The sequence below is a fragment of the Pseudophryne corroboree genome, chromosome 7 (genome assembly GCF_028390025.1).
Source record: "Pseudophryne corroboree isolate aPseCor3 chromosome 7, aPseCor3.hap2, whole genome shotgun sequence".
Lineage (NCBI taxonomy): Eukaryota > Metazoa > Chordata > Amphibia > Anura > Myobatrachidae > Pseudophryne > Pseudophryne corroboree.
The window spans coordinates 504,936,979-504,999,182 of record NC_086450.1 but is presented as its reverse complement, the minus strand read 5'-3'; the positions used below and the strand labels follow the sequence as shown (position 1 = coordinate 504,999,182).

Here is a 62,204-nt window from a genome sequence, read left to right as displayed (position 1 = left end):
CCCTGTGTTCCAACAGGGTCAGGGTTATTATTCCAGTCTGTTCGTGGTACCGAAGCCGGATGGCTCGGTCAGGCCAATTTTGAACTTAAAGGGCCTAAATCAGTCAGTACGTCACTTACTACAGATTCAAGATGGAATCTCTAAGATCAGTAATTTCAGGTCTAGAGCCACAGGAGTTTATGATTGCGCTAGATCTCAAGGATGCGTACTTACACATTCCAATTTGGCCTCCTCATCAAAGGTTTTTGCGGTTTGCAATACGACAGGACCATTACCAGTTTCAGGCTCTACCGTTTGGCCTCTCGTCAGCGCCGCGGGTATTCACCAAGGTGATGTCTGTGATGGTAGCTCATCTCAGATCCCTAGGAGTGATAATAGTTCCATACTTGGACGATCTGCTCATCAAAGCTCCGTCTCAACAAATACTACTTCAACAGGCATTGCTGACATACAATGTACTGGTTCACCACGGTTGGATTGTCAACTTCAACAAATCACATCTAGTTCCGTCCCAACGACTTCAATTCCTAGGTATGATTCTCGATACGGTAGACCAAAGGATTTACCTACCCGAACAGAAGGTACAGGTCATTCGTCATCTGGTACAATTAGTGCTCAAGCCACGCACAGTCTCGGTTCTTTTGTGCATTCGCCTCTTAGGCACAATGGTGGCGGCCTTTGAAGCACTTCAGTACGGAAGGTTTCACTCACGTCCTTTTCAACTGGATGTGCTCGCACAGTGGTCGGGCTCACACTTACAAATGCACCACAGGGTAAAATTGTCCCCAAGGACCAGAGTGTCTCTGCTCTGGTGGCTCAGGGTACAGAATCTAACTGCAGGGAAACAGTACGGCACCTGGAATTGGATAATTCTCACGGCAGACGCAAGTCTCAGAGGTTGGGGAGCTGTAGTTCAGAATCTTCAGCTCCAGGGTCTCTGGGCGGATCACGAAAGATTGCTGTCAATAAATGTCCTGGAACTCAGGGCAATTTACAATGCATTGCGACAGGCAGTGCACATGCTGCAAGCCCAGGCGGTTCAGGTGCAATCAGACAATGCGACGGCGGTCGCATACATCAACAAACAAGGCGGAACAAAAAGCCGCATGGCGATGCGGGAAGTAGCTCGAATCCTCAATTGGGCAGAATACCACCGGGTCATATTGTCGGCAGTGTTCATTCCGGGAGTGGACAACTGGGAGGCGGATTATCTCAGTCGTCGGGATTTTCATCCAGGAGAATGGGCATTAAATCCAGAAGTATTTCTCATGTTGGTTCAGAGGTGGGGTTACCCGCAGGTGGACTTGATGGCATCTCGCCACAATCATCAAACGCCCCAGTATGTATCCAGAACGAGAGATCCAGAGGCAGTGGCGGTGGATGCTCTCACAGTCAGGTGGCCATACAGTCTAGTGTATCTGTTTCCACCGTTTCCGCTGCTCCCGCTATTGCTAAAACGGATCAAAAGAGAATTTGTCACAGTCATACTAGTGGCGCCTCATTGGCCACGGAGAGCTTGGTTCTCGGATATTCACGGATTACTCGCAGACGATCCTTGGCCGCTCCCACTACGTCCGAACCTGTTACAACAGGGTCCGTTTCTTTACCCTGATTTAGCGCGGCTGCGTTTGACGGGGTGGCTGTTGAGACCGCCCTCTTAAGAAAAGAGGGCATTCCAGACTCAGTCATTCCAACCATGTTACGAGCTAGAAAGCCGGTTACGGCAGCTCATTATTACAGAATTTGGCGTGCCTATATAGGTTGGTGTGAAGCTCGCAAATTTCCGACATCTTCTTTCAAATTATCCCGTCTTTTGTTATTTCTACAGATGGGGTTAGATGGAGGTCTACGTTTATCCACACTAAAGGTGCAGATATCTGCTTTGTCAATTTATTTTCAAAGACGATTGGCTCTTTTGCCATCAGTACACACCTTTATGCAGGGTGTCCTCAGAGTACAGCCTCCATTCATTCCACCTACAGCGCCATGGGACTTGAATCTGGTTTTAGATTTTTTACAGTCTTGTTATTTTGAACCCTTACAACAAGTGGATATTAAGTTTCTCACTTGGAAAACAATTTTTCTTTTAGCCTTGGCTTCAGCAAGGCGGGTTTCAGATTTGGGTGCCTTGTCATGCAAGCCACCATATTTGGTGTTTCATGATGACAGAGCGGAACTTCGGACGAATCCCGCTTTCTTACCAAAGGTAGTGTCATCTTTTCACATCAACCAGCCAATAGTAGTTCCTGTGTTATCAGGACATTCTGAAACCCTGGATGTGGTACGTGCTCTACGCGTTTATGTATCTCGAACGTCTACAGTTCGTAAGACGGATACGTTGTTTGTTCTCTATGATGCTGCCAAGAGGGGTTGGCCAGCCTCTAAGCAGACCTTATCCAGATGGATAAAACTGACCATACGTCAGGCCTATCTTCAGGCTAGGTTACAGCCGCCTACATCGGTAACAGCTCATTCCACACGTTCTGTGGGAACTTCATGGGCAGCTGGTCGTGGGGCTTCTACGACACAGCTTTGCCGGGCGGCTACATGGTCGTCAGTGCACACGTTTGTGCGCTTTTATAAGTTTGATACGTTTGCGGCATCAGCATCTAGCTTTGGCCGCTTAGTGTTACAGGTGCCAAACAGCTCTCCCGCCCACGGGGGAAACTTTGGTACGTCCCAAGAGTACTCCAGTGACCCCTAGTGGATGAAAAAGAAAATAGGATATTGGTACTTACCAGATAAATCCTTTTCTTTGAATCCATAGGGGGCACTGGACGCCCACCCAGAGCAGTTGTTACCTGGTTGTGGTTAGTGCAGGGAATATTATGGTAACACACTCTTACCGACTGTTTCAAATTAAGAAATTCTGTCGGGTTGGTGTCAACGGTTAGTTGTCATTTTTTGTTTGTGTCAACTGTTATTGTTGTCCATTTTTTGTTATATGTATGTCTCCATTGTCAACCTCTATAGCTCCAGTTCGGCTCAGTAAAAAAACACTGAGGTACTCTGGGATATGGAGGGGAGTTATAGTCAAATTTAACTATTCGGTGCCTAGTTCCTGGGGAACCGTCCATATCCCAAGAGTACTCCAGTGCCCCCTATGGATTCAAAGAAAAGGATTTATCTGGTAAGTACCAAAATCCTATTATTAGCAGCAGACACAGTACGGTAGTCCACGGCTGTAGCTACCTCTGTGTCGGCAGTCGCTCGTCCATCCATAATTGTATACCACCTACCCGTGGTTTTTTTTTTTCTTTCTTCTTTATACATACTACTATAGTAGCTTACTGTAGCAGTCTGCGGTGCTGCTGAGCTGACAGTGTCCATCAGGTCCGTCATCAGTCATTACATAATAAATATATCTACCTGTCCGGCTGCAGTACTAGTGTGATATTATATATATATATATATATATATATATTTTGATTTCATCTCATTATCATCCAGTCTATATTAGCAGCAGACACAGTACGGTAGTCCACGGCTGTAGCTACCTCTGTGTCGGCAGTCGCTCGTCCATCCATAATTGTATACCACCTACCCGTGGTTTTTTTTTTTTTTTCTTCTTTATACATACTACTATAGTAGCTTACTGTAGCAGTCTGCGGTGCTGCTGAGCTGACAGTGTCCAGCAGGTCCGTCATCAGTCATTACATAAATATATCTACCTGTCCGGCTGCAGTACTAGTGTGATATTATATATATATATATATATATATATTGATTTCATCTCATTATCATCCAGTATATATTAGCAGCAGACACAGTACGGTAGTCCACGGCTGTAGCTACCTCTGTGTCGGCAGTCGCTCGTCCATCCATAAGTATACTAGTATCCATCCATCTCCATTGTTTACCTGAGGTGCCTTTTAGTTGTGCCTATTAAAATATGGAGAACAAAAATGTTGAGGTTCCAAAATTAGGGAAAGATCAAGATCCACTTCCACCTCGTGCTGAAGCTGCTGCCACTAGTCATGGCCGAGACGATGAAATGCCAGCAACGTCGTCTGCCAAGGCCGATGCCCAATGTCATAGTACAGAGCATGTAAAATCCAAAACACCAAATATCAGTAAAAAAAGGACTCCAAAATCTAAAATAAAATTGTCGGAGGAGAAGCGTAAACTTGCCAATATGCCATTTACCACACGGAGTGGCAAGGAACGGCTGAGGCCCTGGCCTATGTTCATGGCTAGTGGTTCAGCTTCACATGAGGATGGAAGCACTCAGCCTCTCGCTAGAAAAATGAAAAGACTCAAGCTGGCAAAAGCACAGCAAAGAACTGTGCGTTCTTCGAAATCCCAAATCCACAAGGAGAGTCCAATTGTGTCGGTTGCGATGCCTGACCTTCCCAACACTGGACGTGAAGAGCATGCGCCTTCCACCATTTGCACGCCCCCTGCAAGTGCTGGAAGGAGCACCCGCAGTCCAGTTCCTGATAGTCAGATTGAAGATGTCAGTGTTGAAGTACACCAGGATGAGGAGGATATGGGTGTTGCTGGCGCTGGGGAGGAAATTGACAAGGAGGATTCTGATGGTGAGGTGGTTTGTTTAAGTCAGGCACCCGGGGAGACACCTGTTGTCCGTGGGAGGAATATGGCCGTTGACATGCCTGGTGAAAATACCAAAAAAATCAGCTCTTCGGTGTGGAAGTATTTCACCAGAAATGCGGACAACATTTGTCAAGCCGTGTGTTGCCTTTGTCAAGCTGTAATAAGTAGGGGTAAGGACGTTAACCACCTCGGAACATCCTCCCTTATACGTCACCTGCAGCGCATTTATAATAAGTCAGTGACAAGTTCAAAAACTTTGGGCGACAGCGGAAGCAGTCCACTGACCAGTAAATCCCTTCCTCTTGTAACCAAGCTCACGCAAACCACCCCACCAACTCCCTCAGTGTCAATTTCCTCCTTCCCCAGGAATGCCAATAGTCCTGCAGGCCATGTCACTGGCAATTCTGACGAGTCCTCTCCAGCCTGGGATTCCTCCGATGCATCCTTGCGTGTAACGCCTACTGCTGCTGGCGCTGCTGTTGTTGCTGCTGGGAGTCGATGGTCATCCCAGAGGGGAAGTCGTAAGCCCACTTTTACTACTTCCACCAAGCAATTGACTGTCCAACAGTCCTTTGCGAGGAAGATGAAATATCACAGCAGTCATCCTGCTGCAAAGCGGATAACTGAGGCCTTGGCATCCTGGGTGGTGAGAAACGTGGTTCCGGTATCCATCATTACTGCAGAGGCAACTAGAGACTTGTTGGAGGTACTGTGTCCCCGGTACCAAATACCATCTAGGTTCCATTTCTCTAGGCAGGCGATACCGAAAATGTACACAGACCTCAGAAAAAGAGTCACCAGTGTCCTAAAAAATGCAGCTGTACCCAATGTCCACTTAACCACGGACATGTGGACAAGTGGAGCAGGGCAGGGTCAGGACTATATGACTGTGACAGCCCACTGTGTAGATGTATGGACTCCCGCCGCAAGAACAGCAGCGGCGGCACCAGTAGCAGCATCTCGCAAACGCCAACTCTTTCCTAGGCAGGCTACGCTTTGTATCACCGGTTTCCAGAATACGCACACAGCTGAAAACCTCTTACGGCAACTGAGGAAGATCATCGCGGAATGGCTTACCCCAATTGGACTCTCCTGTGGATTTGTGGCATCGGACAACGCCAGCAATATTGTGTGTGCATTAAATATGGGCAAATTCCAGCACGTCCCATGTTTTGCACATACCTTGAATTTGGTGGTGCAGAATTTTTTTAAAAACGAGAGGGGCGTGCAAGAGATGCTGTCGGTGGCCAGAAGAATTGCGGGACACTTTCAGCGTACAGGCACCACGTACAGAAGACTGGAGCAACACCAAAAACGCCTGAACCTGCCCTGCCATCATCTGAAGCAAGAAGTGGTAACGAGGTGGAATTCAACCCTATATGCTTCAGAGGTTGGAGGAGCAGCAAAAGGCCATTCAAGCCTATACAATTCAGCACGATATAGGAGGTGGAATGCACCTGTCTCAAGCGCAGTGGAGAATGATTTCAACGTTGTGCAAGGTTCTGCTGCCCTTTGAACTTGCCACACGTGAAGTCAGTTCAGACACTGCCAGCCTGAGTCAGGTCATTCCCCTCATCAGGCTTTTGCAGAAGAAGCTGGAGACATTGAAGGAGGAGCTAACACGGAGCGATTCCGCTAGGCATGTGGGACTTGTGGATGGAGCCCTTAATTCGCTTAACAAGGATTCACGGGTGGTCAATCTGTTGAAATCAGAGCACTACATTTTGGCCACCGTGCTCGATCCTAGATTTAAAACCTACCTTGTATCTCTCTTTCCGGCAGACACAAGTCTGCTGGGGTTCAAAGACCTGCTGGTGAGAAAATTGTCAAGTCAAGCGGAACGCGACCTGTCAACATCTCCTCCTTCACATTCTCCCGCAACTGGGGGTGCGAGGAAAAGGCTCAGAATTCCGAGCCCACCCGCTGGCGGTGATGCAGGGCAGTCTGGAGCGACTGCTGATGCTGACATCTGGTCCGGACTGAAGGACCTGTCAACGATTACGGACATGTCGTCTACTGTCACTGCATATGATTCTCTCCCCATTGAAAGAATGGTGGAGGATTATATGAGTGACCGCATCCAAGTAGGCACGTCACACAGTCCGTACTTATACTGGCAGGAAAAAGAGGCAATTTGGAGGCCCTTGCACAAACTGGCTTTATTCTACCTAAGTTGCCCTCCCACAAGTGTGTACTCCGAAAGAGTGTTTAGTGCCGCCGCTCACCTTGTCAGCAATCGGCGTACGAGGTTACTTCCAGAAAATGTGGAGAAGATGATGTTCATTAAAATGAATTATAATCAATTCCTCCGTGGAGACATTGACCAGCAGCAATTGCCTCCACAAAGTACACAGGGAGCTGAGATGGTGGATTCCAGTGGGGACGAATTGATAATCTGTGAGGAGAGGGATGTACACGGTGATATATCGGAGGATGATGATGAGGTGGACATCTTGCCTCTGTAGAGCCAGTTTGTGCAAGGAGAGATTAATTGCTTCTTTTTTGGTGGGGGTCCAAACCAACCCGTCATTTCAGTCACAGTCGTGTGGCAGACCCTGTCACTGAAATGATGGGTTGGTTAAAGTGTGCATGTCCTGTTTATACAACATAAGGGTGGATGGGAGGGCCCAAGGACAATTCCATCTTGCACCTCTTTTTTCTTTAATTTTTCTTTGCGTCATGTGCTGTTTGGGGAGTGTTTTTTGGAAGGGCCATCCTGCGTGACACTGCAGTGCCACTCCTAGATGGGCCCGGTGTTTGTGTCGCCCACTAGGGTCGCTTATCTTACTCACACAGCTACCTCATTGCGCCTCTTTTTTTCTTTGCGTCATGTGCTGTTTGGGGAGTGTTTTTTGGAAGGGCCATCCTGCGTGACACTGCAGTGCCACTCCTAGATGGGCCCGGTGTTTGTGTCGGCCACTAGGGTCGCTTATCTTACTCACACAGCTACCTCATTGCGCCTCTTTTTTTCTTTGCGTCATGTGCTGTTTGGGGAGTGTTTTTTGGAAGGGCCATCCTGCGTGACACTGCAGTGCCACTCCTAGATGGGCCCGGTGTTTGTGTCGGCCACTAGGGTCGCTTATCTTACTCACACAGCTACCTCATTGCGCCTCTTTTTTTCTTTGCGTCATGTGCTGTTTGGGGAGTGTTTTTTGGAAGGGCCATCCTGCGTGACACTGCAGTGCCACTCCTAGATGGGCCCGGTGTTTGTGTCGCCCACTAGGGTCGCTTAGCTTAGTCATCCAGCGACCTCGGTGCAAATTTTAGGACTAAAAATAATATTGTGAGGTGTGAGGTATTCAGAATAGACTGAAAATGAGTGGAAATTATGGTTTTTGAGGTTAATAATACTTTGGGATCAAAATGACCCCCAAATTCTATGATTTAAGCTGTTTTTTAGTGTTTTTTGAAAAAAACACCCGAATCCAAAACACACCCGAATCCGACAAAAAAAATTCGGTGAGGTTTTGCCAAAACGCGGTCGAACCCAAAACACGGCCGCGGAACCGAACCCAAAACCAAAACACAAAACCCGAAAAATTTCAAGTGCACATCTCTATTAGATGCACACTACTCCTGGTTTACAATGCAGATGTCTCGCATGCGGCCGTTAAGAGCTGACATTCCTATGAGATCCTCCAGGTTATGTTTTCAGGATTTCCCTTGCTCGGGGCTGCTGTGATCATTACTCACTCTAATGGGGAACTTGAGGACCAATGTTGGGAAACTCTACAACAGTCTCCTAAAGGAAATAACATGAAATAATTCAAATGATCAAAACTGTTCTGCAGAATATATGCTGCGCTCTGAATGAGCTGATGTTGGCATCCCAGCTCTGCTCCGAGATGATAAACGACACTAACTTACAGATACGCAGGGAGTCAGAAGTGGAGCTCACAGGTTGTATCAGACATCAGCCTTTTCCGCATGGAAATATGGCAGCAGCTTAGCTCATGTCTACTTATAAGTGCTGGGCCGGAGAACAGCCGAATCCCGGACTATAGTCCTCATGGTTCTCCATTACATGGATCTGTGCTGTATCTGCTGAATTTATCATTCTGACCCTACCTGGAGTGACTGCGGCATTAATTCATTCTGCTCATGGTGTGGTTGGGGCAGAGATTCCCAAATGCAGTCCTCAAGACACTGTAGCGGTCCAGGTTTTACAGATATCCATGCTTTACCACAGGTGTCTTACTTAGTACCTCAATGAATTTGAGTTAACCACAAGTGCTGAGCCATGGATATACTTAAAACCTGGACTGTTGGGGTGCCTTGAGGAGCGCGTTTTGGAACCTCTGGTTTGGTGCAGAATAAGGAATATTAGGGGGGTTCTACTTAATGCCACGTTCATCCCAGGAATCATGCATTATTCTGCAGCAAAATGCATATATGGATGGTGTAATGGTTAGCATTACTGCTTCACAGCACTGAGGTCATCGGTTCAATTCCCACCATGGCCCTAACTGTGTGGAGTTTGTATATTCTCCCCGTACTTGCGTGGGTTTCCTCCGGGTATCCCGGTTTCCTCCCACACTCCAAAAATATACTGCTAGGTCAATTGGATCCCAACAAAATTAACCCTAGCATGAATGTGTGTGTACATATGATAGGGAATATAGAGTGTAATCCCCACTGGGGCAGGGACTGATGTGAATGGCTGAATATTCTCTGTACAGCGCTGCGGAATATGTGTGCGCTCTATAAATAACTGGTAATGAATAAAATATTGTGTGGGACAGGGATATATTGCTCAATGTGAACGGCTACAGTGATGGGGACATAAAACTCATGCAGCTACCAAATAGTTAAAAAAAAAAAGAAGCTAAGGCCCCTCCCCCAGGAGGCAATTATAAAGCCAAAAGCAAGAGAGTGTGGTGGTAGGACTACATAGCCCAGGATTTCTTTATGAACAGATATTCTCTAACAGTTGTCACCGTGAGTGCTGGCAGAGCTACCAGCGGCCTCTCACCAGTACAAGGTAACGGGTGTTTAATGTAGTTTTTCACATAAATAATTCTCCTTATGTGACACAAGGAGGGAGTATAAGACCTGTCCTGAAACACAAGTTGCACAGATATCAAATAGCTACAGAATAAACCACATTATACCACCGAGCACCAGAGCTGTAGGGGAAAAGCCAGTTATACAATTACATGCCATACACACCCCGTCACACGTCCACAGGAGATCGCTCATCAACAAAGAACGACTGCAGAGAGAAGAAAAACCTGGGACTGCTGGGCGCTATGGGGGTATAATCTCACTTATAATCTTATTGGCTGTTTAGAAGTGTATGTTCTGAAAGCAGCTACCATCCCCCCCTACCCCAATTTGCAGAGCATGTCCAAAGGATCTCCTTCACGAGCACCTGTGGGTTACTTGGATTGTATCAGCTGGTGATTATTTCCTATGAGTACATATAGAAAACATGGGCTGTTGTAACGTATACTTCAGGGGTATTGTTAGAGTGTGAGCTAGCGAGCAGGGCCCTCCTACCTCTGTCTGTCTGTTATTACCCAGTTTGTCTTACCACTGTTGATTCCAATTGTAAAGCGCAACGGAATATGCTGCGCTATATAAGAAACTGTCAATAAAATTGTTTGTTTTCTGTAGTCAGGGCTGCTGTCACAACCCCCTAAACGCCACCCCTCCCCTCCCCTATTTATCCCTAAGGCGCAGTATTCCGCCACAGCACTCTACTCCTATGTGAGATCAGTGCTGGGACCCTCACTCACCACAATCACCATGAAGCATGCTGCTGCCCCTACAGGCGTGATCTACATCCACTGTCTTTATGCAGCGCTTGATTCAAAACTGTGGCAGACTTTACAATCAATCTAAAATTCTCACAGGAAACGCACTGATTGCTAAGTCCAGATGAATGGAATAGTGCCGTGCTTATGGCGGAGGAAGAAGTTCTCACAGGCACACTGTTATACTGTAGGAAACAGGGACGGGCCCCTCCTGTCCGGGCCCGGGATTCCAGTTCCGGCAACCCCCCCTGGTGGTGGTCCTGACGGCAGTACTGTACCACACGTGATTTTATAACACTACACTATTAGCCTGGCATCCACCACACTCTACCAGGTATTCTGCCAGTGCTTTTCCTCAACTCGCTGGTTTCCCATGGGAATGTGAGCGCACATATTTGTAAGTGGCCATCGAAAGGGGTTCACCATTGATTGTGCCATTGGTACTTTTCATCTATGGCAGGAAACCATCAATGGGCATCAGTACTGTGGGACAAGTGACCACGGCGGAAGGAACTAAGCACTGTGTCTCCTGCGCTGGGGAAACAAAGCACTGACCTATATCTGCCATCAGTGGCGGGGAAACATCGGATCTTTGCCGTCGGTTGTTGCTGTCACTTACCATCCTCTTTGCCCCGACCCATAAGCATCAACCAGTTTAGGCTAAAAGCACTGGTGCAGGTTATGCTTTTAGAATGCATTGGCGCTTCTGATTAAAGAAAAATAAGGGGCGCCATTTGAAATCAGCCATCTTGAATCTAAGTCAGTTTTTTAGAATGGAAAGAGGGTTGTGTAACATGTCAACCGACATTGGAATTTGCTGAAAAGTTTATTGCAGCAAACGGATTTAAAATAGCAGTCACGGTTCAAAAGTTACAGCACTTTTTTGTTGTTGGAATTACAGGCTGAACTGTTCTCCATAAAGGACAGTCATTTAATGCGTGGGTGTTGTGCTGCTTTGTGGGCTCTTCACGAAGGATGCCAAAACCATTATTGAGGTTCTCTCGTCAGTAGCACTTTTTGGATGACCACTCCGTGACTTGTCAGCCACAGTCCCAGTTTCTCGGAATTTGGAAATTAGGCACCTGACAGTGTTATGCGAAATTGGAGGTTTTTCTGGGTGTCGGTTGTTAAAATCTGCAGCTATGACACGGAAACTTTGTTCTCCAGACACCAAAATGACCTCAAGTCTCTCCTCCTTTGTCAAAGCCATCTTCAACAACCTAAAAAGTGTTGTAACTTTTGAACCATAACTGTTAGTTCAAATCTGTTTGCAGCGATAAACTTTTAAGCAAATTCTAATGTTCTTTGACATGTTACATGACCCCCTTTCCTTTTGAAAAAACTGACTTAGATTCAAGATGGCGTATTTCAAGATGGCACCCATGTTAGGTACATACTCTAAAAGATAGCCCACCTCACCCTTACTGGAGTATTCAGTTTTCCCATTTCCTGCACAGTTTTTGAAACAAAAGGGTGTACTGCGACTTTTGAATCACCCTGTGTGTGTATATGATATATAAAAAAACATATAAGATATTTGTTTTATTTAAAGTACTTGGACGCCCCTTCATGCAGACACATATTGCACATTTGAGTTGCAGGTTTCTTAGGGGATGTGGGCTAAGCCTTTAGTTACACACTAGGCAGACACTCTGAGGCCATTCCCTACATTCAGGCTACAGCATAGCAAACCACTATAAATGAACCACCTGGTGTACATAACATGTCATCTGTTCGTAAAAGCGGCAAACTCATTGTATACGCATTATCCGCAAGATTAAACTAATGAGGAGGATCTGATCCGGTAATGAAGGAGAGTAAATGCATTCTGGTGTATTAGTAGGTATGGAATAACAGGATTTTGATACCTACCGGTAAATCCTTTTCTCCTAGTCCGTGGAGGATGCTGGGGTCCACTTCATGACCATGGGGTATAGACTGTTCCGCAGGAGCCATGGGCACTCAAGACTTTTCAATGGGTGTGAACTGGCCCCTCCCTCTATGCCCCTCCTCCAGACCTCAGTTATAGGGACTGTGCCCAGGGAGACGGACATTTCGAGGAAAGGATTTACTTTAATACTAGTGGTGAGATACATACCAGCTCACACCTCAACCATGCCGCACACATGACAATCAACATAACACACGCCAACAGGCATGCACCAATTGCAGCAACACGCTGAAACTAATATAACACAACTTGTGTAACTCTAATAACTAAACTGCAGATAAAGTACGCACTGGGACGGGCGCCCAGCATCCTCTACGGACTAGGAGAAAAGGATTTACCGGTAGGTATCAAAATCCTGTTTTCTCATACGTCCTAGAGGATGCTGGGGTCCACTTCATAACCATGGGGTTTATACCAAAGCTCCAGTATGGGCGGGAGAGTGCGGATGACCCTGCAGCACCGATTGACCGAACTTGAGGTCTTCATCGGCCAAGTTGTCAAACTTGTAGAATTTTGCAAATGTGTTTGACCCCAACCAAGTAGCTGCTCGACAAAGTTGCAATGCCGAGACCCCCAGGGCAGCCACCCAGGATGAGCCCACCTTCCTAGTAGAATGGGCCTTCACCGACGTCGGTAACTGCAATCCAGCGTAGAATGAGCTTGCTGAATCGTACCTCTGATCCAGCGCGCAATAGTCTGCTTGGAAGCAGGACACCCAATCTTGTTGGGAGCATACAGGACAAACAAAGACTCTGTTTTCCGTATTCGAGCTGTTCTTGCGACATAAATCTTCAAAGCCCTAACCACATCTAGAGACTTTGACTCAGTGAACGTGTCAGTAACTACTGGCACCACAATAGGTTGGTTTATGTGAAAAGATGAAACCACCTTTGGAATAAAATGTTGACGAGTTCTCAACTCTGCCCTATCTTCATGGAAGATCAGTTAAGGGCTCTTGTGAGACAAGGCCCCCAATTCAGACACCCGATGAGCGGATGCCAATGCCAAAAGCATCACCACTTTCCAAGTGAGAAACTTCAACTCTATCTCTTGTAGAGGCTCAAACCAATCCGATTGAAGGAACTGCAACACCACATTAAGGTCCCATGGTGCCACTGGAGGCACAAATGGAGGCTGGATGTGCAGAACCCCTTTCACGAAGGTCTGAACCTCTGGAAGAGAGGCCAATTGTTTTTGGAAGAACACGGACAAGGCCGAAAATCTGGACCTTGATTGATCCCAATCGGAGGCCCGCCTCCACACCAGCCTGCAGAAAATGGAGAAAACGTCCCAACTGAAACTCTTCCGTAGGAGCCTTCTTGGATTCACACCAAGATACATATTTTCTCCAAATACGGTGGTAATGTTTCGACGTTACTCCTTTCCTGGCCTGCATAAGAGTGGGGATGACGTCCTTGGGAATACCCTTTCGGGCTAGGATCCGGCGCTCAACAGCCATGCCGTCAAACGTAGCCACGGTAAGTCTTGATACATGCACGGCCCCTGCTGTAGCAGGTCCTCACGAAGAGGAAGAGGCCGAGGATCTTCTGTGAGCAACTCCTGAAGATCTGGGTACCAAGCCCTCCATGGCCACTCTGGGGCAATGAAGATTGCTCGAACTCTTGTTCTTCATATGATCCTGAGCACATTTGGGATCAGCGGAAGCGGAGGGAAGACATACACTGACCGGAAAACCCACTGGGCCACTAGCGCATCCACCGCTATTGCTTGAGGGTCTCTCGACCTGGAACAATATCTCTGATGCTTCTTGTTGAGACGAGATGCCATCATGTCTACTTGAGGAACTCCCCAAAGACTTGTCACCTCTGCGAAGACTTCTTGGTGGAGGCCCCACTCTCCTGGATGGAGATCGTGTCTGCTGAGGAAGTCTGCTTCCCAGTTGTCTACTCCCGGAATGAAAATCGCCGACAGAGCCTTTAGATGTCTTTCTGCCCAGAGGAGGATCTTGGTCACCTCTGCCATTGCCGCTCTACTTTTCGTTCCGCCCTGCCTGTTTATGTACGCGGCTGCTGTTACTTTGTCCGACTGGATCTGCACGGGATGATCTTGAAGAAGATGTACCGCTTGTTGAAGGCCATTGTAAATGGCTCTCAATTCCAGTACGTTTATGTGAAGGCAGGCTTCCTGACTTGACCATTTTCCTTGGAAGCTTTCTCCCTGAGTGACAGCTCCCCAGCCTCGGAGACTTGCATCCGTGGTTACTAGGAGCCAGTCCTGAATCCCAAATCTGCGTCCCTCTAGTAGGTGAGAGCTGTGTAGCCACCACAGGAGTGAAATCCTGGCTTTCGACGACAGGATTATATTTCGGTGCATGTGTAGGTGGGAACCTGACCACTTGTCCAACAGGTCCCACTGGAAAACTCTGGCATGGAACCTGCCAAACTGTAAGGCCTCGTAGGCCGCCACCATTTTCCCCAACAACCGAATGCACTGATTGAAGCCAAAAAGTGTGTCGATCCATATCTGTTTTACCATTTTCTGTATTTCCAGAGCCTTTTCCACCGGAAGAAAAACTCTCTGAACTTCTGTGTCCAGGATCATCCCGAGAAAAGACTATCTTGTTGTCGGTTCCAACTGTGACTTTGGATCATTTATGATCCAACCGTGTTGTTGGAGTATGGACAGGGAGAGTGTGATGTTTTGTAACCACTGCTCCCTGGATCTCGCCTTTATCAGGAGATCATCTAGATAAGGAATTATATTGACTCCTTTTTGCCACAGGAGAACCATCATCTCCGCCATCACCTTGGTGAATACCCTCGGCGCCGTGGAGAGACCGAAAGGTAACGTCTGGAATTGGTAATGGCAATCCTGAACCGCAAATCTCAGATAAGCCTGGTGAGGAGGATTAATGGGAACATGCAGGTAAGCATCCTTTATGTCTATTGACACCATGTAGTCCCCCTCCTCCAGACTGGAAATCACTGCCCTCCAGTGATTCCTGTTACGTTCCTGATGCTCAGAACTAGAGAGATGTTGTGTAGAGAGTCCAGAGCACCAGGACATGACGCTGAAATAAGGGATGGTACGGGAATAGCCCCTAGCACCCTACCTCCGTTGTTTTACCCATGTGGTCAGTTCACGCCTGAGTGACTATGGTTTCTTGGGCCCACGGTAGCCGTGTTTGAAGGGCGGATTAGGTCTGCCCAACTCCGATGCCCCCAGGTCTTAGAGTGCGACAAGGCGTGAACCGAGACAGGATAATGACAAGGGGACCTCTAACTAAAGCAAACAGAAGCTAGGGGCTACTAACTACCCTAAAACTAAATATATGTGCGGCACGCCGCCAAAGGAAAAGAACAACAAAAGATACCACTGTCCACTCCCCCACACGGCACCGTCGAGTTCCGGGGAGGACAGTGAAAAGCGGAAACCTCCGCAAAAACCACCAATACAAAAGTAAAACAGGGACTAAGCGGCCTAGGCTACAACACGCGGCAGGAGCCGCTACTCACGAAACCGGGAGAGAACCCCAACAAGCGAGAACCCCCAGATGACCACAACAGGTTCACTTGGACAGGAAGGATTCCCAGGACCGGCTTCAGAACTCCATAACTCAGGAGCACAGGGAGCAGGATTGACCAGGAACAGACGTAGCAAGGCAGGAACAGCATACAGGAAGCTATCACCGGCGAGGCTGCAGTGTGCTGGCTCCCATAAAAAGACCCTGCTGGCCAATGACAGGAGGGCCAGCAAGACCAGCCCCCAGACCCTAATTACAAGTTGCCGTGCAGCTGCCCTGCTGCACGAGCAACTAATCAATCCTATCTGGCAACGGGGAACGCGGTCCGCCAATGGTGTCCCCGTTGCTATGGACCCAGCGGCTGAGGACGCCCGGCGTCCTAGCGTTGCCAGGGACCCGGCGGCTACAGTACGCACAGCGTCCTGGCGTTGCTAGGCGCCGGGAGGGAGGTGCGGTGGTCGTGAGCGTCGCTCGGAAGCAGACCGAGCGGCGCCGCGGACCGCGGCACCTAACAGTACCCCCCCCCCTTGAGGAGGGGTTAAAAAAAACCTAAAGCCGGGTTTCTGAGGAAATTCCTGAAAGAATAATCTCTTAAGTTTAGGGCCATGTAAATCGTTATCCAGGACCCAAGACCTTTCTTCCGGGCCATAGCCTTTCCAGTGAACCAAAAAATAAAGCCGGCCCCGAGAAACTTTGGAATCTAAAACCTTTTCCACCAAGAACTCTTGTTGCCCCTGAACATCCACCGGAGGTCTACCCTGGGAAGTCTTCCGAGGGAATCTCCTGGAAGAAAAATACTGCTTCAGAAGGGAACAGTGAAAAGTATTGCCAATTTTGAGTGATTTAGGCAAGCGTAGCCGAAAAGCAACTGGGTTGACCTTCTTAACGATAAGGAACGGTCCAATAAATTTGGGTCCCAATCTAGCCGAGGGTTGTCGGAGCTTGATGTTGCGGGTTGACAACCACACCTTATCTCCCACCTTAAAAGTGCATGGGCGTCGGAACCTATCAGAAATGTTTTTTTCTCGGAAGGCAGCCTTCTTAAAGGCAAGGTGCACCTTTTTCCAAATCATTCTGAGACGGGAAGTTAAGGTCAACGAGGAGACTGGAAAATGAGGGTAAAAAGAATTGGCTCTAGGATGAAAGCCCAAGACCGAAAAGAACGGGGACTCCTTGGTGGAAGAATGACAAGAGTTATTATAGGCAAACTCGGCCAAAGGAAGAAATTCAGACCAATCATTCTGAAGTTTGGCCGAATATAGCCGTAAATACTGTTTTAACGACTGATTAACACGTTCAGTTTGTCCGTTAGACTGTGGATGGCACCCAGATGTTAAAGAGAGTTTCATATTTAATGAGGCACAAAAACGTTTCCAGAAACGGGCGATTAATTGCGGTCCCCGATCAGAGACAATATCCCTGGGTAAACCATTGAGCCTGAACACATGGTGGAGAAATAAAACTGCCAACCCTTGAGCAGAGGGTAATCGGGGGAGAGCAATGAAGTGGGCCATCTTACTAAAACGGTCTACTACCACCCAAATGACTCGAAATCCAGCTGAAAGAGGAAGGTCCACCACGAAATCCATGGATATATGTGACCATGGCCTGAGAGGAACGGCTAAAGGCATGAGTTGCCCGACCGGCAATGATCGAGATACCTTGTACTGAGCACAAACCTGACAGGAACGGACAAATTCCCTTACATCTTTAGAAAGATTAGGCCACCACACTGAGCGAGAGACTAACTCCAAGGTCTTAGTGATACCCGGATGACCAGAAACCTTATCATGAAACTCAGCTAGAACAGTGCCTCTCAGAAATTCAGGGACGAAGAGACGATCTGCAGGAGTGACTTTGGGAGCCTGCTGCTGAAGCTGGACTAGCTGTGTAAATAAATCCTGTGTGAGGCCAGCCCGGATGACAGACGATGGGACTATGGGGGTAGTAGCCGGGTGGTTATTGTGAACCGGAAGAAAACAACGTGACAGGGCATCGGCTTTTGTATTCTTGGAACCGGGCCTGAAGGTGATAATAAACCTGAAACGAGTAAAAAACAGCGCCCAACATGCCTGTCGAGCATTAAGCCATTTAGCTGACTCAATATACTGCAGGTTCTTTTGGTCAGTAAACACCGTAATGGTATGCCTTGCTCCTTCCAGCCAGTGCCTCCACTCCTCGAAAGCCCATTTAACTGCCAACAATTCTCGATTACCAACATCATAGTTGGATTCTGCGGAGGAGAATTTTCTGGACATGAAGGCACATGGGTGTAATTCCTGAGACTCCGGGTCTTCCTGAGAAAGGATAGCCCCCACTCCAACCTCTGAGGCATCTACCTCGACAATAAAGGGGAGATCCGGGTTAGGGTGTCTGAGTACTGGAGCTGAGACAAAGGCCTGCTTTAAGGCCAGAAAGGCAGACTTGGCTTCAAGCGACCAATTGGAAGGGTCCGCTCCTTTTTTAGTTAATGCCACAATAGGAGCAACCAAATCTGAGAAGGTATTAATAAAACGCCTATAGTAATTTGCAAACCCTAAAAAGCGCTGAAGTGCTTTTAAGTTCGTGGGTTGTGCCCAATTTAGGATGGCCTGGAGTTTTTTTGGTTCCATGAAAAACCCCTTAGGAGAAATAATATACCCCAGGAAGGACACTTCTGTGATGTGGAAATCACATTTCTCCAGTTTGGCGTATAAATGATTTCCCGTAACTTCTGAAGGACCAGTCGCACATGGGTAATATGTAGAGATGAGCGCCGGAAATTTTTCGGGTTTTGTGTTTTGGTTTTGGGTTCGGTTCCGCGGCCGTGTTTTGGGTTCGACCGCGTTTTGGCAAAACCTCACCGAATTTTTTTTGTCGGATTCGGGTGTGTTTTGGATTCGGGTGTTTTTAAAAAAAAACCCTAAAAAACAGCTTAAATCATAGAATTTGGGGGTAATTTTGATCCCAAAGTATTATTAACCTCAAAAAACATAATTTACACTCATTTTCAGCCTATTCTGAACACATCACACCTCACAATATTATTTTTAGTCCTAAAATTTGCACCGAGGTCGCTGTGTGAGTAAGATAAGCGACCCTAGTGGCCGACACAAACACCGGGCCCATCTAGGAGTGGCACTGCAGTGTCACGCAGGATGGCCCTTCCAAAAAACCCTCCCCAAACAGCACATGACGCAAAGAAAAAAAGAGGCGCAATGAGGTAGCTGACTGTGTGAGTAAGATTAGCGACCCTAGTGGCCGACACAAACACCGGGCACATCTAGGAGTGGCACTGCAGTGTCACGCAGGATGTCCCTTCCAAAAAACCCTCCCCAAACAGCACATGACGCAAAGAAAAAAAGAGGCGCAATGAGGTAGCTGTGTGAGTAAGATTAGCGACCCTAGTGGCCGACACAAACACCGGGCCCATCTAGGAGTGGCACTGCAGTGTCACGCAGGATGTCCCTTCCAAAAAACCCTCCCCAATCAGCACATGATGCAAAGAAAAAGAAAAGAAAAAAGAGGTGCAAGATGGAATTATCCTTGGGCCCTCCCACCCACCCTTATGTTGTATAAACAAAACAGGACATGCACACTTTAACCAACCCATCATTTCAGTGACAGGGTCTGCCACACGACTGTGACTGATATGACGGGTTGGTTTGGACCCCCCCCAAAAAAGAAGCAATTAATCTCTCCTTGCACAAACTGGCTCTACAGAGGCAAGATGTCCACCTCATCTTCACCCTCCGATATATCACCGTGTACATCCCCCTCCTCACAGATTATCAATTCGTCCCCACTGGAATCCACCATCTCAGCTCCCTGTGTACTTTGTGGAGGCAATTGCTGCTGGTCAATGTCTCCGCGGAGGAATTGATTATAATTAATTTTAATGAACATCATCTTCTCCACATTTTCTGGATGTAACCTCGTACGCCGATTGCTGACAAGGTGAGCGGCGGCACTAAACACTCTTTCGGAGTACACACTTGTGGGAGGGCAACTTAGGTAGAATAAAGCCAGTTTGTGCAAGGGCCTCCAAATTGCCTCTTTTTCCTGCCAGTATAAGTACGGACTGTGTGACGTGCCTACTTGGATGCGGTCACTCATATAATCCTCCACCATTCTATCAATGTTGAGAGAATCATATGCAGTGACAGTAGACGACATGTCCGTAATCGTTGTCAGGTCCTTCAGTCCGGACCAGATGTCAGCATCAGCAGTCGCTCCAGACTGCCCTGCATCACCGCCAGCGGGTGGGCTCGGAATTCTGAGCCTTTTCCTCGCACCCCCAGTTGCGGGAGAATGTGAAGGAGGAGATGTTGACAGGTCGCGTTCCGCTTGACTTGACAATTTTGTCACCAGCAGGTCTTTCAACCCCAGCAGACCTGTGTCTGCCGGAAAGAGAGATCCAAGGTAGGCTTTAAATCTAGGATCGAGCACGGTGGCCAAAATGTAGTGCTCTGATTTCAACAGATTGACCACCCGTGAATCCTTGTTAAGCGAATTAAGGGCTGCATCCACAAGTCCCACATGCCTAGTGGAATCGCTCCGTGTTAGCTCCTTCTTCAATGCCTCCAGCTTCTTCTGCAAAAGCCTGATGAGGGGAATGACCTGACTCAGGCTGGCAGTGTCTGAACTGACTTCACGTGTGGCAAGTTCAAAGGGCATCAGAACCTTGCACAACGTTGAAATCATTCTCCACTGCACTTGAGACAGGTGCATTCCATCTCCTATATCGTGCTCAATTGTATAGGCTTGAATGGCCTTTTGCTGCTCCTCCAACCTCTGAAGCATATAGAGGGTTGAATTCCACCTCGTTACCACTTCTTGCTTCAGATGATGGCAGGGCAGGTTCAGTAGTTTTTGGTGGTGCTCCAGTCTTCTGTACGTGGTGCCTGTACGCCGAAAGTGTCCCGCAATTTTTCTGGCCACCGACAGCATCTCTTGCACGCCCCTGTCGTTTTTTAAAAAATTCTGCACCACCAAATTCAAGGTATGTGCAAAACATGGGACGTGCTGGAATTTGCCCATATTTAATGCACACACAATATTGCTGGCGTTGTCCGATGCCACAAATCCACAGGAGAGTCCAATTGGGGTAAGCCATTCCGCGATGATCTTCCTCAGTTGCCGTAAGAGGTTTTCAGCTGTGTGCGTATTCTGGAAAGCGGTGATACAAAGCGTAGCCTGCCTAGGAAAGAGTTGGCGTTTGCGAGATGCTGCTACTGGTGCCGCCGCTGCTGTTCTTGCGGCGGGAGTCCATACATCTACCCAGTGGGCTGTCACAGTCATATAGTCCTGACCCTGCCCTGCTCCACTTGTCCACATGTCCGTGGTTAAGTGGACATTGGGTACAACTGCATTTTTTAGGAGACTGGTGAGTCTTTTTCTGACGTCCGTGTACATTCTCGGTATCGCCTGCCTAGAGAAGTGGAACCTAGATGGTATTTGGTAACGGGGGCACACTGCCTCAATAAATTGTCTAGTTCCCTGTGAACTAACGGCGGATACCGGACGCACGTCTAACACCAACATAGTTGTCAAGGACTCAGTTATCCGCTTTGCAGTAGGATGACTGCTGTGATATTTCATCTTCCTCGCAAAGGACTGTTGAACAGTCAATTGCTTACTGGAAGTAGTACAAGTGGGCTTACGACTTCCCCTCTGGGATGACCATCGACTCCCAGCGGCAACAACAGCAGCGCCAGCAGCAGTAGGCGTTACACGCAAGGATGCATCGGAGGAATCCCAGGCAGGAGAGGACTCGTCAGACTTGCCAGTGACATGGCCTGCAGGACTATTGGCATTCCTGGGGAAGGAGGAAATTGACACTGAGGGAGTTGGTGGGGTGGTTTGCGTGAGCTTGGTTACAAGAGGAAGGGATTTACTGGTCAGTGGACTGCTTCCGCTGTCACCCAAAGTTTTTGAACTTGTCACTGACTTATTATGAATGCGCTGCAGGTGACGTATAAGGGAGGATGTTCCGAGGTGGTTAACGTCCTTACCCCTACTTATTACAGCTTGACAAAGGGAACACACGGCTTGACACCTGTTGTCCGCATTTCTGGTGAAATACCTCCACACCGAAGAGCTGATTTTTTTGGTATTTTCACCTGGCATGTCAACGGCCATATTCCTCCCACGGACAACAGGTGTCTCCCCGGGTGCCTGACTTAAACAAACCACCTCACCATCAGAATCCTCCTGGTCAATTTCCTCCCCAGCGCCAGCAACACCCATATCCTCCTCATCCTGGTGTACTTCAACACTGACATCTTCAATCTGACTATCAGGAACTGGACTGCGGGTGCTCCTTCCAGCACTTGCAGGGGGCATGCAAATAGTGGAAGGCGCATGCTCTTCACGTCCAGTGTTGGGAAGGTCAGGCATCGCAAACGACACAATTGGACTCTCCTTGTGGATTTGGGATTTCAAAGAACGCACAGTTCTTTGCGGTGCTTTTGCCAGCTTGAGTCTTTTCAGTTTTCTAGCGAGAGGCTGAGTGCTTCCATCCTCATGTGAAGCTGAACCACTAGCCATGAACATAGGCCAGGGCCTCAGCCGTTCCTTGCCACTCCGTGTGGTAAATGGCATATTGGCAAGTTTACGCTTCTCCTCCGACAATTTTATTTTAGGTTTTGGAGTCCTTCTTTTTTTTCTGATATTTGGTGTTTTGGATTTGACATGCTCTGTACTATGACATTGGGCATCGGCCTTGGCAGACGACGTTGCTGGCATTTCATCGTCTCGGCCATGACTAGTGGCAGCAGCTTCAGCACGAGGTGGAAGTGGATCTTGATCTTTCCCTAATTTTGGAACCTCAACTTTTTTGTTCTCCATATTTTATAGGCAGAACTAAAAGGCACCTCAGGTAAACAATGGAGATGGATGGATTGGATACTAGTATACAATTATGGACGGACTGCCACGGTTAGGTGGTATAAAAAAACCACGGTTAGGTGGTATATATTATAATAATAATACAATTATGGATGGACGGACTGCCTGCCGACTGCCGACACAGAGGTAGCCACAGCCGTGAACTACCGCACTGTACACTGGTTGATAAAGAGATAGTAGTATACTCGTAACAACTAGTATGACACTATGACGACGGTATAAAGAATGAAAAAAAAACCACGGTTAGGTGGTATATATTATAATAATAATACAATTATGGATGGACGGACTGCCTGCCGACTGCCGACACAGAGGTAGCCACAGCCGTGAACTACCGCACTGTACACTGGTTGATAAAGAGATAGTAGTATACTCGTAACAACTAGTATGACACTATGACGACGGTATAAAGAATGCAAAAAAACCACAGTTAGGTGGTATATATTATAATAATAATACAATTATGGATGGACGGACTGCCTGCCGACTGCCGACACAGAGGTAGCCACAGCCGTGAACTACCGCACTGTACACTGGTTGATAAAGAGATAGTAGTATACTCGTAACAACTAGTATGACACTATGACGGTATAAAGAATGAAAAAAAAACCACGGTTAGGTGGTATATATTATAATAATAATACAATTATGGATGGACGGACTGCCTGCCGACTGCCGACACAGAGGTAGCCACAGCCGTGAACTACCGCACTGTACACTGGTTGATAAAGAGATAGTAGTATACTCGTAACAATTAGGATGACACTATGACGGTATAAAGAATGAAAAAAAAACCACGGTTAGGTGGTAGGTATATAATAATAAATAATACAATTCTGGTCGGACGGACTGCCTGCCGTGTGCCGACACAGAGGTAGCCACAGCCGTGAACTACCGCACTGTACACTGGTTGATAAAGAGATAGTAGTATACTCGTAACAATTAGGATGACACTATGACGGTATAAAGAATGAAAAAAAAACCACGGTTAGGTGGTAGGTATATAATAATAAATAATACAATTCTGGTCGGACGGACTGCCTGCCGTGTGCCGACACAGAGGTAGCCACAGCCGTGAACTACCGCACTGTACACTGGTTGATAAAGAGATAGTAGTATACTCGTAACAATTAGGATGACACTATGACGGTATAAAGAGTGAAAAAAAAACCACGGTTAGGTGGTAGGTATATAATAATAAATAATACAATTCTGGTCGGACGGACTGCCTGCCGTGTGCCGACACAGAGGTAGCCACAGCCGTGAACTACCGCACTGTACACTGGTTGATAAAGAGATAGTAGTATACTCGTAACAATTAGGATGACACTATGACGGTATAAAGAATGAAAAAAAAACCACGGTTAGGTGGTAGGTATATAATAATAAATAATACAATTCTGGTCGGACGGACTGCCTGCCGTGTGCCGACACAGAGGTAGCCACAGCCGTGAACTACCGCACTGTACACTGGTTGATAAAGAGATAGTAGTATACTCGTAACAATTAGGATGACACTATGACGGTATAAAGAATGAAAAAAAAAACCACGGTTAGGTGGTAGGTATATAATAATAAATAATACAATTCTGGTCGGACGGACTGCCTGCCGTGTGCCGACACAGAGGTAGCCACAGCCGTGAACTACCGCACTGTACTGTGTCTGCTGCTAATATAGACTGGTTGATATTTAAAGAGATATTAGTAGTATACAACAATACTATACTGGTGGTCAGGCACTGGTCACCACTCCTGCAGCAAAAGTGTGCACTGTTAATTAATATAATTGTACTCCTGGCTCCTGCTAACAACCTGCAGTGCTCCCCAGTCTCCCCCACAATTAATTATAAGCTTTTAATTTATACATTGATGACTGTGCAGCACACTGGGCTGAGCTGAGTGCACACAGACTGAGTCACACTGTGTGACTGACTGTGCTGTGTATCGTTTTTTTTTTCAGGCAGAGAACGGATATAGCAGAGAGAAGTGAACGGATATATTATATTAAATAAAAGTTAACTAGCAACTGCACTGGTCACTGACTGTGGTAAACTAACTCTGTCTGCGACTCTGCACAATCTCTCTCTATCTAATCTATCTATCTCTATTCTAATGGAGAGGACGCCAGACACGTCCTCTCCCTATCAATCTCAATGCACGAGTGAAAATGGCGGCGACGCGCGGCTCCTTATATAGAATCCGAGTCTCGCGATAGAATCCGAGCCTCGCGAGAATCCGACAGCGTCATGATGACGTTCGGGCGCGCTCGGGTTAACCGAGCAAGGCGGGAAGATCCGAGTCGCTCGGACCCGTGGAAAAAAAAGTGAAGTTCGTGCGGGTTCGGATTCAAAGAAACCGAACCCGCTCATCTCTAGTAATATGTTGTTCAAAAGACTCAGAGTAAATCAAAATGTCGTCTAAATAAACGACTACGAACTTTCCTAGAAAGTCGCGAAGGACGTCGTTAATGAGATCTTGAAATACAGCAGGAGCATTAGACAGCACAAACGGCATCACCAGGTATTCATAATGTCCCGACTGTGTGCTGAAAGCCGTCTTCCACTCATCCCCAGATTTTATTCGGATGAGATTGTAAGCCCCTCTAAGATCGATCTTGGAAAAGATAACGGCAGTCCGGAGCTGATCAAACAGTACTGAAATCAGTGGCAAGGGGTAGGTGTTTTTAACAGAAATTTTATTCAGAGCCCAATAATCAATACATGGTCTGAGCGACCCATCTTTTTTCTCAACAAAAAAGAACCCTGCACTCAATGGAGATTTCGAGGGCCTAATGAAGCCTTTTTTTTAGGCTCTCCTGTACATAATCATTCATTGCCGTAGTTTCCGGCCCAAACAGGGCATATAGTCTCCCCTTAGGCAAAGAGGCACCGGGAACTAAGTCTATAGCGCAGTCATAGGACCGATGAGGAGGCAGAATATCCGCATTACCCTTGGCGAAAACGTCGGCAAAGTCCTGATATTCCAAAGGAATAAGTTCTGGGGTGACTGCCGCAACCCGGACTGGACGGGAAATACATTCCTTCACACAAAAGGGACCCCATCGGGAAATCTCCCCAGACCGCCAATCTATGGTGGGATTATGAAAGGCAAGCCAGGGGTGACCCAAAACCACGGGGACAGCTGGACAATGGGTAAGGTAAAATTCGATTTTCTCCGAATGTAGGGCCCCCACTGTCAGTTGTACTGGAGGTGTGCGGTGAGTGATTACCCCATTAGAAAGCGGACCACCATCCAAGCCGTGCATGGTGATACGTTTTTCCAAAGGTATCTGTGGAACGCCCAAAGCCTGAGCCCAACCAAGATCCATGAAATTTCCCGCAGCTCTACTGTCGACGAATGCCGACACCAATAAACTGAGGCTACCAAAGGAAATTTTTACAGGAACTAATAAGGAATCATTAGAGGAGATCAATTGCAGACCCAAGTGAACCCCCTCACAATTCACTGGGTCAGAGCGTTTCCCTGCTTATTCGGGCAATTACGTGCGATATGTCCCTTTTCACCACAATACAAGCAAAGACCAGAATTTAGCCTTCTGGTTCTTTCCTCTGGGGACAGCCGGGAGAGACCCATTTGCATGGGCTCCTCGACGTCCTCAGGGAAAGTATACACACATGGACTAGGCCTGAAACTAGCTCCTCTTTCAGCCCTCCGCTCCCGGAGACGACGATTAATTTTAATAGCAAGCTCCATGAGTTTGTCTAAAGTCTCTGGAGCGGGGTACTGCAGGAGACTGTCTTTAATAACTTCAGACAAACCGAGGCGAAACTGACTGCGCAGGGCCGGGTCATTCCAGCCACAGTCGTTCGACCAACGGTGAAACTCGGTACAATATGCCTCTGCTGGATTTTTCCCTTGCTTAAGTGCACGCAGGTGGCTCTCAGCCGACGCTTCTCTATCAGGGTCATCGTACAAAAGGCCTAGAGACTTAAAAAAGGCATCTACAGATAGCAAGGCAACATCATCGGCTTTTAATTCAAAAGCCCAGGTTTGCGGATCGTCTTGTAGTAAGGACATCACAATCCCGACCCGTTGAGACTCCGTACCAGAGGATCGGGGCCTTAAACGAAAATAAAGCTTACAAGCTTCCTTGAAATTAAAAAAATCCTTTCGGTTACCTGAAAAACGGTCAGGAAGGTGCATCTTTGGTTCAGGAATCATACTCGGGGAGGCTCGCAAAAGATCTTCCTGCGATCTCACCCGAAGAGTAAGATCCTGAACCATCTGAGTTAGTTCCTGAATCTGGTTGGCCAAAAGCTGGCTGGGATTCGGTCCTAATACTGCCGGATTCATGAGGCCGAATTTCAAGGCCCACCAAAAACAAATAACTCTTAATATTCTTTTTTTTGTTTTTGTTTTGTTTTTGGGCCGGTGATAATGTTATGTTCCTGATGCTCAGAACTAGAGAGATGTTGTGTAGAGAGTCCAGAGCACCAGGACGTGACGCTGAAATAAGGGATGGTACGGGAATAGCCCCTAGCACCCTACCTCCGTTGTTTTACCCGTGTGGTTAGTTCACGCCTGAGTGACTATGGTTTCTTGGGCCCACGGCAGCCGCGTTTGAAGGGCGGATTAGGTCTGCCCAACTCCGATGCCCCCAGGTCTTAGAGTGCGACAAGGCGTGAACCGAGACAGGATAATAACAAGGGGACCTCTAACTAAAGCAAACAGAAGCTAGGGGCTACTAACTACCCTAAAACTTAATATATGTGCGGCACGCCGCCAAAGGAAAAGAACAACAAAAGATACCACTGTCCACTCCCCCACACGGCACCGCCGAGTTCCGGAGAGGACAGTGAAAAGCGGAAACCTCCGCAAAAACCACCAATGCAAAAGTAAAACAGGGACTAAGCGGCCTAGGCCGCAACACGCGGCAGGAGCCGCTACTCACGAAACCGGGAGAGAACCCCAACAAGCGAGAACCCCCAGATGACCGCAACAGGTTCACTTGGACAGGAAGGATTCCCAGGACTGGCTTCAGAACTCCAGAACTCAGGAGCACAGGGAGCAGGATCGACCAGATACAGCGGACCAGGAACAGACGTAGCAAGGCAGGAACAGCATACAGGAAGCTATCACCGGCGAGGCTGCAGTGTGCTGGCTCCCAAAAAAGACCCTGCTGGCCAATGACAGGAGGGCCAGCAACACCAGCCCCCAGACCCTAATTACTAGTTGCCGTGCAGCTGCCCTGCTGCACGAGCAACTAATCAATCCTATCTGGCAACGGGGATCGCGGTCCGCCAATGGCGTCCCCGTTGCTATGGACCCAGCGGCTGAGGACGCCCGGCGTCCTAGCGTTGCCAGGGACCCGGCGGCTACAGTACGCATGGCGTCCTGGCGTTGCTAGGCGCCGGGTGGGCAGGGAGGGAGGTGCGGTGGCCGTGGGCGTCGCTCGGAAGCAGACCGAGCGGCGCTGCGGACCGCGGCACCTAACAATTCCATTTTGAACTTGAATCGTTTCAAGTAGAGATTCAGATTTTTTAGGTTTAGGATCGGTCTGACCGAGCCGTCCGGCTTCGGTACTACAAAAAGACTTGAATAAAACCCCTCCCCTTGTTGTGACAAAGGTACCAGGACTATGACCTCATCCTGACATAATTTTTGGATTGCCGCTGTTACTGCTTCTCTTCCTGTAAGAGAAGCTGGCAAGGTCGATTTGAAAAATTGGCATGGGGGAACGTCTTGAAACTCCAGCTTGTATCCCTGGGTACTATTTGCAACATCCAGGGCAGACGAAATCTAACCCTGGCTGAGCAGTTTGAGACGTGCCCCCACCCGAGCGGCCTCCCGCAAGGGAGCCCCAGCATCATGCTGAAGATTTGGCAGAAGTAGGGGTAGACTTCTGCTCCTGGGAACCTGAAGCCGCTGTGGACTTCTTTCCCTTTCCTCTTCCCCTACCTGCAATGAAGGGGGAACCTCTCGCTTTTTTGTATTTATTGGGCCGAAAGGACTGCATGTGAGAGTGATATGTCTTTTTTGCCGGTGCAGGCACAGAGGGCAAAAATGTCGACTTACCTGCGGTAGCCGCCGAGACTAACGTATCCAGTCCATCGCCAAATAAGGCCTCACCTTTATACGGGAGAGCCTCCATATTTCTTTTGGAATCTGCATCCACGTTCCACTGGCGAATCCACAATGCCCGCCGAGCCGATACTGCCATGGTAGCGGCTTGTGAACTCAAGAGTCCAATATCTTTCATCGTTTCTAGCATGTATGCGGCAGCGTCTTTGATATTCCCTAACTTAAGGAGTATCTCATCTTTGTCAATCGTGTCAATTTCAGATGACAAGCTTTCTGACCATGTTTCAATTGCGCGACTCACCCACGCGCAAGCAATTGTGGGTCTGAGTAGCGTACCATTGGCAACATAAATGGATTTCAATGTAGTTTCCATTTCAGTCTGCCGGCTCCTTTAGTGAAGCCGTGCCAGGAGCAGGGAGAATTACCTTCTTTGTCAACCTGGACAGTGCACTGTCTAACACAGGGGGTGACTCCCATTTTTTCCTGTCCTCTACCGGGAAAGGATAAGCTATCTGAATTCTCTTGGGAATACGAAATTTCTTTTCGGGATTCACCCACATCCCTTCAAAGAGAGTATTAAGCTTGTGGGAAGGAGGGAAAGTGACCTTGGATTTCTTTTCTTTATAGAAATAAGCCTTCTCCTGAGGTACAGGAGTGGCTTCCGTGACTTCCAGAACTTCCCTTATAGCTACAATCATATATTGTAAATTTTTAGCCAATGTATGATCTATTTCCCTGGAGTCACTATCGTCGACACAAGAATCAGTGTCCGTGTCGGTATCAGTATTCACAATATTCGCAAATGGTCTCTTATGTGACCCAGAGGGGTCGCCTGCGGATGGAAGAACAGAACCCTGAAAAATCACATCCTCCACAGATTTTCTCCAGCATTCAGCATGAGATTCAGACTTATCTAATCTCCTATTGTATGATGCATACTATCACGTATTTCTTTCACCCGTGCCAGCAGCGCCACCACATTACAACTCTGTGTCCCTAAAATGGCTTCCTCCGGTGAGGAACTCCCTGCCTCAGACATGTCACACACACACACACACACACACACACACACACACACACACACACACACACACACACACACACACACACACACTGGGACTTATAGGGGACAGACCCACAGTAAAATCTGTCAGAGGGACACAGTTTAGGAGAAGCCAGTACACAACCCCAGCGCCTGTATCTAATGCCTGTGAACACAAAATGCCCACTGACATGCAGCGCTTTTTACACAGTAAAACACACTTGTAAAGCACCAAATTCGCTTGTGCCCCCCCCCCCCCCCCTGTTATGCACCCTGATACTTGTAGTCGGAAGTGGAGGAAGACCAGCGATGTCTCTGTAGCCTGAGGGGAGAGAGAAAATGGCGCTGAGCAGTGTGCTGGCTGCCTGAGGAAGAAGCTCCGCCCCCGCAATGGCGCGTTTTTACCTCAGAGACTTTGCATAATATTTATACTGGCGGGGGTAGGGCTGTGCCTGGGCATCTTATGCCCCCTTTTTGCCAGTTTATATAGGTATTTTGCTGCCCAGGGCGCCCCCTGCACCCTGCAGTGCCTGTGTGTGTGGGCAGCAATGGCGCGCTGTGCTCCCACCAGCTGCGCGGTACCTCAGCCGTCACTTTACTTGATAAAAGATCTGTCTTCTTCTTCTCCTCACCTGTCTTCTGACTTCTGGCTCTGTGAGGGGTGTGACGGCGTGCTGTGGGAGTGAGCATCTAGACACGGCTAGCGTTCAGTACCCTTCAGGAGCTAATGGTGTCCTGTCAGCCAGAAGCAGAGCCATGAAACTTTTCAGGAAGTCGGTTCCTACTTCTGCCCCCTCAGTCCCACGAAGCAGGGAGACTGTTGCCAGCAGTTCTCCCTGAAAATAAAAAACCTAACATAAGTCTTTTCAGAGAAACTCAGTAGAGCTCCCCTGGAGTGCATCCAGTCTGCCTGGGCACATTTCTAAAACTGAGGTCTGGAGGAGGGGCATAGAGGGAGGAGCCAGTTCACACCCATTGAAAAGTCTTAAGAGTGCCCATGGCTATACCCCATGGTCATGAAGTGGACCCCAGCATCCTCTAGGACGTATGAGAAAATAAAAAATACATTGAGGTGGGAACATTTGTTGAAGTAATTACACAGATGTCCAAAATATTGTGTGTGTGTGGGGGGGGAAATAATAATTTTGGCGATGCGGAGAGCGTGTATGTATATAGAGGAGTTCTAGTAGCACTCTCAGAATCCGGTATCTGCCCGGATAAGCACTGAGAGATGAGATCCAAGCTGTGATACTGGCTGCGAGCTGTGAGAGGTAGCCTGAGAGACCTAGGTGGAGAGCTGTTGAAAGTCTGGAGGAAGACTAGTAAGAAGGCCATTGTAATAGTCAATGCAGAAGATAATTAGTGTATGAGTTTTGCAGTGTCGTATCAGATATCGGCGTGTTCTGGAAATAATTCATAGATGTGTGTAACATGATTTATATACAGATCGGATTTGGGGAACATCTAGGCAGAGAGCTTGAAAGATAGAGTTCATTATTATCCTATTGTCAACAGAAATGAAGATGACTGGTACAGTAGGTCACTTCTGTTGGTTGGTGGGACTAGTATTTGCTCTGTTTTTGCAAAGAATGAGTTTGAGGTGGCAAGAAGTTATGAAAGATTAAATTGCAGAGAGACATTCAGTAACACAGGCCAACAGAGAAGGTGAAAGATCCTGAGAAGATAGGACGATTTGGGTATCGTCCTCATTGAGATGACCACATTAGTCCCTGCAGTCTCTGTGGATTGTTGGGACCAAAAGCTAAACCTAGAGGGTCCAACATGTTGCACAAGGAAAGAAAGTATGTGAGACGAGTGTAGGAAATCCTCTGAAGCACCTCGGTGGAGCAAGGGAGCTGAGGATGGGATGAATATTTGAGATAACGTTTGGGTAAGAATTTAGATTTCTCACAATATAAGTTATCACTGAATGCTTGAGCACTGATGGAAACATGCTAATAGAACATTTAGAAAACAGATGGGTTCATTGATCTTCCTCTGCCCGCCACATACTATTGTTTCCATGTCTGTCCTATAGCCATAGAGACAATGTACTCGAACACATCTAAACTAGAGGTGCACCCTTTATTGTATGGATCTATGGAACCTACTGAAGCTTTGTTTCTTTTTGTTATTTTCAGAATGGATCTTTCTGCCCTTATGCATGAACTGAAGTGCTCCATTTGTCTGAGTCTATATTCAGAACCTGTGTTGCTGAGATGTGGCCACAATTTCTGTAAAGCCTGTATTGCGGAGGCACTGGATGCCCAGGAAGAGACTGGGGTCTACTCCTGTCCGGACTGCAGAATGGAGTACCTGGAACGTCCTGTGCTCCAAAAGAGCAGGAAGCTCTGTAACATCGTGAAACATTTGACGCCTACTCGCATGGAGCAGATGGAAGCCAAGGTCTTCTGTACTTACTGTGACTCTCGTGTACCAGCTGCTAAAACATGCCTACAGTGCGAGACATACCTCTGCAATAATCACTTAAGGAGCCACAAGAAGTCCATGGACCATGTACTGGTTGACCCCACGACTTCCCTGGAAAACCTGATGTGTCCCATCCATCATAAAATACAGGCCTACTACTGTGCAGAAGATGCGGCTAACATATGTGTCTCCTGCTTTGCTTTTGGAAAACACAGGGGGCACCTGGTGGAGACAATCGGTGAGGCCTTAGAAAAGAAGAAGAAAAAATTAAGAGTTTTTCTGGATACACTGTCTGCAAAGAGAGACGAAACGGAAAGGAGGGTCCTGAGGCTTCAGGAGCATATGGATGGAGTGCAAGAGGAAGCAGCTAGTGTCCAAAGGAGAGTCACTGGTCTGTTTAAGGACATCTGGGAAGAGCTGGAAGCCCTAGAGAGGCGAGTAGTGGGTGAGATCTCCAGACAGGCTACTCATATTTCATTGAAAATCTCTGACCTCCTCCAAGAGTTAAAGATGAGAAAAGAAGCACAGTCCCAGATTATCTGCCACATTGAGGACTTGTATAACAGACACAATTCATTATCTGTCTTGCAAGGACAAGCTCTGAATTCTTCTGGTCTTTGTTACTCTAATTATGGAGATGAAGATGACGAAAGATATGAGAAAACATTTAGCACCATTGGGGATCTAAATGAAGGTCTGATCACAGAAACTTTAAACACTGGTATGTCTGATATTGTGACCATCATACAGAGGAACATCTCCACACTAGAGGTTTTGCCAATAACAATGGATTTAAACACCGCTCACAACAGACTGGAGTTATCGTCCAACTTGAAAACTATATCAGACTCCTGTATAAACCATGGTCGTTCTGGGTCAACCTTGAGGTTCTCGATTTACAATCAGATATTAAGTGTTAACAGTTTCACGCTAGGACAGCATTACTGGGAAGTAGAGACCAGCTTTAAAGGGCTATGGGACATCGGTTTGGCCTATCCCAGTATAAAGAGGAATGGAAAGCGTTCTGGGATTGGAGATAACGCAAAGTCTTGGTGTTTGCGTAGATATACCAACAAATACATGTGGGCTCACAACTCGAATGCTCAGTCATTACTCTTTGATCAATGCTCTCAAATAATTGGAATATATTTGGATTACGAGGCTGGACGTCTGAGCTTCTATGAGCTGTGTGACCCGGACAGGCGCATATACAGACACTTGCACACCTTTACTGCTACGTTTGTTGAGCCACTGCACGTTGCATGCTATGTTGGTGATGGTGCCTGGGTTAGGGTCCTGCTCTAGAATCTCCTCTATGTACTCAAATAACTCTTACTCCGTGTCATTCTAAAATCACTGGATTTATCTTGGTGTCACTGGTGCTTTATGAATTAAATCGCATACAAACAATATGCTTCTCCGTAGCGTAATTTTAAAAGGATGCTATCTTGAATTATTTCAGCGATTACCGTATATTTATAATGATTAGTTGATATCTTTACATTGCATACCTCATAAAATAGCCATATAATAAATATATTTTATACATTTACATAAAAACCAAGACAAGACTTGTAATACAAAGTATAATACACAATGATGGAGTTTGTTGGTGAATGAGTCACTTTTTCTGTCAAGATGGAACCATAAACTTCCTCTGTACTGTCCTGGAGTGAACTTGTACCATTTGGGGTTAAACAGATTGGCGTACACTGCTCCAAAATGTCCAACGCATTTCGCCCCTTTACAGACTTCATCAGGGGATTAACTATATCATAAAATGGGTGTTTCCCATAAGGTATAATAGTAAGATGACCAATTCCGTCAATTAATAACGACTTCCAACTTTTTGTACAAAAAACGTCAGATTTTATATTCAATTATCTTCTGATATAACATATCCACGTGGTCTGTCCTGGGTCGAAGTGCTGAATCTCATGAAGTCAATGGCCTCCATGCAACACTGCCTCTGTCTCCACGTCCCATGCCTCACCTCCGTGTGGCGTTTGCAGTGTGTAATGGGAGGTATGGTATTCATGTAACCAGCCGTTGCCTTGGTATATACATCGTCTAGTGTGTATCCAGCTATAGAGTAATGTACGACCAGCAAAATCTACACACTCGCTGTGCATCTTCACGGGTGTGAGTCTGCTTGTCTGACTGGCGCATTATATAGTGCATGCGCACATCACATTCTTTGGAAAAGCAAAAACCCATAAAATGAGTTTTCCAGGATGGCAGATGCTGTGGAATGGAAGCACAGAGGAAACAGCAAAAATGTTGCTTCAAAGTTCAAACTCCTATTACTGTACTTCAAGACCGTCTCTTTCCTCCCCTGCTGCAAAATCACTCTCCTTACCCACCACAGTGATAGCCAGTGACTGGTTCACCATCAGTGCTGCCATTTGTTTTGAATGGGGACCCTCAATGAACATCCCTGCTTCTGCTACATGGCCGGCCAATCGGTGAAAGGGGACACGGACTGAGCAGAGCTACAGGGAGGAGGAGCTAAGCGGCAAGCCAATCAGAGAATTGGATGGGTCTGAGTGGCAGAATGAAAGCGGCACTAAGGCCTACTGAAAAGCTGAACCTTTCAGAGATTGTTAATGCCCCTTTCACACCTAGCCTTTCATGACACCAGAACAGGGTGTCCCTCAATAGAGCCAGCACGAGGAGAGAGCTGGGGCACATGCCTCTGCATAACAGCTATGGGAACTACTTTTGTGAAATTATATTGGATGACTCCTGTGATTTGCCCTGTCAGAGAAAGAAGGGACAAAGTGATACAGCTCTGTGTGATTTGCCCTGTCAGAGCAAGAGAGGCTGAGTGACTATTTTTCTTGCAATCCACATCACATTCCCCCTACTTATAATGGGAAATGCGATGTGGCCAAATTTACCAACAATAAAAAAAATGTGTAAAATCACTGCAGTGTACCCTGTGATCTCGCCAGCTCAGGCTGGCAAGATCACAGGGCAGCACTGCGATAGGCAGGCATTTGCCCTGCTTTCTCTGGCAGAGAAAGCTGAGCAGGACCCGACTCCAGAGATCAGCTATGTGTATCCGATGGACACACAAGCTGATCAGTGTTAAAAGGGGGGAGCGCAGAGGGTAGTGTTAAAGGGGGAGTGTCGACCGTGCGGTAGCGGCGGTGGCGTATGCGCAGCAGGACAACGGGGTATTTTTCACGTAAAAATACCCCAATGATGCTGCAGAGTGTCATAGCAGGAACAGAGCTTGCCTGCGAGCTCTGTCCTTGCATGCGATAATTGATACATCCCTGCTATGTAATCAATTATCGCATTGCGAGTTTGGGCGATTTTATCACTTAACCTTAACCCAGGATGCGGATGGTGATAAATAGGCCCCTAAGAGAGAGTGTGTCAGGGAGAGAGAGGGGGAGATAGACAGTGTCAGAGAGAGAAAGAGACCATATCAGGGAGAGAGATGGACAGTTTTAGGGAGCGAGAGAGAGACAATTAGGTATATTCAATTGCGGTCGAATTCCGACGTGAATTCGACCGTTTTTGTATTCGACACAATTCGACAGGCGAAACCCTCCAGCGGGGACCCGAATTCGACATATTCAATAAATAACGGTTTCGACAGTCCCCCTGTCGAAAAACGGTACAATTGACGAATAGTGTGCGGCCTGGATTCGACTTCATAGACAGCACAAAAGTGTTAAATAAATCCTGAAAAAAATGCGTGGGGTCCCCCCTCCTAAGCATAACCAGCCTCGGGCTCTTTGAGCCGGTCCTGGTTGTAAAAATACAGGGGGAAAAAGACAGGGGTTCCCCCATATTTTAACAACCAGCACCGGGCTCTGTGTCCGATCCTGGTGCCAAAAATACGGGGGACAAAAAACGTAGGGGTCCCCCGTATTTTTAACACCAGCACCGGGCTCCACTAGTCAGAGAGATAATGCCACAGCCGGGGGGACACTTTTATATAGGTCCCTGCGGCCGTGGCATTAAATCCCCAACTAGTCACCCCTGGCTGGGGTACCTTGGACGAGTGGGGAGTGGGGACCGCTTAAATCAAGGGGTCCCCCCCCCTCCAGCCACCCAAGGGCCAGGGGTGAAGCCCGAGGCTGTCCCCCCCCCCCCCCCCCCCCATCCAAGGGTGGCGGATGGGGGGCTGATAGCCTTTTGTGACAAAAAAAAAAGAATATTGTTTTTTTGTAGGAGAACTACAAGTCCCAGCAAGCCTCCCCCACAATCTGGCACTTGGAGAACCACAAGTACCAGCATGCGGTAGAAAATCGGGCCCGCTGGTACCTGTTGTTCTACTACAAAAAAAATACCCAAATAAAAACAATACACAGACACCGTGATAGTACAACTTTATTACATACATGCACACCAACATACATACATACTTACCTATGTTGACACAAAGCAGTCGATGCTCTTCTCCAGTAGAATCCAGGGGTACCTGTAAATAAAATTATACTCACAACAATCCTGTGTAGATCGGTCCTCTTCTGTTTGTAATCCACGTACTTGGCAAAATAAAAAAAATAAAAACACGAACCACGCACTGAAAGGGGATCCATGTTTACCCATGGGACCCCTTTCCCCGACTGGCGGGACCCCCGTGACTGCTGTCAAAGAGGGTCCCTTCAGCCAATCGGGGAGTGCCACATCATGGCACTCTCCTGATTGGCTGTGCGTGCCTGAACTGTCAGTCAGGCGGCGCACTGGAGATACAATGTAGCGCAAAGGCGCTCCATTGTATCCAATGGTGGGAACTTTGCAGTCTGCGGTAGACCGCGAGGTTAAGTGGGGTCACTCTTGTGGTTGCCCCCACTTAACCTCGCGGTCTACCGCAGACCGCAAAGTTTCCACCATTGGATACAATGGAGCACCTATGCGCTACATTGTATCTCCAGTGCGCCGCCTGACTGACATTTCAGGCGCGCACAGCCAATCAGGAGAGTGCCATGACGTGGCGCTCCCTGATTGGCTGAAGGGACCCTCTTTGACAGAAGTCACGGGGGGTCCCGCCAGCTGGGGAAAGGGGTCCCATGTGTAAACATAGATCCCCTTTCAGTGCGTGGTTCGTGTTTTTTAGTTTTTTTATTTAGCCAAGTACATGGATTACAAACAGAAGAGGACCGATCTACACAGGATTTTTGTGAGTATACCGTATATACTCGAGTATAAGTCGACCCGAATATAAGCCGAGGCACCTAATTTTACCACAAAAACCTGGGAAAACTTATTGACTCGAGTATAAGCCTAGGGTGAGAAATGCAGCTCTACCCGTACACAGCCCTCATAGTGCCAGATATGCCCCACAGTGCCAGATGTGCCAGATATGCCCACAGTGCCAGGTGTGCCAGATATGCCCCACAGTTCCAGGTGCGCCAGATATGCCCCACAGTGCCAGGTGTGCCAGATATGCCCCACAGTGCTAGATACTTACCCTCTGTCGCTCCCGCGATGTCTTCTGAAGCAGGGACACGGAGAGCGCAGCACGCGGCTCTCCTGTGTCCCTCCTGCATCTCCGGCGGCAGCAGCGCGTGTTAAAGGAAGTGCCGGTTCGTGGAGATGCCGGTTCGCTGGAGATGCAGGAGGGACACAGGAGAGCCGTGTTCCTCCCTCAGAAGACAGCGCGGGAGCGACAGAGGGTAAGTATCTAGCACTGTGGGGCATATCTGGCTCACCTGGCACTGTGGGGCATATCTGGCACACCTGGAACTGTGGGGCATATCTGGCACACCTGGCACTGTGGGGCATATCTGGCACATCTGGCACTGTGGGGCATATCTGGCACTAAAGCTGACTCGAGTATAAGCCGAAGTGGCTTTTTCAGCACAAAAAAAAAGTGCTGAAAAAGTCGGCTTATACTCGACTATATACGGTAATTTTATTTACAGGTACCCCTGGATTCTACTGGAGAAGAGGACCGACTGCTTCGTATCAACATAGGTAAGTATGTACGTATGTTGGTGTGCCTGTATGTAATAAAGTTGTACTATCACGGTGTCTGTGTATTGTTTTTATTTGGGAATTTTTTTGTAGTAGAACAACAGGTACCAGCTGGCCTGTTTTTCCACTGCATGCTGGTACTTGTGGTTCTCCAAGTACCAGCTTGTGGGGCAGGCTTGCTGGGACTTGTAGTTCTGCTACAAAAAACAATATTCTTTTTTTTTTGTCACAAAAGGCTATCAGCCCCCCATCCGCCGCCCTTGGATGGGGGGACAGCCTCGGGCTTCACCCCTGACCTTTGGGTTGCTGGAGGTGGGGGACCCCTTGATTTAAGCGGTCCCCACTCCTCCAGGGTACCCCAGCCAGGGGTGACTAGTTGGGGATTTAATGCCACGGCTGCAGGGACCTATATAAAAGTATCCCCCGGCTGTGGCATTATCTCTCTGACTAGTGGAGCCCGGTGCTGGTGTTAAAAATACGGGGGACCCCTACGTCTTTTGTCCCCCGTATTTTTTGCACCTGGACCAGGCGCAGAGCCCGGTGCTGGTTGTTAAAATATGGAGGAACCCCTGTCAATCCCCCCCCCCCCCCCCCGTATTTTTACAACCAGGACCGGCTCAAAGAGCCTGAGGCTGGTTATGCATAGGAGGGGGGACCCCACGTAATTTTTTTCAGGATTTTTAACCATTTCACACCGCTTCCAACTGAAAAACATGCACTGATCTCTCCATATTATTGTAGTCTGTAAAAAAAAAATATATTCTTTTAAAAATTCTATTAAATAATACTTGTGGCTCATAAATAGACAAACCAAGTAGATAATCCCTTCAAATATAAATAGATATGCTATTAGCAATCAAAAAAGCACCAGAAAATACACGTTTTTAAAAGATTTTATTAGATCACGACAGAAAAATGAGGCGGAATGAAATTGACAAAATGACTGTCGAAAAAAAGCACTGTTGTCGAATCGACATTCTTCAATTGAATATACTTTTGCCGAAAAGCTGCATTTTAACATTGCAGACATGTCGAATTGAAAAAATGTCGAAAATGAAATGGCAGGTTTTTTGTCGGAAAGTACTGTATTGATTCGCCAGGTTTTTTGTGTAAAAAAATTACCTGTTTTTCGGCAATTTGACCGCAATTGAATATACCCCAATATCAGGGAGAGAGAGAGGGACGGTGCCAGGGAGAGGGAGAGAGGAGCAAGAGAGAGAGAGTGTCAGGGAGAAAGAGAGAGGGAGGGGAAACCAACAGGAGAAAACATTACCTATCCTGATCACAGCAGGGGTCTCTGACATAGCTCTCAACATGACCCTCTCCAGGAGGGACACAATGCTCTGCTTCTGGCATACTTGCCTACCTGACCCTCTCCATGAGGGAGAAAATGCTCTGTTCCTGGACTTTCCTGGTAATGTATGATTGCCATCACCTGTGGTGAAACACCTTTCTTATCAATTACCTAGCTCACCACAGGTGATGGCAATCATACATTACCAGGAAAGTCCAGGAACAGAGCATTTTCTCCCTCATGGAGAGGGTCAGGTAGGCAAGTATGGCTTCTGGACTTCTCTTAATCTGTGATTGCCGGCACCCATTTTGAACAGATTAATGGATAAGAACGGTGTTTTCTGCAGCAGGTTACATTGGTTTCCACAGGGAAACATCGAGGTGTAGAGTGAATCTTGATCCAGAGGCACCAACAGGCTAAAGCTTTAGGCTGTCCCAGGATGCACGGAGGCCTCCTCTATAGCCCCACCTCCAGGCACTGTGAGCTCAGTGTCAGTTGGTGTCTGCAGCAGCAGGTCACTTAACAGGTGGGCTGCACTGGGCAACCCTGAAAAAGCTTTTTCTGACAGAGAAAATTTCTTCAAAACTGGGCTGTCAGCGCTGTATATCATGGTGACACTTCAGCGTTGCAGCTCCATCATATCCCAAGCGGCGTCACATACTCCCACGGCCTGTTCCCGGGTACTTGCGGTGGAGACGCTCCGGCTTTAGGCACACAGTCGCAGTTGCTCTCCTGGTTCGTGTGGCTGCTATGGGGAGGAGGTAAGAGGGTCCCCCAGGCGGAACCCACCATTAAATCATGTTCCGCCGCTGGCGTGGACCCTGTCACCGAGCAGGGACCCCACTAGACCACCAGGGCAATAGATTACAGGTCGGGTGTACATTTAATAAGGATCGCTAGTACCTGGGCTGGAAGTCCAGCATAAGGGAGCTGGCACTTGACCTGTAGCCTCTCCCCGGCCCAGGGCGCCATCTACTGCAGATTTTCTCACCCTGCAGCTGCCTCACACTCGTCCCTCAGTTCTTGACAGAGATGCTGGGCGCCATCTTATAAGCATAGCTCATACTTGCCTACCTGACCCTCTCCATGAGGGAGAAAATTAGTGATGAGCGGATTCGGTTTTACTCGGTTCTCAAAACGGCATCTTATTGGCTATCCAAAACACGTGACATCCGTGAGCCAATAAGATGCCGTTTTGAGAACCGAGTAAAACCGAATCCGCTCATCACTAGAGAAAATGCTCTGTTCCTGGACTCTCCTGGTAATGTATGATTGCCATCACCTGTGGTGAAACACCTTTCTTATCAATTAACTAGCTCACCACAGGTGATGGCAATCATACATTACCAGGAAAGTCCAGGAACAGAGCATTTTCTCCCTCATGGAGAGGGTCAGGTAGGCAAGTATGGCATAGCTGCGACTGGTCTCTGGGACTGCAAGGCAAGGTCTCCTTTGTAAAGCCGCCTGTATACAGTGCTGTGACTTTACAAACACTTGAGTATTCTACATGTCTATATACAGACAGCGTTAGTTAAGAAAAAGTGTACCTATTACAAAATATACTGTACGAGTATTCTGATATGTACCTCCGGTCTAGGACTGCATAGTGGCTTGGCACTCCAGATACAGGTGCAATGGCTCAGGTGCCCTTCCAAGTGACTTAATAGCTGCTTGGATCGTACATGTAAGGAAGAAAGAGGTGGCACTCTGATATTCCAAAAATCCAACAACGTTTAGAGATTAATCTTTAATCGTCAACGTTTCAAGGTCTGCAGACCTTTTCGTCAGGACGTTACAACATCAGTGAAAATCAACTAAGCACTGATGTTGTAACGTTTCTTCCTTAAGATCCAAGCAGATATATAGAGCTGTACATATACTAGTCCAGTGCAGTTTTATTGTCATAACTGTCTGCATTGCCTGTGACTGTGTGTGCCTGTATCTGCTGTGTCGTTTCACTTTCAGTGTTTCCTAGATATATCTATCACTATATTCTGTACCCTAAGGGACTAGGTGCGTCAGGGTCATATATATAGATATATATATAGTATTTACCTATTATGTGTATTCTACTATGTACTCAGTCGCATAATACCGGATTTATTCATTAGTGTTGTGTACTGTGTCTACAGTCACATACTAACGGATTTATCCGCAGGTATTGTACTCTGGCTTTATCGTACTAATTTGCTCTGTTGTTGCATTTGTGTATGATGTCTAACAAGAAGGGCAGTAAGTCTGTGGATGCTACTGCATCTTGCAGAGCATGCGCCAAAGATTTACCAGAGGAGGAAGCTGTGTATGATGGTCTGTGTACTATGTATCATGCATCTCCCAGTCAGCAGCTCCTGTAACCAATCAAGAGCCACCCTGGGCTGTGTTTACAAACCTACTGGGTACTCTGGTGGAACGCCTTATGCCCCCTATGGGAACACCTGTGCCAGTACAGCCATAAATTGTCCCTATGGTTAATATACACCTTGGGCAGAAATTTTGTCTAACCAGTTGCAGCAATGAAATCATTCCTTGGTCAGACAAATATCAACTCCAGGTCACTCTAGTGTCTCCGGGTCATCTAAGCGGCTGCTTCCTCCTCACAATCCACAAATCTCTCAGATGTTTCATCTGAAGAGGAGGGGGAGCATACTGTCCTGTCAGACACTGAATCAGGTGTTTCTGGTGAGGATTCTCCATTGCAAATTGATGTCCCTGCCCTTGTGGTTGCTATAAAGCAAATCCCACAAATCACTGATGATGAGGATTCCACTACTGTGGCTAAGAAAACTGATATGTTTAAATGACAGAAGGTGGTTAAAAATCTATTACCCCATTCTGACCATTGGGTGGACATCAGGCAGGAGCCCTGGTCTAATCCAGGGAAGAAATTCCCTCTGTCTAAACGGGCCTTGGCTCGCTATCCTCTCCCTGCAGAGTTATGTAACAAGTGGGAAAATTCACCGCCGGTGGATTCTCATGTCACCTGCCTAGTGGTGTCGTTTACTCTGCCTGTCACCACTGTCGCCTCACTAAAGGAACCGACAGATAGGCATGTGGAGGGATGCTGTACATAGACCTACTATTGTGGCCTCTTGGGCTGCAACAGGAATTGAAGCATGGGTTCAGGCATTAGAGGAAGAGCTGCCTGATATATCTGACAATGCCAGATAATACCTGTCTCACATTACCACCGCTGCCTATTACATTCAGGAGGCGTCCTCTGAGGCATGTGTGTTGGCAGCCAAGGCATCGACTACGTCTGTCCTGGCTCACCGTATTCTGTGGTTGAGGTCATGGAAGGTGGACCAGACTCCAAAAAGACCTTGGAGGTACTCCCCTTTAAAGGAGAACATTTTGTTTGGGGAAGACCTAAATAAAATTGTGTATGAATTGGCAGCGGCTAAGACTGCCTTTCTCCCAAATACTAATCCTTCGGCACAGAAGGCTAAAGGTACTACTTTTAATTCCTTTTGGCCTCAAGGGAAAGCAAAAGGTCAGGCATACCCGAGAAAATCTCGTGCTCCCAAAACCACTAAGCCCAAGGCAAAGCAGTCCTGGGTGGCCCGTCAGCCTGCTTCTAAACAAGACAAGCCTGCCGCATGATGGGGCGGGCCTTCCCCTGGGGGACCCCAGGGTGGGAGGCCGACTTCTGCAGTTCACCCAAGTCTGGTTAATGACCACTTCAGACGCATGGGTGCGCAAAGTTGTCTCTCACGGATACGCAGTCTCCTTCAAGAGATGTACCCCTCGCCAGTTTTGCACCATGGTTATCCCTCCGGATCCGTTAAAGGCGCAAGCTTTGCAAAAGGTTGTGAGTTCTCTCCTGAATACAGGAGTGGTAGTGCCGGTTCCTCTGGCTCAGAGAGGCAGAGGTTACTACTCAACCCTGTTTCTAGTTCCAAAACCTAATGGGTCTTTCCGGCCTATACTCAACCTCAAATCACTGAACAAGTTTGTGAGAGTGTCCAAGTTCCGTATGGAAACACTGCGCTCGAGGTAAATAGTTGGCAGGAGAGATGGCGTGCATTAGCAGAGCGAAGAGGACGGGTGGGAATGTAAAGAGAGATAAGGTCAGATATGTAAGAGGGAGAAGAGTGGGTGAGGGCTTTGTAGGTGAGTGTGAGAATCTTGAATTGGATTCTGAATGGGAAGGGTAGCCAGTGAAGGTCCTACAAGAGAGGGGATGTGGATGTAGTACATTTGGTGAGGAAGATGAGACGGGCAGCAGCATTGAGGATAGATTGAAGTGGAGAGAGGCATTTTTGAGGGAGGCCAGATAGGAGGAGATTGCAGTTGTCTAATCTGGAGATGAGCAATGAGTGAATGAGGGTCTTAGTAGCATCCTGGGTGAGAAAGGGTCTGATCCTGGAGATGTTTTTGAGGTGGAAATGGCAGGTTTTTGAGAGGTACTGAATGTGTGGTTTGAAGGAGAGGGAGGAGTCAAGGATTACTCCAAGACATCGCACTTGGGGGCTAGAGGAGATAGTTGTGCTATCAATGGATAATGAAATTGTGGGAGGTGAGGTTATGCGGGAGGGAGGGAAGATGATCAGCTCAGTCTTGGACATGTTAAATTTAAGAAAGCGCTGGGACATCCAGGAGGAGACAGCAGAAAGACAGTTGGAGATACGAGTGGGGAGAGGTCAGGGGAGGAAAGGTACTGTAGATTTGAGTATCATCAGCGTAGAGATGATATTTTAAGTCAAAAGAGCTAATGAGCTCACCTAATGAGGATGTGTAGAGAGAGAAAAGGAGAGGCCCAAGAACAGAGCTTGGGGGACACCTACTGGTAGAGGAAGTGGGGGGGGGGGTGGAGGCATGAGAAGAGACAGAGAAGGAACGGTCAGAAAGGTAGGAGGACAGCCAGGAGAGAGCAGTATCACACAAACCAAGGGAGTAAAGGATTTGCAGGAGGAGAGGGTGGTCTACAGTGTCAAAAGCAGCAGAGAGGTCAAGGAGAATAAGCAGAGAGTAATGGCCCCTGGATGTCGCAGCAAGGAGGTCATTGCAGACTTTTGTGAGGGCAGTTTCAGTGGAGTGCTGAGGACGGAAACCAGACTGGAAAGGGTCAAGCAGTGAGTGGGAAGAAAGAAAGACAGTGAGGCGGTTGTAGACAATACGCTCAAGGAGTTTGGAGGCAAAAGGGAGAAGAGAGATGGGTCGGTAGTTGGAGAGATTGGTTGGATCAAGGGTAGGTTTTTTAAGATTGGGGAGACAAGTGCATGCTTGAAGGCAGAAGGGACAGTGCCTGATGGGAACAGGCAGAAGAAGAGAGGAAGCGGAGAAGGCTGGAGGGAATAGGGACAAGTGGAGAGGTGGTGGGGGGTGAGTACCGGATGAGGACCATGACTTCCTCTCCAGATACAGGGAAGACAGATGTCAGAGTTGGTAAGAGGGAAGGAGAGGGGGGGGGGTAAAAATGGAGGAGGGAGGTTGCCCTGGTTCTGGTAGGATGTTATGTCCTGATGAATGGAGTAAATTTTGGATGTGAAGTAGGTGGCAAAATCAAGACCAGAAAGCGAAGAGGGGAGTTGAGGCGGGGGTGGGCAGAGGAGCGAGTTGACGGTGGCAAAGAGGCGCATGGGGTTTGAGGATTGGGAAGAGATTAGGTTTTTGAAGTAAGACTGTTTTGAGAGGGTAAGTGCAGCAAAGTAGGATGAGAGCATAAATTTGTAGTGGAGGAAGTCGGCCTTATTGAGGGATTTCCTCCACTGATGTTCAGCGGTACGTGAGCATTTTTGCAGATATCTGGTGCATTTGGTGTGCCAGGGTTGAGGTGTCGATCTGTGAGGGTGAATAGTGGTTGGTGGGGCGACAGAGTCAAGAGCAGAGGTAAGGGATGCATTGTAAAGGAAAGTAGCTTATTCAGGGCAGGAAAGAGAGAGAATAGGAGAGAGCAGTGAGTCAAACAGGGAAGATAGGGAAGTGGTGTCAATAGCCTCAATGTTACTCTTTGTGATGGTAGTCTTAGGTGGAAAAGATGGAGAAGCAGATAGAGATAGGTTAATAGTGAGCAGGTAATGGTCAGAGAGGGGGAACAGGGAGTTAGAGAAATCAGAAAGATCACAGCGGTGAGTGAAAACCAGATCCAGTGAGCTTCCACTCAAATGGGAAGGGAAGGAGGTCCAGTGGGAGAGACCAAGAGTAGAGGTGAGGTTAAGGAGTTTAGTGGCAGGTGATTTTGTGGGGTTATCGATAGGGATGTTGAAATCACCTAGGATAATGGAGGGACTGTCAGAAGAGAGGAAGCCAGGAAGCAATGTTGTCAAGGAATTTGGAGGGCATGCCAGGGGGGGCGGTAAATGACAGCTGCTCGAAGATTAACAGGTTGGAAGAGGCGTATGGCATGGACCTCAAATGTAGAGAATGTAAGGGATGGTTCTGGTGGTACGAGTTGGTATGAGTAGCTAGAGGGTAGTAGGAGCCCAACACCACCACCGTGGTGACCCCCAGGTTGGGGTGTGTGTGAGAATGTGAGACCCCCAGCAGAGAGAGCAGCAGGAGAAACTGTGTAAGAGGGTGTAATCAAGGTTTCAGTGATGGCTAGGAGATGCAGGGAATTTGAGATTAAAAGGTCATGGTGGGGACCAGTTTGTTACAGACAGATCTGGCCTTCCAGAGGGCACAGGAGAGAGGGAGAAAGTCTAAGGGAGTGATGTGAATGAGATTATCAGGGTAGCTGTAGCAATGAGGTGAGATGGATTTAGAAGACAGGGAAACAGATGGTGTAGTGAGGGTGCTGGCTCCTGGGCTAGGAAGGGACACTGCAGCAGTTGAGCATGGAGGGAGTAAAGTGTGGTACAGAGTGGTATGAGGTGAGGTAGAGGAGGGAGGGAGCAGGGCAGAGTGGTGGACGATTGGGCCCAAGGTAGGGTAGAGGTGAATGACAGTGGGGTATCAGGAGAGGAGTGGAATTGAGGGGATGGAGTGGAAGGGAGACAAAGAAGGGGATAGAGGAGGAAATGTAGGAGACTAGGGGAGAAGGATAGAGGTGGGAGCAGGGGACAGAGAAAAGGATAGGGCAGACAAGGAGTATTGGGGGGTGATAGTGACAGGCTACACATGCTGTAGTGTGGAGGAGGTAAATAGTATGATACATTTGGAAATAGGAGTGGTGGATGTAAGATGAACAGAGCAGTAGGATAGCAGAAATACATGTGAAAGGATAGTTTTGGAAGTGTTCAATGGCAGTAATTTGGTTACAGCAGAACGTTTATGTGGTTGCAGAAATTGAAGTAGAAGGAGGTGTTAGAAATGAGAAGACATGAGAGGGTTAGCAAGAAGCAAAGGTAATTTGGACTGGATTTGCAGGTGTGTAAAGACAAAATGATATAGGTTCAGCATGTGCATGAAGATGTTTGTGAATACTGCAAATAAGCATACAAGTAACAGAAGGAGAAATTAAAAGTTGTAAGTGAGTTATAAAAAAAACATGGATATACAGTGCTTATTATCCAGGTTACACAGACAGGAGTTGTTAGGTGTGAGAAGATGAACTCACAATTGTCCCAAAGAAGATCTGTGATCCTGATTATGGATGGAAACCAGATCTTACATATGTTCCTTTCTGCAAATGGGTTGCATAGTGTTCACAGAGTGAAAGTTGGAGGGTGTTAAATTTGCATATACAATTGATATTGATATAGTTTATCTGTTGTTGTTTGTATTGTTTGAGGTTTTCTTTCAGTTTTTCGTCCAGGCTAAGTCCAGGCTTTGATATTAAAATTATATATCTACTCCCTTAGAGTCCTACACCGTGGATCAATCAGCCTGGCTTAATCAGCCAACTATACTTTAATATGAACCAACATTAACATGTGTAAGGCATAGGTTCATTGATTAAGACCCCACCCATTGCCCAACACCCACTAGTGGGCAATAAAAGCTAAAACAAACAAATAATGATATGGGAGGAGGACATCCCAAATTCCCCAAAAATCTAACAATATAACAGCCTAAATTCTGTTTACAACAATAACTCCAGATTACCTAGGCAAAACAGACACTGCAATGCTATAGTATCCTAGTTCACTGTGCAGCTGGTGAGAGTTGTAGTAATTCAGCCACCCTATGTCCCTCCTGTGGCTCCATGGGATTTGTCTGTTGTCCTAAATGCTCTTCAAGAGTCGTCATTTGAACCTCTTGAGATGTTGGATGTTAAATGGCTCACAGCCAAGGTCTTGTTTTTACTGGCTATTGCCTCTGCTAGAAGTGTGTCGGACTTAGGCGCATTGTCCTGTCGTCCACCCTTTCTAATATTTCATTGTGATCGGTCAGTTCTTAGAACTCGCCCTGGTTATTTACCTAAGGTGGTGTCGTCTTTTCACCTTAACCAAGAGATTGTGGCTCTGGCCTTCATCTCTTCTGATTTGTCCTCCAAAGAGCGGCGTTTGGATGTGGTTAGGGCTCTATATGCGGAGAGGACTGTCTTTATCAGAAAGTCAGATTCCCTTTTTGTTTTGTTTTCATAAACGTAGCTGGCCTGCGAATAAGCAAACCTTGGCCAGATGGATTATAATGGTGATTGCACAATCTTATTAGCAGGCTGGTCTCCCAGCTGCTGCTGTTAATGCCCATGCTACTCGGTGTGTTGGACCATCTTGGGTGGCCCGCCGTGGCGTGTTCGCAGAACAACTGTTCACACGTTTATTAGGTTCTATGTCTTTTGATACTTCCGCCTCCCAGGATGCTTCCTTTTGGACGCCGAGTTCTCATATCCGCTAAGACGCATCCCCTCCCTTGAGGAACTGCTTTAGGACATCATCAATGTTTCCCTGTGGAACACAATGTAACCTGCTGCAGAAAAGGAGATTTATGGTAGACTTACCATTGTTAACTCTCTTTCTGCGAGGTACATTGGGTTTCACAGGTCGCCCACCCTGACGCACCTAGCTTCTATGGGTTTGTATGGCATTAGCCGCTGGTCGCTTCTCCTGTCGTGAGAATGTGGTTCTCTATGACTAACATCTGCCTTCTCTCTTACCTGCTCCTGCATTGGACTGGTTAATGAAACTGAGCTCACAGTTCCTGGAGGTGGGGTTATAGGGGAGGCCCCAATGGATCCTGGGACAGCCTAAAGTTTTAGCCTGTTGGTGCCTCTGGATGAAGAGCCACTCTACACCCCAATGTTTCCCTGTGGAACCCAATGTACCTCGCAGAAAGAGAATTAACAATGGTAAGTCTACCATAACTCTCCTTTTATCACAGGTGATGGCAATCATAGATTAAGAGGGAAGTCCAGGAGCAAAGCATTTTGTCCCTCCTGGAGAGGGTCATGTTGGGAGGTATGCACATCATAGAATTAGGCCCCACCCCTGACAATGTTAAATTCTTTTGTCGTATAAACAACCCTAAATGAAGTCTAAGAACACTGTACGCTGTTTACTTAAGAAATACCGTAAGGGTACGCTAGTTGCGTAAAGATCGCTTCAGCCGTAGGCGAGACGCTCAAGCGTCACGTTCGCTCACGGCCCAGTGATCACAGGACAGCACGTTATTGGTGATGACTAGAGTAATGATTCGCTATGGCGTAGCGGACGCTCGAGACCACGAGGAGATCACCAGCGGCGCAGACGCTCACAACGCTATACCTTTATGTCTAAACCTTTTATCAATGAAATACACAGAATACCTTAATGTGAATACAGGGTGTAAGTGCAACCTTGTGTAACCTGACTAACTACAAAGCTGCTTGAGAGTCACCGACGCTCAAGCGAACACTTAACACTATAAGAAATACACAGATACTTGTTTAGGGTCCAAAGCCTATTATATGTATTATAACTAATATACTTGCAAAAAGGAATCACAGTACAAATGATACACTACAATATAACAGAGACTTCCTAACCAAAATAGCTACACTAGAAATACAATACAATACCAATCTAATACAATACAATACTAGTCAAGGGGAGATATGGGAGAAAAGAGAAGGGAGAGAGAGAGAGAGACGGAGAGAGAGAGAGAGAGAGAGAGATAGGGAGAGAGATGAGAGAAATGGCTCACAGAAAGACAATGATTACGGAGAGAAACTTACGCACAAAGGGTATGATCGCATGCGCCTCTGGACATCCAGCTTCCCGATTATCAGCAATGAGAACCGTTTGATGAGAAGTGAAAGCTGGATGCCACAGGCCCGTCTTTTATGCTACTCACACAATGCAATCTAATGGTCCCTACAACCTCATTGTCCATTGGACGCAGGAATTCGGCTTCGCACTATAACAAAAGGTCATAGGGTGATTCATACAGGTGGGCTGTGACGATTTCAAACGGCTCAGGTGGGTGGGAAACTAGGTTTCCCGCCGCATACCTGAGTATGAGTAAATAATAGAAATGGACATAAACTTCTTATGTCCATAACTATCCGCACGAGCGATTAATACGCTCCAAACCAACACCGGAATATTGCTATTTAAATACTCTTCCGATGGGTACCAAACACTGCTGTATGATTCCTGTTAGACCCTTAGCACAATACAAAGAGGGATTCCTCCGCTCAGGGACATTCCATATTAACCAAACTTTCAGAATCTATCAAAGGGATCATGGTCTACAGACTACATTAATTGTGAAAATATGTAACGATTGGGTCGCACGCTACGACTACATACTCTTTACCGTAAATACGCATACCGATGCGAGCGGGTGCACGCATCAGCGGGTATGCGCTATCACGGGAAAGCGCACGCATGCGCAGCGCGGACCAGCGTGAGGTGCAAATATGGCAGCGTGTATAGGGATATTTTTCTGACTTTGACAGTCCACCCTTTGGCAGTCAATAATAACTGCCACCTTCAAAACAAAAAAAAAAGGAGAAAAATATAAGTCAGGGGTTAATTCATTTCCATGGTTGGGTAAGGAAGAAGAGAGGAGTAGGTGTGAAGAGGGTATGACCTAGTGAGAAAGCAGAAGCATGTGTGTATGAGTCCATGTTTGGAGGGTCATGTATCATCGTGCCGTACGTGTGGTAAATCAAGCTTCGAGGTATTGCGAAGTATACATTTGAATTCCTTCTTATCCCGTGGTACAGGTCTGTGGATGGGCTGTCAAACTTTACCGAGCTCATTTCGGCTTTCAGTTGTAACAAAATGGGGATGCACATTTTAGTTGATGATACATGAATGGGGGAAGTATGTGGTTGCTGATATCTGTGCCTGTATTCCCTATCGACTATGTGTGTCATTACCTGAGGGTTGTAGAAATGAAGAAAAGACATAATTACGGTAAATGCGGTGGTATTCTATGTCAGGGAAATGTACATCTGTTGTTGAAGTTTTGTTCGGTATCTGTTGAGAGTCGTCTTCTTTGCGCTGTATTGCTCCTTGGGCATGAGCAAATAGCTTTGTCAGTGCCATCAGATTTACAAAAAATGTTGGGCTAGCGTGAGTTTAAAAATACTAGGGAAACTGGGGATCCATGGCAAAGTTCATCAAGTGTCCATATCATAGGTTGTCAAAACTTCATCTTTGGTGCTTGTCTGTTGTCTGTATAGCGTCTCGTCAACTTCCTCGTCCAAGGGGGTCTTTGTATCTTGGAGAAAAAGCAGAAAAACAGGTGAAAGAAACGGACCTTATAATCGCATTTTCATCACATCATGGTTTCTATCATTGGGTCATAAATCAAATCCAGGTTAATTACAGTTTCCTCACTCCTCAAGCTCATCACTCTTGTACTTTGTTTGCACCTCATTAAAGCCTGCCCGCATCTAAATATCAATCCAATAGATATAACAACACCTAAAATACATAGGAGAAACTTTCCAACATCCATTATGACTCCTTGAGCCCAGTCTCCTAAACCGGAGAACCAATTTCGCGGGTTCAACCATGACACCCAACTAGTCAGCTCATTACCTACAGCGGCAAGGGTGAGATTGTGTTTTCGACGAAATTCCCACTTCAATTGGAGAATATCGTCCATCTTTTGGTCTATGACCTCTACCGGATCCTCGGTGCTATTTGTGATATACGTGCAACACTTTATGCCGTACTGTGTTGCCAATGTAACACAATATCCGCCTGTTACTGCTGTAAGATAATTAAGAACCATCCTATGCTGAACTAGTTCTGTTTTATAAGCTTGAAGTTCTCTTCCAGTGTATCTGAACGTGTCATCATACATTTCAGTGATATTATCTAACAAATTGGCGAGTGTGGAAATGTATCTATAATTCATCACTCCCCGAGCGGTGCGAGTGAAATCTAACGCTACCAGAACCTGAATCCCGGTGGATTCATGGATTAGATCAGAGGCCGGATGCTCTAACCTTTCTGACAGGTGTCTTTTAACTCGGTGCTCGTAATGAGTGTGAGTATAAGGAGCTTGGGCACCACGGTGTATGTCTTTCATTTTGTCATGTGTTACAGTCATCACTTCAGGCAATACTTTTCCAATATAACACAATCCTTCAGAGTTTGGGGCAAGCCACTTGTACGCCTTTCTCCCGCATATGAAATATGCATCATCGGGGAGAACATATGGGACGGAGAAGGACATTACCATATTACAAACCTTCCATGTGAAATCTCCTGACCCTAATTCTTCCATCTGCTTAATGCACGTATCAGACTGTACGATATGTGCACAGTATCCTGGTGATACTTCTCCAACTCTAGTAATTCTATTTCCTAGGGTGTATCTATACCGGAAAGATTTTCCTCTACTGGCTATGTGGCGTACAAGCTCTGTATCTGTAGGCATTCTATCTGCTCTATGCGAGAAGGTCATGGTTAAGTTGCTCCATGACACTTCCCAATTTCCCGGCTTTCGGGGATTGGAGATGTTGAAACATAAGAGGGACCTATCCACATGGTATTGGTGGAGCTTCAAACTAGGAGGGCTGGAGATATTAAACCTCCTGTCCACCGGTCTCCCACCATTTAGCTCAAGTACCTCCCCTACCGTTAAAGGAAATGGTACTAGCCCTGATTTACTATGACCCTGAGGTACTTGAGAGCATACCCAACAATCTGTTTTATTTAACACACTACCCACAAAGGAGTGATAGTCACTCAATGGATGCCGGTCCATATGGATATTAAAACTGGATTGGCATTATAGTTACAGAGCCTACAGATACAGTTTTCTTTTTTAACTAACAATCCTTCAAAGAAAATGTTTACAGATAACATGGTTGTTAGATCGTGCCCGGTACTCGCCTTTGCTTGGTGATTGGGTTGCTATTGGAAATTTACACCTCCGTCTCAGTCATCAGGACCTTTCTGGATCCTTTCTCGACCTCACTGGTACTCTCACCGAAACAGACTGCTCTGGTCAACATCATGGTTAACGGGAAAATCCATATCACAGTCTCTTGGGGCAAGTCCATCTTACAGGAGGAGAAAAGAAGAAATTTGTAAAGGGGGTATAAGAAAACAGTTTGAGGGGGAGAGAACTTGTTACGATAATAAGTTCTCTCGTCTTGTTGTTCTTCTTGTTCTGCTGTCCTCTCAAAGGTGCTGTCTCTCAGTCTTCCAAACGAACATTCTGGTGATGCAATATTCCCTTCCTAACCGACGATCTTTCTGTAAGGAGCAAAAATCTGGCATTACCATTGGTCCAACTGAGGGGTGACATAGCATCTTTAAACCATGGAAACATGAGTGAGAAGAGAGAGAAAACACAAAAAAAAACAAAAGAGATAGAGAACAATTCATGTGCATATATACATTACATAACTCGACAATAACCATCAATAAGAAAAGAGAAACAAAACATTTTTTTAAACATTGTCAACATTTAAGAAAACATTGTTAGCATTAGAAAAACATTGTCAGACTTATTAGGCTGTCATATCTACGTGTCTAATGGTCTCCTTGAGCAGTCCCTCCCCACCAGCACCTGCATTACTCCACTGTCTGTATCTGGCCAGAAATACATTGTGGCGGAGGTCATGCTGGGGTTTGGTAGACTTCTGCAAGGACCAAGTGGATATGCAATGTGTGAATTCTTACCACTACTCGTCAGAGATGGGGATAGAGAGAGAGAGAAAAAAAATTTTTCACAAATACATTTACAACTTTTCACCTGGTCATTCCTGTGTCTTCAGTGAATGACCTCCCACTTTGTTAACCGTTACCTCAGGCTTACCATCCGTCGTATGCTCATCTTTCTTGACTACCTATCATGGGTGTGGCTCAAAATTCCTCCTATCTGATCTCTGATTATAATGGTGTGTGTTGTAATTTTGCTCATTTCTTGGTCTAGGGGGTCTAACTTTATGTGGGTTATTACAGTTGTTGGCATAATGCCCTTCTCTTCTACAGTGGTAACAGATCCTTGGCTTTCTCCAAGTGTCAGTGAACTGGGGTCTTGGCTGATTTGATGCCTCCTCAAACGCTTGGATGCTCATCACCATCAACCGCTTTCCCTGTACCTACCTGATTCCTTGGATACCATGATTATGTCGTTGTCTAGGGAGTTGATATACCTTCTGTGAATCTTTGATCATACAGTTAGATCTTTCCTAGGATCTGGGTAATCAGATATGATTGATCTCAATTCTGTCCGGGACCAGGGATGGCGCATTGCACTGTCCTTGACGGGAATGGTTCCCTGATCGCCAGTCTTCCCATTGGGGACTGTGATCACCCTGACAGGACTAAACTCAATTACATCACCTTGTTTTGGTCTTATAATATGGGGTACATTTGTTTGTGCGTGATATAAAACATTGTACGTACCTGTGGACACGACCTCACCTGACCCTCCGTTAGGGGGTTTGATTATTGCCTTTACCAATTTGGTCGCGTCCACCTGGATGTCTTGTAGGATGGCTTCTGGAAGAGGTGTCGACATTGTTCTGGGCTCACTTTCTTGTTTGTATTCCTGGGGAAAGTTTGACATGGGGTGCAACTTGCATAGGTTAATAGTTGTACATTCAACAGTATTACAATAATCATTGTTACATTTATTACACTTATTCTTATGATCTATACTACAGTTGCTAAGAGCGTTTTTATTGTTCAACCTTGTGCTTTTCTCCGCAACCACAATCCCCTCCATTGCCATTTCTCTCCTCTCAAGATGAAAGTTAGGGAGGGGCGTGGCCTGGACGCCGATCAGAGTGGCTGCACAAACAGGGAGCTCTCTACTCCCTGAGGAAATTATACCTCTCTTTCCCTCCCTAGACCACTTTTCAAACCCACCAACCTGTCTACTATCCCTCCGGGACCCCCTCACACCGGTGGACCTGTGCTGCGGAGTCGGGAAGCCGGTATACTGGCTTCTGCGGACTGCGGCCTACGCACCCACCCGAAGCCGGGGCCTCGATTTCCGGCGACATCCGTCGCGGAGGGCGGCCGCCCGTGGAGCCCCTGAAGTGCCCTCACGGGACCCCCATCCCTGCTCTAAACACCCGGACCTCCCTTACCTGGCACCCGGGATCGGCGGTGCTGCGGGAGGAGGTGGAATCCGGGCGGACGCGGCTGCGGGAGGCACGGAGCCCTGACGGCGGCGGCCATCTTGGACCTCGGGGCCCGGACGGAGAAGCGGAGGACCTGCGGCCTGGAGAGCCCGTCTGTGCAGAGGTGAGCCGCTTTCACCGGCCCTTGCTCCCCGCTGCACTCCCTCATCCTGCACCATACCCCACAGCGCCCGCAGATGGCCGACGGCCCAGCCACGCTCGAGGGGTTGGACGCAGCTCCATCCCCCCCCCTCCTGCGACCTTAAACACACTAAGGCTGAGGGGATCTCCTCCACTCCTGCTGCTCACCTGGGAGCCCACACACGCTCTTCCTCTAACCCGCTCCAGCGGCGGCCCCCTGGTGAATCTCCGGCGGTGCTGCGGGGGGAGGAGGAATCCGGGCGGACGCGGCTGCGGGAGGCACGGAGCCCTGACGGCGGCGGCCATCTTGGACCTCGGGACCCGGACGGAGAAGCGGAGGACCTGCGGCCTGGAGAGCCCGTCTGTGCAGAGGTGAGCCGCTTTCACCAGCCCCTGCTCCCTGCTGCACTCCCTCATCCTGCACTATACCCCACAGCACCCGCAGACGGCCCAGCCACGCTCGAGGGGTTGGACGCGGCTCCGTCCCCCCCCTCCTGCGACCTTAAACACACTAAGGCTGAGGGGATTTCCTCCACTCCTGCTGCTCTCCTGGAAGCCCACACACGCTCTTCCTGCAACCCGCTCCAGCGGCGGCCCCCTGGTGAATCTCCGGGACCGCGGTCCCTCCTGCCACCATCCACCTAAACTCCACTGAGGCCTCTGCGGGGACCCGCCTGGGAGCCGCTTATACATCGGCCCGCGGTCCTCCCCCCCACGCGGGGCTGCCCCGATTGCCGGCTGGTCCGTGCCCGGGACACGTCCCTGTGGTCCCCGACCGGTGGAGATAGTATCCGGGTCCCCCTCTCCTGTGACCTCGGATTCTCACCCTCCAGTCCGGGTCGGGGTGCCCTCCCTCTCCTCCCGCGGGCCTCCCTGGGCGGGCCCCACCTGCCGGACTCGGCTGATGTCCACACCATAATGTCCCCTTAAAGCCCCCGAGTCACCTTCCCTGGCCCTGAGTCTCACAGCTGGAGCGCCACCCCCATTCCCCACCTACTCCCCTACGCCCCCAAAATGACCAGGGGTAACAAAAAATCCCAGGGGTCCGATCTCACACCATTTCTGACCAAAAAAGGCACCCCAGCCACGAACAGGCCCAACAATCCCGGCCCCTCTCGGGGCCCCTCCGAATCGGAGCCCGAAGATGACGATCTCACGCCCCTCACCCGCAAGGACTTCCTCTCCCTCCTTAAGGAGATGCGGGACATTAAGTCCTCAGTCCAAGCCCTACACTCCCTGAAATCCGATATAGCCGATATCGGCTCCAGAACGGACCAACTCGAAAGAAGAGTCGAAGAGGTGGTAACGTTCCAACAAACAGCAGAAACCGAGCTACATCAACTCCGTCAGGATGTTGCCCACCTCCGGGAGGAGAACGAAGACCAAGACAATAGAGCAAGGAGAAATAATATGAGGATTCGGGGTATCCCTGAGGAGGTCGAGGCGTCTCATCTTGAACTCTACCTTAAACGTCTTTTCGCACACCTGTCGCCCGATACCCCTGAGGAACATCTCCTCCTGGACCGAGCACACCGGGCCTTGCGACCGCGCTCTCAGGACTCTTCTCAACCCAGAGATGTCATTCTCCGAATGCACTATTTCACTGCGAAGGAGGCCGTTATGAGGGAGGCCCGACGGCTGGGATCTGTGACTTTCCAAAACACCCCACTCCAGATTTTTCAGGATTTATCCCCGCTAACCTTAGCTAAACGCAGAGACTTCAAACCCATTACTTCTCTGCTCTCCCGTCACAACGTGAAGTACCGCTGGGGTTTTCCTTTCCGGATCCTAGTGTGGCACCAAGGGAAGCTCCTCACAGCTAGAGACCAACCTGAGGCCCAAACGCTTCTCTCTAAACTGGGCATCCCCGTTCCTGACCAAGATGTCCATTCTCCATGCCTATCACCACGGACACAGCGGGATTCGCTTCGGTCTCCTCGTTCTGAGTGGTTCACGGTGCCGTCCTCCGGGGCCCCCCAGGCTCCACCTCCAGTGCCTTGAGAACTCTCACCTCACTACGCTACAGCACCCCACATTGAATTGGGACGATCACTTCTGGTCGTACCCCCCTTACCTGAAGCGCTACATTACCTTGGGTTCTTCGTGACGATACCTCCTGATCCCTTGGTTGCTTCACAATAGCATTGTTGTTATCCTCTATTGAACTGTTACGTTGTTTGGAAGTTTAAATGTCTAACTGCTTACATACTCAAAAGCTACTCTCCTGATATGTCTCCATACAGATACTTGACCCACTCTCTCCCCTCCTCCCCCCCTCCTATTCCCCGCCCCTTGGGGCGGGCGCTCCAGCTATCTTCTCTACCTGTCTTCTCTCCAGCTCTCTCCCTCAGGTACCCCCAGGGGAGGCTTGCCTCCTATCTTTTCCCGAGCGGCTCGTGACCCGCGATCGGGGCCCCATGCCGCGCCCCCACAGGGCCCCGGGCCCTACCGCTGACCTGGGTGTTCCCCCAACGCCTAGTATTCCCTCCCCTTGTCAGCTTAACCGGTCCTGGCCTCCTCCGCCAGACGACCAACCACCCCCCCACCCCTTCCGGTCCTCTTTCCCTTCCACCCCTCCTCTGACCACACTCTTTCTCACTTCATATATCTTCGATCTGTCTCCCCCTCCCCCTTCTCCACCTCCAACCACTCCCGCCCTTTCAAATCTGCCTACCTCACTGCTGCCTGCCCATGGGTCTCCGGGTACTCTCTCATAATGTGAAGGGCTTGAACAGCCCTCAAAAGAGAGGCAAGCTATTTGCTTCCCTTAAACACCATAGAGGCGATCTGATTTTCCTACAGGAAACTCACTTCGTGCACGAATCTCACCCTACCCTGCAATGTAAACCATTCCCCGTTTCCTTTCATGCCTGCGATCACCTAGCCAAAAAACGTGGAGTAGCAATCTTAATTGCCCGCCACCTGTCTTTTGAACTCCTAGACTCTCATGCTGACAAAGACGGCCGATTCCTTGTCCTAGTGGGTAAACTCAACAATAATATATGCACTCTGGTTAACGTTTACGCCCCTAACCAGCGACAGGAACGGTTCTTTACAAGGCTAGATAATCTCCTCACTCGAGTCCGACAGGGTGACCTTATACTTGCAGGTGACTTCAACTCCGTTCTCAATCCACAGCTAGATCGCTCTACATCTTCCCCTACTCCTTCCCCGTCGGACTCCCTTCGCTCCAAATCCCTCCTCCGACTCATGCGATCCCAACTCCTCTACGACTCTTGGAGGATAAAAGACCCCTCTGCCCGCGACTATACCTTCTACTCTGCCCCCCATAACTCCTACTCCCGCATTGATATGGTCCTGCTCAGTCATGATCTTGCTATCAACCTCCGGGATGCCCATATCCACCCACTAATCTGGTCCGACCACGCCCCCATCTCCTGCGACCTGGCAGGCTTGGCTTCCCGTCCTCGCCCTATGACATGGCGCCTCAACGACTCCCTCCTACACAACCCTGAGACAAAGTCCCATCTTCAAGACAAAATCTCTGATTATTTCACCTTAAATGACTCCCCTGATATTTCTAGACCCACCCTCTGGTTGGCGCACAAGGCTGTCCTTCGAGGACACCTTATCAGCCTAGCCTCAAAAGCTAAAAAGCAATCCCTTTCCCAATACAACAGGCTCTCCATTAAACTCCATGCACTTGAGACCCAACATAAGGCGTCGCCCGACCAGGCGGTCTTGTCCGAACTTCGCACCATTAAAGCGGAACTCGATCTTCTTCTTACCACACGGGTGGCCAAGCGTCTTAAGTGGCTTCGCCAGTCTTTTTATGAAAAGGGTGACAAGGCGGACAAGATCCTGGCGGCCCGACTCCGCTCCACAAGAGCCAAAACCAACATTGTCACTATCAGAAACTCTCTCAACCAAATCATTCAGGATCCCACAGCCATTAGAGCCGCCTTCCAATCCTACTACACCGACCTATACAACCTCCCGCCCCCTCCACCGGGCTCTTCCCCCCAACCTCGATCCGACCTTATCTCCCACTTTCTCTCTGCTTCTAAACTACCCAGACTACCCCCGGACGCCTTGGACCTTCTCAACGGTGAGATTACGGTGGAAGAAATCACCCAGACTATACTCATGCAAAAAATAGGCAAATCTCCGGGCCCAGATGGGTTCACCGCTCTCTACTATAAGAAATTCTCTGCCCTTCTCTCCCCCCACCTACACTCTCTCTTCAATGGGATTGTCCAAGGCGACCCTTTTCCCCCTGAGATGCTAGAGGCCAGAATTGTGGTGATCCCCAAGGAAGGCAAGGACCCCCTTAATTGCGCAAGCTATCGTCCCATATCTCTCCTGAACCTAGACCTGAAAATCTTTGCTAGGATCCTGGCCAACCGCCTTAACCCACACCTCCCTTCCCTTGTCCACTACGACCAAGTAGGCTTTATCCCGGGCCGCCAGGCAAGAGACAACACCAGACGTGCCATTGACCTTATACATATCTCTAACTCCAGGAGATGCCCCACTATCATGCTTTCCTTAGATGCCGAAAAAGCATTTGACCGGATCTCCTGGGACTTCCTGAAACCCACCTTGGAGGCCTATGGCCTGTCCGGTGGCTTCCTCACTAGCATCCTAGCATTATATTCCACCCCCTCTGCCACCGTCCTTATCAATGGTACCCCATCCGCCCCACTTAGCATTTCCAATGGCACACGTCAGGGCTGCCCCCTCCCCCCCCTAATATTTGCCCTTATTATAGAACCCCTTGCCTCCCAAATTAGAGCACATCCGGATATACACGGAATAAAGGTAGGCCCCACAGATCCCAAAATCTCCCTCTTTGCAGATGACATCCTACTCTCCCTCACCCAGCCCCTCATTTCACTCCCAAACCTATTTTCGGTCCTACAAGCCTATAGCCTTATTTCAGGCTACAAGATTAATTACTCCAAATCTGAGGCCATGATGCTACATATCCCCCAACACCAGGCTGAGTCCCTTCGCACCAATTTTAAATTCAAATGGCACCCCACAAAGATAAAATACCTAGGGATATACCTAACCCCGCGCTACGACTCCCTCTTCCGGGAAAACTTCCCACCCCTTCTTACCAACACACTAGCCGACCTGACTTCTTGGAACAGTCTCTTCATCTCGTGGCTGGGCAGGATCATAGCAGTTAAAATGACCATAATCCCCAAATGGCTCTACCTTTTCCAGACTCTCCCTGTGGCGGTCCCGGCCCCCTTCCTCCGCAATATCCAACGAGCCCTTATACGCTTTATTTGGAATCACAGACCTCCCCGCATTGCTGCCAACACCCTGAAAAGAGCAACCTCCATGGGAGGCAGAGGACTTCCCGATGTCAAACTATACTACCTCGCCTCCCACTTATCCCACATTGTCACTTCCTACGCTCCCCCAGGATCGGTCTCCTGGTTGGACATCGAAGCAGCCTTCATTGGCATCCCAGATCTGACCCCCCTATGGGGACTCCCCTCCGCCTCTCGACCCCCAACCTCTAAACTTCTTCCCACCATCAAATTCAACCTCAAAACCTGGGACACCCTCTCTCTGAAGTGGGGTCTCACCACTACACCCTCACCCTTAACCCCCATCTGGCAGAACCCCACGTTTCCCTCCGGACTCTCGGCTACGAGATCCCGGACGTGGATAACCCTAGGCCTTAAATTCCCAATTGACTTTGCCGACCGAGGCCAATGGCTGTCCCTCCCGGACCTCCAGCAGAAAGTCCCCTCACAACCTCTCAATCCCTTTCAATTCTTACAAATACGTCACTTTTTAACTTCCCTCCCTCCCACCGCCTTACTCCGTGCCCTTACTCCCTTTGAATCCCTATGTGTCAACTCTCATTCCTCCAAAGGCGTAATCTCCCAACTTTACTCTATCCTACTGGACTTTTCCCTACCCCTATCTCGGCCCCATGAAGTCGCATGGGAACGGGACCTCGGGCCCCCACCTGAAACTCAGGATTGGGAGGACATGAGACTAGGGATTGCTAAAAGCTCTATTGCCACTGCCTTTAAGGAAACTGCCTACAAAGTTTATTACCGCTGGTACTATACCCCCGACCGTCTTAACAAAATTTTCCCGTCCTCCTCTTCAGCCTGCTGGAGAAACTGTGGGGATAGAGGTACTATGCTCCACATATGGTGGACCTGTCCGGCTATCGTCCCCTTCTGGGATCTGGTCCACTCCCTCCTCAACTCACTTCTAGAACCCCCTGTAATGAAGGACCCTTGGGTCTCCTTACTGTGTCTTCCCCCCCCACACCTCAATAAATTCTCCCAAAAGCTAACCTCACACATTCTGGCCGCAGCTAAATCACTGATCGCCCTCAACTGGAAGAACCCCTTACCACCCTCCCTACTATCCCTCAAAGCTAAAATCTGGCACATCGCCTCAATGGAAAGGATAACCTATTACCTCCACGACCGGGGCCACGTCTTCGAGCAGGTCTGGGCCCCTTGGCTCACCGCTGAACGTAGTTAGCCAACTCCCTCCACCCGCTCCCACCCCTCCCGCAGACCCATGGGCACCCACTCCCTTCTCCCCCTGATATCTCTCCTCATCTCATCTCTTAACCTCCTCAATTATCTCTTCCCCCTATTACCCTCTCTCTCTTCGTCTCTCCTCCGTTCCCCCCCCCCTGTTACGATCTTGCTGCTCTTAAAACTTATATTATGTACGGTTACAAATGTGGTTATTCCCCCCCCCCCCCTGTTTCTCTTCTCCCCTCTCCCCCCTGATCCCCATGTTTGAACTTGACTGTTTTTCCCACACCAACTAACCCTGTTACTCATTTGAAAATGGTGGTCCATTTTGGACACTGGCTATGTTGGCCATCTGTCCCTTGTATTCCTAGAATGCCCTCTTTGTGTATCTGACCACGTATAAATAAAGAATTTAAAAAAAAAAAAAAAAAAATTCTATTATAATATATCAAAATATGAAGAATGTCTTGTGTGTAAAATGGCCATGATGTACAAAGAAATGCTTACATGTAGATGAAATCTCAAACTATGTTGGCTGTTAATAATCTGCTACCGTCAAAAACTCTTGTACGTCAGGGCATAGGCATTTCTGTAATGAGTCCAAGGGGGCCCACACTGCACCCATATATTATATTTACCATTCCGGAGTCCCGCGGTGGCGTCCCTCCAGTGCGGGCATAAATCACTTGGAAAATGGCAACCGCAGCCATTTCTGAGTGGTTTGCGCATGCGCGCTGCAGATGTCCCCGCGAATAAGGCGTTATGGTTATCCAGCCCTTTGTTTCTAAGCA

General features: G+C 48.0%; 1 protein-coding gene across 1 annotated transcript; it reads left to right on the top strand.

Annotated features, from left to right (window-relative positions):
- The first annotated feature begins 9,411 nt into the window (after positions 1–9,411).
- Positions 9,412–33,557, top strand: LOC134943943 (E3 ubiquitin-protein ligase TRIM39-like). The gene is made up of 2 exons (XM_063932503.1): positions 9,412–9,535; positions 31,859–33,557. The coding sequence occupies exon 2, from the start codon at positions 31,860–31,862 to the stop codon at positions 33,450–33,452; it is 1,593 nt and encodes a 530-aa protein (XP_063788573.1). The 5' UTR covers positions 9,412–9,535; position 31,859; the 3' UTR covers positions 33,453–33,557.
- Positions 33,558–62,204: the final 28,647 nt, after the last annotated feature.

Bases quoted from the DNA above. Each gene is read 5' to 3' on its own strand.
- LOC134943943 (XM_063932503.1), top strand. From the start codon at position 31,860: ATGGATCTTTCTGCCCTTATGCATGAACTGAAGTGCTCCATTTGTCTG.